Source organism: Aphelocoma coerulescens, chromosome 4A (genome assembly GCF_041296385.1).
Source record: "Aphelocoma coerulescens isolate FSJ_1873_10779 chromosome 4A, UR_Acoe_1.0, whole genome shotgun sequence".
In the NCBI taxonomy this organism is placed as follows: domain Eukaryota; kingdom Metazoa; phylum Chordata; class Aves; order Passeriformes; family Corvidae; genus Aphelocoma; species Aphelocoma coerulescens.
Window position 1 is genome coordinate 2,203,845 of NC_091018.1, and position 72,089 is coordinate 2,275,933.

Consider the following 72,089-nt stretch of genomic DNA (forward strand, 5'->3'; position numbering starts at 1 on the left):
CTGCAGGCACATCCTGGTAATCTCAAATTCCAGGGAAGTGCTATCTGGCAATCAATGTCTCCCTGCCCCTCTATTTACTTTTCCACTCCTTGCATATTTTAAAATAAAAGAACTGGACTCGCCATCTTCTCTCCAGCAAAGTACAAACTATGACTTAAAGAAAACCTTATATAACTGGGATCTTCTTAGTCCTGAGCTTGTGGGCACTATCTCCTCCCTTGATCCTTCTTCAGGATCTTTCTGGTAACTCCAAATACTTTCTGATAACTCCAAAGGATTCCCTTGTTTGCTGTCAGGCAGAAATGCTGCCCTGGAGAAAGTATTACCTGAGTAAAATGAGATTCTAATCTCTCAGCTGACAGGGAGAAGGATATGAGCATATATCTCCAGGTAACAGGGCCTGACTGACAGCTCCCAAATTCCTGTGTCACGCTCTACAGTGACAGAGACAGGAGTTTGCAAGAGCAGCGAGTTCTGCTGTTGGCTCCCAGACCTCTCAAAGAAAGGCAAGGTCAGTGTTTGCAAGTTCAAAACCAACCCTTACCCTGCCTGGTTTGGGCACAAGAGGCTGTTTGAATGTGATCATAAAATCACAGACCAGTTTGGGCTGGAGAGACCTTTAATGGTCATCCAGTCCAACACCCTGCCATGGGCAGGGACACCTCCTGCTATCCCAGGTTGCCCAGAGCCCATCCAACCTGGCTGTGGGCACTTCCAGGGATCCAGGGGCAGCCACAGCTGCTCTGGGCATCCTGTGCCAGGGCTTGACCACCCACATTGTAAAAGATTCTTCCTGATATCCAACATAAACCAACCTTTTAGTTAAAACTTGTCACATTGCAACAGGAGGTCCTGCTAAAAGGTTTGTCCCTGTCTTTCCTGCAAGCCCCCTTTAAGCACCCATTTATAGTCATGACACTGTAATTACTCAGTAACCATTTGTTTATGTGTCAATACAGTGATTTCAGGTCAGTCTTTTGGTAAAACTTTCACAAGGTTTGTAAGACGATTTCCACTTCTCTAAATGTTCTTGACCCCCGTGCAATTACTGATTGTCATTGTTAATAGAAGTCCAGAGTGCTGTGGGTGCATGAACACTTCTGTTTATGCATCACATTTGCACATTCCACGTGTTTTAGTGTGAGGAAACGTTGCCAGTGTTTCTAAGAACATTAAACAAATGAGAAGAAACGAATGAATGAAGAGATAGGTGCATAATCTTTTCTCTGAAAGACCTTTTTGTCCTTGCAGAGGAGGTGCCCATGTCTGTTAATGGTGTCGGTAGATCCTGCACAAGTGGCAGAACATTTTCCTCTGCAGTAAAATTCAGTCCTTTTGGTTGTTGCCAGTTCTACCAAATAATTCATATTATTGTCACCAGTGCCGCTGAACTGGTGCAGAAAATACTTTGACTGGGATTTACACAAAGTGGGAAGAAAAGAAAGTTTCAGACAAACAAAACATTTGGCGTTTTTCAAGCTTCTGTAGAGAAAGGGGGGGTGAGGTGTGCAAGAGTCATGCTGCTCCCTTATTCAGGAGCTGTCCTGAGCTTCAGGAGCCAGAAGTGTGTATTTGCTGTTCAGAGTCATCGTTTGCTCTTGCTGTGGAACTAATTTCCAAGGACTAAGTGCCTTTCTCAGCTTGAAAGGGACATTTGCTCTGTAGCACCATGTGACTACTTCTATTTATCACACAATTGGGATTAACCGAAGCCTTTTTTTGCACCATCATAGCTTACTATATCATTGTACAGAATTTCCTGGGGTTTTACCTGTTTTTCTAGACGAAATTAAGCAAATCAAATTTAGGAGATCAATCCTCATTTCCTCACAACCTTTGAAATTTGTTGGGAACGGGCTAAATGCCATTTGAGCCATTCTAATTTGCTTCTGTATTTCTTAACTGGTTCAGAAAGTAAAAAATTATCTGGGAGTTAATAGAACTGCACTTTTTATAGTTTTCCTCTTCATCAGCTGCATTTCAGAGCGTGGTGTGCCAGAAATGAACTTACTTCTGTGTGTTCTTCTGAAAAGAAGTGTTTAAAGCCCAGTGCGTGGTTCCAGCTTTTTTCCCTGGATGTGAACTCCAACCTCTCCCATTCCTTGACTAATAAACCAGCCTGCTCTTCCAGTTCAGCAGATTTGTTTCACAAGTACATTACGGGGTGAGAAGCATTTCAGGCAGCTCTGCTGACAGGGGAGAAGGCTGCCAGAGCAGATTTTAGGAATGGGGAGCTCTTCCCACCTGCATTGTTTGGAGATTTAAGAAGGAACAGACTGGTGAGTTGAGTGTTACCAGCATCACCGTCTGCCACCCACGACAATTTACCACCAGGGACGGAGGCTCCGAATCCATTACAGCTGGCATGTGCTTTTTACGAGAATTCTCAACAGTTGCTTTCAAGCACCAGAAGTTCTTTTATTTTATTTAATGTTTTGTTATGAGCTGTGAATCAGTCAAGCACCCACAAATGTGTGATCGGTGTGAGTTAGTTTGTGTGATATAAACACTGCACATTCCAACAGGAATCCTGTTGGCTGGGGAATCGAATGCCCCAAACAATGAACCCTTCTCCTGGTTCAAAGGAACATTTTTTTGGTCACAGTGGGTGTGTTCTTTAGTGATTTTTAGGGAATTCGGGTTGAATTCCTTTGCACTTCTTAGGTTTTACCTGTTGTCCTTGACCAAATTAGGCAGGTAAGGTTTTTCTCCAAGCACAAAGAGAAAGGGTTGTGGTTGGCATCCATGCTGGGAGAAGTGTTCTGAAGAGGGAGAGCTGCAGTATGGATACGTTTCTAAAAGTTAGCAAATGTGACATCCCGTGTTGTAGCTCGTGTAGACCTGTGCTTTTAACTGATGGGAGAAACAAAACATGAAAAAATATTTTTCTACTGAAACACTTGAGCAATTATGCTCTGATGGTAACAGAATAATTAATTTTCCTTTGTTCCTCTTTTTTTACTTGCCTATTACTAAAATATATCCATATTACCTTGAACACCCCACAACCTTCCAAGCTGCCACACAATTGAGATTTTATTGGTTTTTTTTTTTTCTTTTTTTTTTTAATGTTGGAAGTAGCATGCTCTGGACAAGGAGTAGAAGGAAATGCTGTAATATAAAACATGGGGTCAGTATGTCACTGTTATACTTGGACTTTTGATCCCATAAAGAATGGATGTTGAAGGGCTTGATAGAAGGACAGTATTCTGGATACATTTCTGATTACCATGTATTTTTCAAGTGTTATCAAGATGCTGTGTGAAGCAAGTTTTGCCTAAATATCCCATGAGATTGTTGATGCCCATAAGTTCGTGGAAGCTTTTAAGTTCAGTGGAGTTGTATTTGGTAAAAATGATGATTACTTTTCCCCAAAATTAGGCAGCTATGAGAGTTGTACCCCTGAATATTCTGTGATCAATGTTAAAAATGTTAAAAAAATGGATTAGTGTTTGTCTTTTGCTCTGCTCTGCTTGGTGTGGTTCATTTTCAGGAGCAGGATGTGTGTCTCAGCTGACATTTCAGTGTTTTACGCTGTGGCTCCTCGGTGTCTGTCGTGCTTGTTCTCATTGCTCGTGTGTGCTTCAAGAAGGGGGAGTTGTATAATGGACTGTGCCTAAATGGCTCTGTGCCATAGGGGTGGGTACTTCACACACCTGAAAGTGTGGCTTGCAGCCTTTCACAGAACTTCTGGTGGGGAAGGCAGACAATGAAACCAACATCCAAAATCATGGAATGGGAGCAAAATTCTCTGCAAGGTGGCAATACAGGAAGGTTCCAGGGACGACAGTGGCCTTGGTTTTGAGGTACTTGTGATGTGCTGGCATCACGTAGGATAGGAAGAGTTTCCATTTTTTTCTCATTTTGTCCATGTGAATGACAAGTGCTCATAATGCTGAAATGCTGCCACGCAGATTTTTCTACTTCAGTTGCTTCAAGGACAAATATCTGACTATCAAAATCTGTTTTAACCTTTCATTAAGAAAAGAGAAAGTGGTTTATAGGAGGCAAGCATCTGGCCTAGGATTTCCTGGAACAGTAACTGGTCAATAGATAGGATTACTGTTTTATTTCCTTTGCTATCTCTATTTTCTTTTAAAGCTACTTAAACTCATCTATCCATTCTCTCTTCTTCCTTAGGATTTCTGTATGATCACAGAGCTTTGAAGCTGTCTCTCTGATTCTCATTTTTTTTAAATTTTCCAGTAGGCTGTAGGGCATAGTAGACTGGTGTGATGATAATGGGCCTAATTGAGATAAAGTTTAATGGTTTTTCTCACATGCTTCATCATTAGGCCAGTGGCACATTTTATTGTCATCTTTTCTCTATGGTTGTTGTGTTAGCTGGTCCTAATTATAATTAAATGTTTCAAGGCTAGGTAGAATAACACTTCTATTTTTTTTGCACATGTCCTTGTTTGTTTGTGTTATGTTTTTAGCTGTGGTTTTTGGTTTTTTTCTCCCTCCTCCTTCTTTCTTTTTCCTCACTGTTATAAAAGGTTTAAATCCTTCCTGCAGACCATCATCTGGAACAAAATATTTCTATTTACAAACTGGTTTTATTCATTCGGTTTATGGCTAAAGAGTTTGCATATAGCTCATCAAATCTGTTAATTATATTTGACCAATATTTAAAAGATAACTTTAGGCAATCAAGGCATGAGTGCCATAAAGATATCTCATGGACAATTCTACCCTCTAAAACCTTCTTATAGCAAAGAAGGAAAACTTCTTTCCTTTCTGAAATGGTCAGTCATTTCTGTAGTGATCCTGAAGACACAGAAGTAAAAAAAAAATCCGGATTTATCCCCATGTTCCTCATTCTGATTATCTGTGTGATAGCACAGCTCTGCAGGTTGCGAGGGGGTAATATCTCCTAAAGGGTACATTTACTTTTAAACCAGCAACTGAATGAATCTTGTGCAGTCAGTGCTGTTTTTCTTGCAATTATGTTGTCTGTGCAGCAGAATGGCTGAATACAAAATGTCTGGTGGCTGGTTCACAGGAACAAAATTAGTTTTCTGGTGAATATTGTACTATTAAAAAGGCGCCTTGAGAGAGCAGCTCCTGAGCTCATGAGAAGTGAAGGGGTTGTTAAGATGCATATTTAAAGTATTGCTGAGTGTATTCGTTAGCAGCAGGCCTTAGTTCCAAACTGGGCATTCCTGGTGGACACCAGTGCAGTTCTGTCTTTAAAGCAGATCACAAAGGGGATTAAAAATTAAACTTCTCCTTGGCCCTATAGAAATATAAAGTCCATGGACAGATTACATATCAACATTTGATGAAAAAATTAGTAAAGGCTTACTTGTGCTGATATGAGGCATAATGATTACACCTGTTAGTAGTCTTGAATAAATAAATAAAATTAGCATCTTAAGCACCTTGCAGGGGTTGCACTCAGCTGTGTCTTGGACCTGCTGCAGCAGCCAGGCTTTGGAGGACACCCCAAAGGGTTAAGGTGATGAATATGGGCAGAGAAATGGTACTGTAATTCAAGGCCACAGAGAATTTTTGTGCTTTTCTGTAGGTTACAATTTTAAGACAGGAAATGATGACAAAAATTTTTTAGTTACATTCTTAGAGGCCCTGTGTATCCTAAAAGCACTTTTATTGCTGTTACCCTGTGCACAAAGGCTGTCTTTTAAATCCAAGCAGCTCTCTCAGCTTCTATCAGACTCAGGCACTGTTAGTTTATGTTCCACAGGTTTTTTTTTCCTCACTTAGTCAAGTTGCCCATCTGTGCTGGCCTTTGACAAGTCCTTCCTCTGATGACAGCCGTGGTGATAATGGCAATGACCATTTTAGGTGAAGGTTTATGCTCAGAGTGCATTACTGGAGCAAGGCTGTGTGTCAGCAGTACACAGGAGCACCTTTGCAGGTCTTCAGAGCAGTTTTAAGTCCATAGATCCCTTTCCCCTTCCTTTTGCCTTCCTCCTGTTCCTGTGTCAACAGTCTAAACAGCCTTGGCAAACCGTGCTGTGTGAGCAAAGGTGATAATCCAGCTCCCTTTCTTTGAGCTGTGCTCCTGGCCTCCAGATGGATTCCTGAAAGTTTAATTTAGGCAATACAGTGAAACTGGGAGTGAAAGCAGTCTTGGAGGGAGAATCTCCTGAAACAGGAGGTGTCATTTCTGGCAGGTACTCAAAGCTCAGATCTACACTCTAAGCAAGGCTTTACTTACACACTTTTATTTTAAAAAGCTTCAGGTATTTTGGGCAACACTGCCAGGAGACAACAACTAGTTATGAGTGTGATCAATGTAAAACAAATAGAACCTAACTTCTCTGGAATAAAATTTTCATATTAGATGCAGGCACCTTCAGAATGTAGGTATGTCTTTTTATCAATTGAGATTTCCAACAAATGTAGCTCTGATTTTAATTCCCCACCTGGCACACCAAGTTTGTGTGCAGCTGCTGTGTTCTTCTTAAATCTGAATATGGGCTTTCAGTGCTTTGAAAATACAATTGTGTGCTTGGCTTTAAGCTTGGTTTCAAAGCAGAAGATGCAGCCTGGGGCAGAGGGGTTAGAAAGAGAAGATCTTTAAGGCCCTTCCAGCCCAAAACTTTCTAGGACTTTAGGATGATTCTGTGTTATTCAGGTCCAGTATTTATCATGGCTCATTTTTTTTTGCAGTGCCATCTGGTGTCAATTAAAAGAAAGTTAACCTGGTTTTCTAGGTGCTGCAGCTGAAAATTAAAACTACAATAACAGAGAAATAAAACTGATGCTCAGTATAAGAACAGCGTAAAATTTTTTTCCTACTCATCTGTCTTTTTAAAAAGGAAAATTCACATTTTAAAATAAAATCAAAGTAACTTATCACTTGTTATCAATCTTTTGAAGTGTTTGTGGTTAGTCCTGTCTTGTGTTCCACATTAGGAAATAATTTGGAAATATGGTTTTTGGAAGGCAGAAGGCATTCTGTATTTCTTTGGTAACTTGGCCTACAAACAGCTTTATGACACTACAGTAACTGGCTTCAGCTTCTACCTTCCACAAAACAAAATTTTCTACCTGAAAACCAGATACATTTTATCACTTCCCTTGTTTACTTTACCATATTCATTATAAGCTAAGGTTTTATATATACATATATATTTATATATGGCTATTCATAATGCCTAAAAGGCTTTTACACATGACGTGAGGATCTAGTTGAACTTTTGCATGTGAAAAACCACCTCATAACCATTATGGATTATGTTGTGCTTTCCTTTGGTGGTAAATTTCTCATAAAGAAAAGGATACCTGTGACAGAACCCTCATTATTCCCAAATATTTTTGTTGGACTTAGATTAAATATAAAGACCTTGTGATGCATTATCTGGGCAGATAAATTATTAGCTGACATTGGCTAAAGTAGACTAAATCCCTTCATGGCAGTTCTCCAAATAGAGTTCAAATGGGAGCACTTTCTGGAAACTTCTCTTTTGCAATATGGCAGTATGGGTAACTGGGATATTTTTGGGTTTTTAAGGGGGTGAGTTGGTACTAACATTCATTCCAACTTGGATATTCCATATATTTCTGGACTTTGGCACTACTATAATTTTAGATTTCCACCTGGAGATCTTCTCCCTAATTTTTTGTGGTCTCACAGAAATGTGTTCTTTTGAGGTTAATAAAAACTAACCCAAAATATATAGAGCTTTTTTGCTGACGATGGAGGTCTTGGTTTTGCTGTGTTCTGAATCTAACAGATGGTATTTTAGAGGACAAAAGGACTTGCTGCCAGTGCAAAAACTTGATCTCAGTAGAACTCTCACTTGAGGTTACTGTAAAAACTTACTAAGCAGATTATTCCAATTGAACTGATTGACCCAATCCTTTGTATCTTTCAATTTATCCTTAAAATATCCATCAAGCTGTGCCTCAGAAAGTGTCCAATTCTGAAATGCTAGCACTTGGGAGACATCTACCTTGACTCCTAATTCTTTTAAGATTCGTGATTGGGGTGATTTGATTAACTCAGAATGGGCATTTTTTTCCATCAGCCAGGAATTAAAGAAACAGCACCACAGTGCAGGGCCATTCTCAGGGATTAAACATGGACATTAACTGTTTCATTTGGCTTCTCTGGGCTGGGTGTAGCATTTATCCATCAAAGTCAAACCCAGATGTTTGTATTCTAGCCTGAGATGGGATCAGATTCCTGCTTCTGTTTCTTACCTGCCTTTCCACAGTTTGCAGCACCCGAGGTCAGCAAGTGAGCCTGAGGTCAAGGAGCTAAGGAGGGCTGGAAGTTTATGGCTGTGTGTGGCTGCTGTGAGCACGAGGCACATCTGCTGCTCTGCCATCATCATCCTTTGCACCTGAATCCTCTCCAGAGTGTCTTCACATCTGTGTGCAGTTTGTACCTCTGTGACTCGACTTGCTGTGAGGGTTTAGGTGCCTGTTCATTGGGATCAGATCTGCAGTTCATGAACAGAAAGATGGAAAAGGTGATGGTTAAGTCAGGCTCAGTGTAACAATGGTAAATTCACCTGCTAGGCTCCCCAGCCAGAGTGCAGCCAGGCCTTGTGCTTTCAATTCTAGTGACTAGGCTTACAAAAACTAGGCTTACAAACACACAGCTACCTAAAAAAGCAGGAGGTGCAGTAAGTAACTCTCACTGGAACAAATACAGGCTCACCTGTATTTGTGAGTACAAAAAGGTTTAGTACAAAAAAGAAAAAAATGCTGCCTCTGTCTTCAGTCTCTTGAAAAGATAAGCCTTCCCCTCGTCTTTTTGTTTTCTTGTTTCTTTTCTTTTCTTTTTTTTTTTTTTGGGTTTTTTTTTTTTTTTTTTTTGGTTTTTCCTTTTTTGAGGAAATGTCTTTAAGCATTACAAGATTTGGGAATTTTGGCAATGTTGACTTTCAGCACCTCTCTCACCCTTTTTGAAATCTAAGGTTGCAGCAAGAGGAAAAAAAAAAATACAGCAGACCAAATGATGCAACTGCAATCACGTCCATTTATGCATTTCGTGGGATGTAGACAAGCATTTCCTTTTAGCTGTTACTTGTGTCAACAAGCTGGTTCTTCTCAACACCTCCTTGCCAACAGATGGCAGCAAAGGATTGCAAAGGAAATTCGGGTGCTTTTGTTTGAACAAATAATTATCTACCAAGGAGCAATCAAATATCACTGAAGGCATGTTTTCTTCATCTCAGCACTATAAGACAAATTTTTAAAGATGCTTTTTAGTGATCAGACAACACAAGAAAAATAAAACTTGTGATTATTTTACGAGGTTGTTTCTAAGTTCATCTATCTGATAATGCTTATGCTTCAGACTGAAATCCTTCCTAATATAATACATTAAGGAACACTGACATCCTGTCACCAGTCTGCACAAATAATCATAGAATCACACTCCCTGTTTTTTCCCACTAAAATCTGTGTTTTAGATAAGCTTATGACACATGATAATTTTCATGGAATTTCCTGGCACAAAGGCCCAGATTCAGAAATGCTTCAGGAGCTTGGCTTCCTCCATGAAGTTCCAGTAATTTGCAAGAAACAAACAAAAGATACATTTGTGAAATCACAGAATCCCAGAATGGCTTCGGTTGGAAGGGACCTTAAAGCTCATCCCATCCCACCCCTGCCATGGGCAGGGACACCTTCCAGTAGCCCAGGTTGCTCCAAGCCCTGTCCAGCCTGGCCTTGGACACTTCCAGGGATCCCAGTTTCTCTGGGCACCCTGTGCCAGGGTCTGACCACCCTCACAGGGAAGAATTTCTTCCTAATATCCCATCTAACCTTGCCCTCTCCATTGGAAGCCATTCCTTTGTCCTATCACTCCCTGTCCTTGTCAAAAGTCATTCTCCAGCTCTTCTTTAGCCTCTTCAGGCACTGAAAACCTGCAGTAAGGTGTCCCTGGAGCCTTCTCATCTCCAGACTGAGCAATCCCAAATCCTGCTGCTCTCCAGAACTCAGATATCTCCCATCGACCATCGAAGAATTACCTTCACTGCCTGGACAACCTTTGGTGAGAGACTTAAGGCATCACAGGTGAGGAGAGCCTGAATTTGTGGGTGATTGGGGTTCTCCTTGTGTCAGCTGGGCTGAGCTGTGCCCTCACACCCTGCCTGGCTTGGTGGCAGTGCCACGCTGGTGGGGCTGTGCTCCCAAAAGCTGGACTTGCTGTAAATTGAGCCTTGACTCTGGGTGACTGTGAATCTGGATTAGGACTTTTGGACAGCGAGGGGTTACTGCAGGGCTGGGATGTATCTGATGGTGTCCCCCAGCCCCTGGAAGGTTTTGCTGTGCTTTGCTCTTAGAACACAGGGGCAGATTCTGGTGGTGGTTCCAGGCGGGGTTTTTGTGATTGCTGAGTTTAGCAGTTGCCAATCTGTTTTGGGCTGGTGGAAAATCTAATTAAAGCTGGTTTTGCCCTTTCTCTGGACACCGTGTTTCTTTTTCCTCCCCCCCTCTCCCCCCCCAATTTAAATCAATCTGTCCCCAGTGCCTGACCACCTTTTCACTCACCCTGGTCTTTTCATGCTGCCTCTTTGCATCCCATTCTGCTGTTCTCCCATTTCTGCTGTGTCTCTGTCAGAGCTGCGGGGCTGTAAGGAGGCCCTAGCAGTACTTGAATAATGGTGCAATTACATCTTCAGTTTTCTTCCACATCCTTACAGCTGCCAGCTCCCAGGAGCAGCAGATCTCTCAAGGAACCCGCAAATCATGGGGGCATTTGCTGCCTTGTCCCTGCCCTTGTCCAGTTAAACCAGTGCTGGATCTGCCGAGGTACCAGCTAGAATATGCTCTCTGGAGGTGAGATTTAGGCTTATTTTTAAATCAGCTAGGGGCACACATTCACATATTCCACCTCCCTGGAGAATGCCCAAGGAAAATTTTAGAGGTTCTCTGACACTGATAAAAGCAATGCAGTATATTGATTGCTGAGGTGAACATCAGGGTCCGAAAGCAATGAGAATACATGTTTGTGTGACAGAATTCTACTCCATTCCAGGGTGCTTTTCTGCATTTTACCCGGTAGTTTCTTAATTAACCCAAGGGCTATGATGGAAATACCAAAGGGTAAGACTGAGACATGTAACAGAGGAGCCTTTGAGGAGCTGGGTGCTGGATAACACAACACAGACTGAAATACAAGTGTGGGGTAACTCAGTTCATGTCTATATTCCAAGAAAGCTGTTGAAGGTTTGCTTTACAGGCAATGGAATGTTAATTTATGTGGCATCCATGTGTAGGTCATTCTCTATTTGGTTCAGTAGGGAGCTGAAAGGGTTGTATTCCAATAATTTTCCTTGGTATGTGTTTTCCACTAGCCACTACAGGACCTGGATAATTGGTTCTAATCTGAAAGTTAACATTGACATTATTATTGTGCTTGACAGGCAATGAGGGCTAATGACTAAAACATTGATAAATTGAATAAATTGATGTAAATCATATTTAATTTGCCTCTTTGCTATGTACTGGAGGGAATTATTCATGTCACTCAGGATTTGTACCCTCTTACAGAGGGTTGGTTTATCTCATAAACGTCCCTAAGAGAGAAACTTCTCTCTTTCCTCATACGATGTTGTTCTCTACACAAGTGTGCAAACTTGTAATTTCTTAGTTTGTGAGAAAGAGATGCCATAAATCTACCAAGGAAAAAGTTCTGACTGTATGGTGCTGACAGACTTGCTGTTACTTGAGGTCATTACCTGTACAGCTGCCAGCAGGGCTGGCTTTGATGCAGGGTTCCAAGAGCAAGAACTATGAGGGACTCTATATGTGTATAAAAGGCCTGATCCTTAGGTCACTCTTAAGTGACCTGTCCAAAATGGTAGTGGTTCATCCTGAAAACAAACTCCACTTTGATCATCTTTGCCTGGAAATATTATGTTGAGTAGCCATGTAAGCTTAAACCAGTTCTAATGGAACACTGTTTTCTCAGAGATAGGAACAATAATGTAGATAATGCCCTCAAATGTTTTAGAGAGTTATTATTTTCAGAAGTTACAGTGGAAAGAATAAAAGTTGCAGAAAAATAGGGAGCAAAATAGAGTGTTGGGAGGAGTACCAAAGAGAAGGGAGAAGAAACAACTCTGTGTGCTGGGTGGGGGTAAGATGGATTTGAATTTCAAACATCCCCAGTGGCTTTACTCAGCAGAAATGATCTGCAACTCCTTTATGTAAGTAATATCTCAGCAAGCCTTGGAACAAATCCTCACACCCTACTGGCTTTTAATGCTTAGCAGAAAATGAGTTGCTGAATAAAAGATGCGACAAGTTAAAAGGGTCTTTTCATTGGGAGTCAAAATAAATGCTGCAGAGAGTTGGTGCTTCTGCTGTCAGGAGCAGGTGAACTACGTTTCCACTCTCATCCCATCTCACACAATTGCTTACAGCTTTCCTAACACATACCTGGGGATCTCTGTTCATGTGAAACTTAATCCATTTACATGCAGGACAGTTAAGAGACCACTCTGCTGCTCATTAAGGAATGCAAAAGGAAGCCCAGGATAAGGAACGTGTCTTAAAACAGTACCCAGGAGAGGAAAGAGGTAGGCAGGGGATTGGAATGTGAGTATTAAAACAGTTTTAACTGTCATTATTTTTTATTAAGCATTAAGAAGTCTGAGGAGACTTTATAACAGTAAAGATTTAATTCTTTATATGGTTTAAGGGCCAAGAGAGAGGATTAGTTTTAAAACATGGACATGAAAATGAGTTGCATCATGTTTTTAAAGGGATAGAGAAGATACAAAAGGGGGCTCCAAAAGCTAATATCAAGTCATGGATTCATGGCCAATCCCTTCCTTCAAACAATCATGAACTGCAAGGCTCTGATATTTTTATGAGGTTAAATCTAGATTAGGCTTGAGCTGTACTCAAGTAGCGGAGTGTACAGAGCTCACCTCATGGAAAACATGCTGGGAAGGTCTCTAGAAAGTTCCTTGGACAAAATGAGTTTGAGAAATCAGCAGCTCACTGAAAATAGATAGTAAACATTTATGACAAGTTAAAAGAGGTTCTATTGCGGGTTGGCAGCCTTTTGCCACTGAATTATTGCATGAAAAGAATGCATTCTTTTATTCCTGTTGTAGCCTGCAAACATTCCTCTTAAGTATGTTTTATTTATTGTGTCAAATTCTTTTTTCCATAATCCTCAATGCTGGTGTGGGACAAGTGACAAGGATGACTGAAGCATGATCTGTGAGAGCACTGATATTTCTAATACTTCAAATTACCTTACACCTGTTGTATGTTGCCTTAATGCTACAGCTCCCCATATCAGCAGTAGTAAATCTGGATGTTAAAGACAGCTTTTCATTCTTGGAATTCAGAACAGATCAATTTTATTACAGATAACACTTATAGCTCTTTTCTGGGTAATGGAAAACAAACCCAAACCCCAAAACTACCTCCATCAGGAGACATGCAAGTTTTATTCAAATTAAGTTTAGAAATTAAATTTCTATCATTAGAAATTTAGGATATTTTTTTCATCTCAAAATATATCATTCCTTCAGAACTGCATTATCCTCTTGTAAATATTCTTGCAATAATTGTCTGCAAGTAGCAGAGTTTGGTGCCAGATAGCAACAACAGCAGAAGCTTTCTAGGAAGCAATTAGCTCAGTAGAGATTTCTTTTTTTTTTCCCCATTTTTCTTCCTAAAAAGAGTCTTTCATTTTTAAATGAGAATTTACAGATCCAGTCTTGTAGTTGGTAGCAATTGTGAAACAGTTCTGAGATATGTTTTAACTGACCCGTTTACAGGAAAAATGAGTGTGAATATGAGAATCTACTGAAAAGCCAGAGACATACAAAGTGGAGAGCTATAATATGGTTGCCATAGACGCAATTTCATATTCTCTTCCCTGTTTACTGCACTGATAACTCCTTTATTGAAATCCAGGAAAAAAAAAAAAAAAAAGCCCTAGCAAAACCAAAACTGTGGGTGTCCTGAAAAGGCTGTTTTCCTTCCTATCATAACGAGATTGTTTCAGAGCTCCTCTAACCACTAATTACCATAAGGAGATTGGCCAACGAGCTCCAGTGGAATGTTTGAGTATGCAAGAATATATTCAAGATCAGTATGTAATTATCATATGCATAGAGAGGTTTCATAGTCAAATTTAGTAAAAACAGATGGACTTGCTACATATGGCTAATAGAGATTTAAAGTTAGTAAGGAATGTATGAATTCTGTACATACACAAGACTAAGGTTCCTTATTCTCCCTTACAAGAAGACAGGATGTTAATTCATCTGAAGTCTGCTGCTCTCTTCTTTTGTACATAATACCTAAAATGTCAGTAAGAGGTGATACACATGTGCATGTGGCATAGAGAAACCTTGAGCCCTTCTCATAGTTTTGCATGTTATCCTGTTTGTAACCTTCTCCATCCAATCACTGAAAGTCCTAATCTGCTCTTCTGCTATTTGGGTGTCACCACAATACCCCACCAAGTCCTTGAAAATTTTGTTTGTTAGAAATAGATGTGAGATGGGTTTTTAAAATGTCAGAAGGAAGACTTCATCTTTTCTAATATAAGGATGAAAAAGCCCCACACCATTCATTTTAAACCTTTGGTAGCTGGAATCTTCCAAAGATGTTATTGCTTAATAAAAACTTGACAGCCCAACAGGCGGGGATGTGATCGGTAACTCCATTAGCAGGAGCAGTTCAGCTAATCTCTGACACCGCACCCAGGCTGCTGACAAGCCCAGCTGCTCCTTCAGAGCAGGGAACTGTGGTAACTTTAAAGGTGATCGTCACTGAGTGAAAGACGTGTCTGAAGGGGAGTTAGACAGGATGTTTTCATTAACACTAAAGAGCTCTTGCTGTTCATTAGGCAGCTTGCTCTGAGACCACAGGAGAGCTGTCACTCACAGTATCTTTTCATAAGAAAAGGATGCATCGTATAGAACCGTGTTTTATCTGTTTCCTTGTGGAGTTTCTGCACAAAAGCAAAGTACGGGAAATTTTTTTTTTTTTTTTTTGTTAGAAGAATTTCTTTTATCTTAAGTTTTAAACTGATTTAAAAGGCCTTTTGCTGTTATGCTTAAGTTAACATACTGTGTAGATAATAAGTTGCACCAGATCTCAAAAAAAAATGTGGTTTCATCTTTTCAAGGCCAGACTCACTTTCCTGCTCCACTTGCACTCTGGTTTTCCTGGTGTTGTACTCTGCACCAGCATCCTTCTGACCTGTGGGAGTGTTGGTCCTTCATTGTAAAACACTTTAGTAAAGACCAGAAGTGGTTCCCTGTTACACACACCGTGTTCAGGAGGGCTGGAGATGACACAGTCGTTCAACTGGACAATGAATGATTCAACTGCTCAGGACAGCCAGGAGCCAGCAGCTGGACAGACAGACAGTTCATGGCCCAGTTACCAATGTCCAGTCTATGCAGGAGTGCAGGACTGCAGCTCCTCTACCTTTTGTTTGACCTCTGAAAGGCTGCTGTAGAACAGGTCAAAGCAGGAAACACTTCGAACACAGAAATCAAATGTGAATGGTTCAAAGTGAGGACATGGAAATTCATTGGCTTCCAGACCCTCTTTAAACTGTGGCTAAATACTTGCCCAATTAACAATGCATAATAGACACATGCTAGAGGATACCAGGTAGATGGAAGGAAGATACTGAGTGGTTATGAACTGAAGCCATCAGTCTTTGCCAGGACTTTGGGAGCAGGACTCCACCTCGGGCACTGAGCAGCGGCGCTGGGCTGGTGTCTGCCTGCTCTGTGTCCCTTGAATCTGTTCTGTGTATCATGGTGGGAACAACCCAGATTAGCCAGGTATAAAGAAGATAAACTAACCTAGATGTAGCCTTGTCTAATCCAGAAGCCCTTTGTTTAGCAAATTCCTGCCCAGAGGAGTCGGGGCACGCTGTGTTTGCTCAGGGTCTCGGGCGCTGCAGGCTGGCACAGCTGCTGTGAGAATTACACAGCACAGAACTGTTTCTTTTGCCCCTGCTGTTCTGAAGTTTATTCTGAAGGGCACCAAACTTTACTCCTGTCTGAAGCGTTCTTTGATAATAGTAAACCAAAAAATGCTATTTCAGAGCTTCCTAACACAATTCTGAGGAAGTCTCTAGTATTGTCCTGCTTACAAACAGCTGTGACCTTTTTATTCTTTTGAAAGTTTCCCTAGATAATGAGAGGCATTTATCGTTCCCAGTCTCATCTCCTATGCAAACCAGATTGTTCTGATGGGATTCTGTTTGCTTTGTGCTTTTAAGGAATGAGCTTTAGGAACGGATAAGAGAAATGAAAGTGAGAATTAGTTGGTTTTTAGAGTTACATCCAGGATAGGGTTTCTTCTGCAATACCCAATTAAAATAAGAAATGTTTTTTTCCTCCCTTGCTTCCTTCCTTTTGTTCCTTTATCACATTCTTCCTTTCAAAGTGGCAGTTATAACTACAGGGGTGTATCTGCAGTCAATAGAGAAACTTCCACCTAAATGAAGTTCTGGATCCATAGGGAATGCAGGAAATGTCACATTAAAGTTTGGTGCTAGTTTTATTACATTGTCATTTTGTTTCAGATATTATTTTGGATACTTTGCTTGAAGATTATAAAATCATTAAATCTTTTAAATTGTGATATCTAGGAGCAGAATAAAAGGAAATTATTCTATCTCAGCAGAATAATGTGAATATGTGGATTGCTATTTAATTTTAAAAGTGTGTCAAAGTTATACTGCAACATATGAGGTTATACTTTTTGTGGTCAGGATAAGCAAAATATGAACACTGTGGATGTGTTTTGACTTTATGGGGCAATAATAAACCTTTATCTAGGTGTAGATTGATACCTTCCTCCATTAGTCATATCTAAGTTTTCTCTTTAATTTCTTCTTCCATTGTCTTCACCACTGCATTTAAATGTGGAGCTGCACTGTGGTGTTCCAGTTGGGTTTTAATTAGCTTTATTATCTATTGTGTAGGACTTAATCAATTCTATTGGATGTTATCTGCAGGTGCCTACAGTAAGGGCATATTACATTGATTTTTCATTTCTCACATCAAACGTGCTGCACACATCCCCTGGTTGCTGTGTTTGCTATTGACAGCAGGGCTATTCACAGGCTCCCAGTCAAAATGTAACAGGGATCAGGACAATTACCAACTCCACAGTATGGATTTATTAGACAGCAAATAAGAAAACAGTAACTTGTGGCAGCTGGCTGTCCAAGAGGGAGGGCTCAGGACAATGTCTGGGTAACCAGGAGAGTGAAGAGCTTGGGAAAATCATTCCACTTCAGTGTGAGAGTTCTCCAGCTGAAGGTGAAGGTCCTCCAAGGAGCTGTCGTGGTGAGTGCAGCAAGATGCTGCCTCCCTCCCTTGCATGGGTGTTCTTATGCAAGAAAATACTGCATTTTTCCAAGCTGCAGCTCAGCGTTTTATCCTTCAGGCTGGAAATTTTATAAAACCTGCAAAAGCAGTTAAATCTCACAGGTGGGGGACTTTGGAGATAGTTCAATGTGCTGGTTTTGGCTGGGGTAGCAATTCTCCTTAACTGTGAGGAAAGGTAGAAGAGAGAAACCAGAAGAGGCAACAAGAATGTGTTCACAATCCTAACATCAAATGAAACTCCGTCCTCATTCACTGCACTGTGTCCTCTGGGGCACTGTGCCACTGAATCTACATTTTCACTTCAGAGCTTGCTGATCCAGCTGCAGATCTCCAGCTGAACAGAGCCTTTTGGGGATGATGAGGCTTTGCCTGCAGTTTGGAAGTGGGCAGACTTGAAAACTACCCTTAAATTTGATAAAACAAGTTTTAAATCAGTTTTAAATTGTGCCTCCTAGCTGCCCTTCCCCTAGAGAGCAGTATTCTATGAGAAATGGGTATTTTTTCCTCTTGTTGTAGTTCTTTTACCAAGGTTTCCAAGGTAATCTTAAAAACCTTAGATTCCCTCCACAGCTTTTTTCTGATGCTGTGATCTACACAGGGAGTTAGGTATTATCAGTTCTGATATTTTTCTTTTTCCCTGGAGGTTAATAAAAACCTTCAGCCCAATTTGGCACCTATTTTTTCTGTTGGTGAACACAAAGTGGATTGATTGGATTGACACAACTGTTTGGGGGTGTAGCTGTGTTTTGATTGAAGAAAATCAAGCTGTAATCAAGCAGGCTGACAGGAGATGCCAAAGAAATGCTGCAAACGCTTGTATTTTCATCAGATTTTCTTTCTAGGCCTGGCTCTGTCCTTTCAAACCATGAATAACTTCTTTTCTCTTGCCTAAATTCATATCAATTTGTGGAGAGGTTCGGAATTGTTCAAAAGCCAGCATTTCCATAAAATTACCGGGTTAAATCGACTAAAATGTGGAAGAAAAAAATTTGTGTAATATTTAAAGACTTGCTTGGCTTGATTAGGCATCCAGCAAGGGTTTTTCTTCTTTGTGACACTTTGGATGCCAGTGAATTTCCCTCGAAGGCAGTCAGCCTTGCCTGTGACTCGATGAAAGTGATTTTCTTTTGTCCCAAACCCCACAGCCAGGTACAGCCCTGGACTGAATTGCTGGCATCTCTAAGTGGGTTTTACCTTGCATCTTTTAGAGATGCACTATTTCTGCCCAGTATCTTCATAGGAATGCTGGAAGAGAAATCTGTTTCTTGCTCCATTCCATTAGAAAGATCGATGTTGGAGAGATTTCCCTGGTTTAGAGAAGCCACTGCTCTGTGCTTGCTTGAGCAGTGTTAAGTATTGGGTTGCACCACCATAATGCATTCCTCTTGCTGATAACAAAGCAGAGCAATTCATTGCTTAAATGGAATTTGAATAACACTGTGGAAATCGATAGCAGCTTCTTATCCATATAAAGATAATTGATCTTTTTGAAGCCCTTTAAATAGAATGAGCATTTGATTGTGTTTCCTTCCATTGCTCAGCTTAACACGGTAGCAGTAAAATTAAGTGTTGCTTGTAAAATGACTGGAACATTCAGTTGTTTTTACTCCTACAACGCTTCTCGGGTGTGTTTTAGCACATTAGCTGTAAATGAAGATAAGAGCTGCTGCTTTGAAACGGGCGATACAGCAAGAATGTTTCTTTGTACACAGAAATCAGTCACTTCTGTGGCCCCTGGTCACCCTCCAGTGTGCGCTTCACGCTCCAGCATTATTGTTTTTCGTCCTTTCTATTGTTGCTCAGATGCCTCTGTTAGTCTCTCTGTGCCTGTCTGGTCTGAAGTTTGAAGTTTGGAACTGGAGATGCAGGGTGTCTTTTCTGTTTCAGGCGTGTGTGTACACCTGAGTCCTGCACTGGCCCAGAAAAGTGCAGTTCCCTGCAGAGGCGTGGGAGAAGCACCAAGCAGAAGGGACCTGGGAGCCTGGTCAGAGGAGAGAGGACAGATTTTCAGACTCTGTTTTCCCTGTTGAAAGGAATGAGATAGATTTGTCTTTACAAACAAACTGTGGGTCTGCTGCTAGGTAAAAGCCGGATACTGAGAGGTCAAAGAAACAATGGGAGGAATTCCACAGATTGATGCAAGGAGTGAGAGGGATTTGTCTTTACAAACAAACTGTGGGTCTGCTGATAGGTAAAGATAGATACTGAGAGATGAAAGAAGCGATGGGAAGAACCAATTATTCCATAGGAAAAGAAAAAGGGGGGGGGGTATACATTAGAATGGGGTCTGTATTAGGGGATTTGGGAAGTCAGTACCTCCCAAATACCTCAGCCAATGGAGAAAGAGAGAGGGAAATGTCGCCGGGAAATTGGGATAAAGAGGAGGCTGCGCCCTCTTAACAGCTGGAGAGACCTCAGGGGAAATCCCCCATGGGCTCTCCCTTTATTCAAATAAAGTAACGGGACTCCTCTGTCTCCTTTTTGGACATAAACCTCTGGTGTTTGTGGATTAATTTTCCTGGCACTGTGATGATGTTGTAAAGAAACTGCTTCAGCCGGTGTGTGATGGGTGCCAGCCCTTCCCACTCCCAGCATTACTCCTGCTGGGTATAATGAACTGCAGAAGGATCTGCCTTGTAACATTGCAAAGAGGAAGCTTTTCTTATATTTCCTCTTTATTTTAGTTCTCAAGGTGTTCTACAAATTTTTAACTGTCAAGGCCTTTAGAGAAAATCCTTCTTCTTTGTTAGAAGGTCTGAATATTAATTTATTTTTGTGTATAATGAACATCAAAGTTTGGGATTGTGTGTTAGAGCAGAGGGTAAAGAGCTTTGAAATTGTCAGTGGATCACCTCCCACAAACAGCTGCAAATGTCACTCCACTAGAAATTTCCCCAAAAGTGTGTTTTATTTGATTTTTTTGTGATCAGTTACCTATCACTTCAAACTATTTTGTTTGCTTTTGCTCCTCATTTATCTTAATCAATCAACTGGTCATTGAATTTACCATGATCAGAAGTAGAGCCTTAGCATCCTGTACTTCCTCTACTCCATATTTTGCATCACTTTTTAAGTTTGAAAAGTTATACAGTCTTTAGACTATTGGTTGAATATGTTGTTGAAAATTTTAAAGATTCATTACAATCTGAAATGGAAGGGGAAAGCAAGTCTTTTCTATGCCATTTACACTGAAACTTTTATCCAAATATTCGCTATTTTTGTCTAGTACTAATAAATTTTGCATTACCTTTCATCCCACTGCAGGTGACAAAATTTATCACATACACTCTGTTGGAGCCTATGGCTGATGAAGAGGTTTTGCCACCGAGCTGATGACAGCTGATCACTGTAACTTGCATGTGTTCTCTCAGGTAAATCATGCAGTTTCCAGCTGGCCTGTGAAAATCCTGCCCTACTCCATTTTCAGCTCAGGCATTTTGAACCAGCATAGCAGCAAATAATTTATGCATAGGAGGTAGAAGTTTAGAACTTCTTGCAAATTATAATTGCTTAAAAATGCAGAAAGTGTTATTGAACGAGTAAATATGTAAAAAAAGAAGAAGCTGAACTTAGTTACTCACTGATGGAGATGCAGTGGGTGAGACTGGACATGTGTTTGGGGTAGGTGCACACATCTCTTTGAGCAGCTCTGTACCCTCACATTCACTCCTCATGCACAAACAGGATCAAAAGCCCCACCCTGTTCCCCTCTCTGACTGATCAGGCTGCAATTCCATTTGTTAGAATAGGAATATTATTATTGCGTCCCACAGTGATAGGGAGGAGAAGAGAGGTCCAACAGGCAGGAATTGTGCAGCAAGATTGATTTATTTAGTTATCTTACAAACTCTTTTATAGACTTTTTTCTTCATAGCCTAATTGGATAAAGTATCAGCCACCCCTTGGGGTGATTGGCTAGAATCCTAAAACATCCATTGTCAAAATATTTTTCTACTGTACCATAAACAAAGCTCTGCCAGGACACAGGTGTTCATAGCTTATAGAACTCTGCTCTGTCTTCCGTGGAAGAGAAAAATATCTCACGGGACTGGAAAGAAGCAAGAGAAATTCTTGCTAGCAGCAATATTTGTATCCACAGAATATTATGCACACGCATATGCGTGCACAACATGCACCTCCTCAGGGGCTGGTCCCCGCATCCCTGGCACTGCAGCTGCTGGCACCGGGGTGTCGGAGCCCCCAGGGCCCACAGCCCCACTCCAGCCACACGTACAGAGCCAAGTGGCCATGAGGGAACAGTCCCTGAGCTAAACCAGAGCTCCAGGCTGCCGAGTTCAGGGGAAGGATGCTGAGCTGATGCCTGTGGCCTCACAGAGCCGGCACAGGGGCTGGTTGTAGTTCCCTCTCTAAAGGCAAGGTAAATTAAACAATATATCTCAAGATGATAAAAAGCCCCAAACACAGAGTGCTTTGTTGGAAGTGAGGGATTTTCCCCAGCCGTGTGCTGTTACACGGAGCGGTTTCACTTCGGGTGCTCAAACATGAATTTGGCACTGGAATTCGACAAGAGGCCTCACTGCAAACACACCACGAGTGCGTTTGAGCCTGCTCAGTGGGGCAGGGTGTTTGTGGCACTGTGCTGTGCCAGTGGGGATTATTTGCTCTTTAACCACCTGCTCTTACTGCAGCTGCTTTTTTTAGCTCGGGTTGCAAATCCAGCGTGAACCACGCAGAGCAGTTTGCTGGATGGTGATGATGATGATGATGATGAGCTCTCCTATAAACAGGAAAAAGCAGTGGTTCTGAGGCTTTTGTAATGTTTATCAGTAGGAAAACAGAAGTGGCAATTGCTTTTAATTGCCCAATAATTTTATTATTCAAAAGATGGAATTTACAAGAAACAGCTGCAGTTATAACTGAACCAGCTCTTTAATGTGTTCCTGGATTTTTTCCTGTATTATATTATCAAATGGTGATAAGGTGCTGGCTTCAGTCAAATTTTGAAGTACAGTGAGAGCTGGATTTTTCAAGCCCTGGGATGATTACTCTGCTACTCTCACTGAAAGACACCTTTGTGAATGTTGTGGTTCTGAATTGTCTGCAGAAATCCCATTCCTTATATTAAATCAACTTTCATTCTTTGTTCTCCCAGTACACAAGAATTTTAAGATTCATAACCTATTTCTGTTTGGTTTTTCTCCCTTTGTAGTTCTCCCATCCGTCTCTATGTTGTTATTCAGTGTGTAAGGAAATGCAGCCCTACAATGAACAGGCACTCTGAATTAATTAGCTACTTTCTGTAAATACAAATAAATGACAGCAAGATCAAAATGAAAAGCGAGAAGGGGATGACTAGCTACTGTCACACCTGTGGTGTTACTGTTCCTAATTTTAAAATAGATTTTAAAATGTACTGTATTTCCTGCTCAGCCAAACTGTGTCCATTGTCACTGTCACTGCTGCTCCTGTGCTCAAGTCCCACAGGCCTGAGCTGTCCCTGAGGGTCACACTGAACTCAAGGCTTGTGTGCGGTTTCCTTTAAGCACCAGATGATGTTTGAAGGCTTTGAAGAGCTGTTTCTTATTTGCTGCAGACTAAAACAAGAGTTTCCTGTCCTTGCTGCCATGTGTTTCAAGGATTATTGGTGATAGTCTTGATTGGTGATTTGGTCTTGGTGAAAATCTCATTGGGTGCAATCTTAATTCAGAGCTGGCAGTAGAGTATGGAAAGCTGCAGTGTGGGCTCTTGCAGACCAGACATACACTAGATCTGCAGCTCAAATATAAAAGATGGGGAAAATGGATATTTCAATTTTCTTATTGTCTGATAGTTATGTGTTTATTTTAAAAAAGTGGTCATAGTTTACAGAGCTTAAATTCCTGTGTGCTGGTATTTTTCTGGAACGTGAGGAAGGTGACAGTTGGCATCCTGTGATGTTCTCGTGCTGACTCACCTACGCTCCACATTAATATTGAATGAGACTCCAGAGAGATATGACTGTGCTGCTGTTAGTCTGGACAGGCAGTTAAAAACCACTGTTGTAATTAAATTTCTGTTTTCATTTCAATGGTGGAATTAAACAAATATTTTCCTTTGGAGGAAAGTAACAATTTGATGTTAATTGCTTCTATCTGTTTCTCAGCATTGTCAAATAACCTATTGTAAAAACTACTTAATATTTCCAGGGGAATGCCATATATTGCATAACTTACTTCCTTTGCTGGTTATTTTGTTTGATGGTTAAATGGTAATTGGAATGAAAGGAATAAAGAAGCACTTGTGGGTTGGGAACCACTCAGGGGATTGAGAATTTAAAGCAGAACAGTGATTTAACATTTCTTTCTTTTGTTAGGCTTCTTCTTTTCATATGTGAATTACGTGCGAGTGAGAGAGATTATAGGGAGAAAAATAAAGGGAGAACGCAGAAAACTCATTTAGATCAAACTCACTGTGCCTAATAAGCAGACAGAAAAATCTGCAAACTGTCTAATCTTCACAGTTTGTCCTTAGCCTTCCTAGATGTTGTAGAATTCACAAAATCATTCTGAGAAGGAAAATTAGCCTATTAAAAATGAGAAAACACAGAAACAAAGCTTCACCAGAAATTCCAAGAGGTATGTGGCTTCTAGTTACTGTGCAAGGGAAAATCATTGGGAAAAGCAGGAAAAGAAAGAGCACCCTCAGTAGAGATGTCCTGAAATGAGAAATGTGCTTGGATTTCCACATTGCTGAACTTTGCTACGGGCAAAGGAAGGTTAAAGGACAAATCAGCTCTCAAGCATCCATCCAAAATCCACAAGGTATTTGCATGTGAAAAATGTCTATAAATATCTGTTCATTTCCAAATACCCAGGATCAGGAGAGCTTATGGGCTGTGTTAAAGGCAGCAGAGCTGATTTAGGTATTGTGTGTATGTCCTGAAGTACAGGACAGGCAGGGAAACACAGAGCAAACTGTATTTAGGAACGGCATCCTGCCTGGAAGATGCCAGTGAGGGTCAGGATTGTTCCATCTCAAGGTCCTGAGAACCTGGAGAAAGTTTCTGAGCCAGGAGCTGCAGAAAATTATAAATGAAGCATTTTTGTGGAGGCACAGTCAGCTGTGCATGTCTTTGAAGGGAAGATGGATTGTCCAGGACATGTTAAGCTATCCCATTTTCCAGCAGGAGCTATGAATCAACCAGTGTCACTTTTTGGGGTGCAAAGTGAGATTTTTCACTACCTTTCTGTCACACTTTGAGGCTGTCCTCCCCTGGGTACATGGTATGTGAAACTACACCAGCTATGTTGAAGAGATGAACTAGGGATTTTCTAATTTATCATAAGCCCCAAATCATTGACCATCTTTTTCACATATGACAAAAGCATTTCCAGATAGTGGTTAATTATTTCATGTAAAAATCTAAGAGATACAGGTGAAATTCATAGAAAGATATTGTATCAAAGAAGTAAAACGTAGATATTGCACTCTATAGCTGAAGTGTGTTCTATCTTTATTTTGGTGTTCTGAAAAAGTATAGCCCTCAATTTATTGTTCTATTTGTTGTTTTTGTTTTTGTCACTTTTCTATTAACTGAATTCTGTCAAATTGACAAATGACTGGAATTTTGCTGGGCCAATTTTGCATCTTTTTAACCAACGAAAGATGTGACTGGTTTTCCTTGTCCACCTTTATTCTTAGCAGGGATTTGGGCAGTAACTTATTTTATCTTGTTTCTGAATTCCTTTTAAATGTGACTGGAGACAGGGACACTTTTGGGGCAGTTGGTTCCTCAGACTGCTTAAAGCACTGAGCTATTGCCAGAGCTGGGGTTTTTTGTTGTCCTTTTTCTTTCTTTTTCAAACTTCTCACTGTTCCCAGAAATGTAAACTTGTACTTTTTTTCAAGGGCAACATGGCAAGAAGACCACAAACATAAGCTTAGCAAAGGAAGCTTTTCAGTGCAGAGAATATGTCAGCTCATGATGGAATGTGCTTTGAAAAATTCATAAAACTATTCCTGCTGCTTTTGTTAACATTCCTACAGCAGACCTTGGGTGTTTTTACCCTACTCCTCTTGCATGCTCTGGCATGTGAGGAGCAGGCAGTGCTCTTTATTTTATAAAATTCTCCTTTATTAAAAGAACAGGTAGAGTGGTTTGGCTTTTCTTTGATTAAAAACAAACAGAGGGAGAAGCATCCCGAAATACCCTGTTTTACTTTATTGTGGAGAGCTGCAAGAGCTCTGGGCTGCACCACTCCCAGTCTTGTAGCACCAGCTTAGTTTTGTACCGATTTATCTTGAGGGAGTATTTATATAAAATATACCCATGGATGAAGGCAGCCATCTCTGCTGATCCTCAGGGGCACTACCACAAATCTGGCAGAATCTTGCTGGCACCAACTTCTGTCCCTGCAGATGATGAGAGAACTCCCTGAGTGTGTATCTGGGTTCCTGCTGCTGTTCAAGGTTTTGAGATGTGATGGAAGTCACAGAACTTGGAGCCCACAGTTTGATATGCAAACATCTGTGACTGGTGTGCTGGGATTCCATTTTTCTTAGGTATGGAAAGTTGCTTTTAGCTTAAATGGTACCAATTATTTACTCAAAACCTCCCCAGTTTCTGAATGCCCACGTGCATTGCAGAGTGACATTTTTGCTTCAGTGAGGTGGAAGGAATCATACCTCAAACTGGGGCATTACTGGCCTGCATGAGAATCTCCTTTATTCTTAGCATTTTTATGTGAGAACTGAGAAAAAATAAATATTTCTGAGCATTTCTCCTCTTTTGTTAAAATTAGATGTTCAAATCTTTTGAGGATTTCAATCAAATAAACCATTATTATTGTATTTCCCTTCCAGATTCACATTTTAATTAGATATAAGCAATATTCTCATATATTCTCATATAAGAAATATTCTCATATATAATCATACCTTATTTTAGTAAGAGCATATTCAAGAGAATATTTACTCTTTTTTATCACTGCTTCTATCACTTTAAAGTGTGTAAGTCCATCCGGTATTTGGAATATCTAACTTGGTTTTCTGTCTTTTAGTGTCCTAGTGGCATAACTAAGCAGCCAGCAGATGTTCATTTGCACCTTGAGGTGAGGAAGGATCCAGAAGCAGAGGGGTAAGAGCCAGGAACACAACCCTGTGCTTGATTCCCCTTGCTCATGCAGAGAACTCATGTAGCTTTCATTGCCTGCTCGTACTTTTGAGTCTCACAGTTGTCATTTCATCAGCAAAAGGGTTTTTTCCTTCAAAGCTTTGCCCTGCTCTGTGTGTTTTTTACAAATTATTATATAGACTGCTGAACCTCTTACAAATAAATACTGAGGGCTAAAAATATATGTGGACAATTAAAGAATTAAGAGTGTGGTTTACGGATTCTTTCTCCTGGTATGTCTGAAAGCTTTTTTGAACCACAGCCAGGTTTGGAACAGCTCAGTCACCCATTATAAGTAACGAGTAAGAAATCTGAAAATGGAAAAACTCTGAGTAGATTGCAGTAGGTCAGACTGGCTGTGCCTGGAACCATTGTACACAACTGTGGGGCCGCAGCTTCCTCATCCCAGAGCGCCCAGACTTGGGCACAGCTTCTCTGGGAAGGAGAGGAGGAAAAGATTTACTAAAGATGGCTTGTGAAGTTCTGTGCCCCTGGAAATTAATAGCTTTTTTTTTTTCCCCTGATATTTTTCACAATAATTGTGATTGGTGTTTGGAACAGTAATTTTTCGCTCCAAAAGTTTGGGACATTACATACATACATACATACATACATACATACATACATACATACATTTTTATTTATATATGTGTATATATAGTAATATAACAAAATCATGTATTTATACCCTCTCAGCAATAAGGCATTATGTGACATCTACAAGAGCAAGTCTTTGCACTGGAAGGAGAAAGTTGAAGAACAAGAGTGTCTCTTCAAATCTAATAGTTTTGCCAGGCATGACCTGGAAACTGAATCTTGGCCTCATAGCTGAAGTGGCTTTGAGATAAAAAGTCTTTCAATCTTTCCTTAAGAAAATTGGCCCACCAAAATCTCCCTGTCAAAGTCCTTCCCCTCCCCTCCCCTCCAAGAGTGAGATAAATGTTTTAAGTTAAGGGCCTCAAATGATTTTTGCAAAGTCTCATAAATGTTCCATATGTCACTTTCTCTAAAATTATAATCTATTATCTCACTCAAGTGGAATAATAATGCATTGAAAAAAACCAAATTTATCCCAGGTGCCCCAGCAGGTTGATTGTTCATTATGTGTTAATTGTTAATGGCAATTTTCCATGGAGCATCTGCCAGTTCTAGTGAGCAGAGCTTCCAGAAATGATATATTAATTTTAAGCATAGAAACTAACAGTAGATAAAAAGTGTTGGGGTTTTTTTAAAAATCTTTCTTTGTGTACATAAACTGGCTGGGCATAGTAATTATTTTAAGCAAGAGTACAAAATAGTTTATAGAACAGCATAAAAATAGTATTTTATTGAAGGTCTAAGTGGAATGTTTTTATTTCTGAAGTACAAAACCTTCACTATGTTAAGGGTAAGATAGTGACAAATATCAGCTGAGGTACTGTGGGAGTATTTTCCATATGTGTGTACTACAATAGTGATATTGGTTTAGGAATAAAATAACGTTCAATTGGTGGTGAGGACATGATATAATTCTGCATTTCAGTTTTTGTTTTAAGGCAAAGGAACTGGTGAAAAAGGTTAAAGATATAAATTTAAATTGCCTTCGGTTTTTTGAGCTGTGCTCTTCAGCACCATCCACGCTGTGGATTTAAGCAAACTTGGCTAGGTGACTGCAGGTGTGCCTTTATGTTGTCCCATGAATTCAAGTTGTCAGTCACAGTGTATTTTATAAATACATAAAGGGATAATAGTAACATAATTGCTTTGAGAATACAAAAATGATTGAGGTTTACTACATTTCTGAATCCTTCAGGGAGCTGTCTTTGGACTATGTCTAAATTTGGATTGTTCATGTTCTTTATGCTCTCACAACTGAGTGTGTCTTTGGCTGTGTGTTAATTCTGCCTCCTTTAAGGTGATTTGGGTGTGCAGGGCAGGAGGAAGCAGTGGCCCAGTTTGGCCTGATCTGTAAAGTTCCATGGCCAAAATCCCAGCAGGTCAAGGCATGAGCTTTGTGAGCGTCTCTGCATGGCCTCTGCTTCCCCTGGCAGGAAAGTCCATGCTGGAGGGGGAGTTTGTATCTGAAGGTTGTTTCCATGTTGAAAAAGTTACTCCAAGAATGTGTTAGCAAATCTGTATCTTATTTTCATTCTCTGATTAAAAAAGATGCTATACCTCTATCGAACAAGGACATTATAGCAGGTGGGTTTACAATGCATATCAAATAATTTTTCAATTATGTCCAACCCATTAACCCAGGTAAGGAGCAAAAGGAACAGTGGGTTCAGGACTGGAATTCCAGTGTTGGGCTAAATGCTTTCCAAACACATGGGAGCAAATGTTATTTGCCTGATTGTCTTCAGTCTAACCAGGCAAAGCAAAGAGCAGATGGGAGATGTGGATCTTAGGGGACAGGGAGCAACAGGGTGACCCCTTGTACTGAAGGGAACATCCAACGAGGTGCTGCTGGCAACAGCAGAGGCTCAGCTGCTGATTTATTTGTCCCCTACCTTTGAAATCTGAGCCATTGAGCAGACACAGGTGAGGGCCCCAGAAGAGAACAGGTTTTATGGAGAGTGAGCAGAGTTTATATCTGATTGGGGTCTGAAAACCTGGCAATAGGCAGTGATGGGCAGTAGTGTTTCTGTCTCAGTTCTTTTGCAGAATAAATTATGACTGGAGGAAAACAAAACAATTGAACAATTAAAATACATGTAAAAATATAAAATTAGGGGTTCCTTTTTATGTGTAATCTACTCTGTGTGTGTGTGTGTGTGTGTGTAAAGATGCCTAAAATAAAATTTAACAAAGTTTTTTATAAGTAACTTGAAGAGACTCCTGATGGAAAGATTACAGTGGTGTTACTTGACAAATATTCTAATTCACTTCCTGATGGTGTCATTGAAGCATGTTGTATTTTCCAGTACTACATTTCTTACACATTTTTCATGTTCATTATCAACTTCTGCTGTGCACCTTGTTTATATTGTAGAATTTATAAGCAAGCTTTGCTGTTTAAATGACCCAAATAATCTGGAAACCGATTATATAAAACATATTAAAGATGATGGAAAGAAAAAGCAGAATATATTATTCCCTCTTAGTGAGACTCTGCATGTTCTTTATAATGATAAATGTCTTTTTGAGTTGAATGTGATTCAGCCTGTGATAAATATGTCAGTATTTCCATCACACATGGCCAATTTCCCTTGAAAGTCAGGAAAGCAGTGGAATTTTCTCTCACAAATACTTTTGCCTTGTGAAATCTTTTATTTATTTTTTTTTTCCACAAGAATGCAGCCCAAACTGGTGAATTAGAGACATATAAAAGAGCATTCAGTGGACAGGTGTTAACAGCTCAGTTTCATACTGTCTGAACAGAAGAAGAAGAAAATATCTTCATTACAGGATAACAAATACCTCAAGGTTTTCAAATACTTAGTCTGCTGAAACTCAGCATGAAATTTTGGGAAGGCATCCATGACAGAGAGATCTCTTTTTCCTCTTTGCAGTATCATTAAATGCATATGATTTCATCCAGCCAGGTTGTTCCTGGGTTCTGAGTGTTTGTAGTTGATACTCACAATAATCATTGGGTTTGGCTTTTCACAGTCTGGTTGAAAAGAATTTCCTGAATATCCAGAGCTGGTATTTATGCAAAAAACCTTCTTGATTCTGTTTCCAGTTCAGGAAGTTTTGTTGTGATTCTCAGGAACCAGACAGAGAAGCAGAACAACCAAAGAGAATCTGATGTAGGAATTCAGAAATTATCAAGATGAGCTGTTTGGGACAGATCACAGAGCTGTCATCTCTCAGATAAGGAAATTACATTTTAATTCAGATTTCCAAGGGTGGCTGAGAGGATTTCAAGGCTAAAACTTGATTGTTGGGAGTACCTGATGCAATCAGGCCTCTGAATTCCTGCTTTTGTAAGATTTTATAGGAAAAATGCTAAAGATCTTGCACTCTGTACCTCCCCTTGGCTCTTCAGCTGGAAGTGTTAGGATTGATAGGGGCTGTGAGTAAGGATGTGTGTGCCTGTGGCAGTGATGGGAAGTCGAGGGAATTGTTTCTCTCTGCAATAGTGCAATCAGTTGTTTTACAAGGGAGATTCTTAAAAGTAACATCACTTTTATTGGTTAATTAAACTGCTTGCTTGCTATAAAATTGCAGGATCTAATAGCACATATTTGCTGTCAAATTCTAGTTCTGATTTTAATACCTCACAGGACTTGAGATCCTTAGGAAGAGTCCTGCATATAATGTGAAGTTAATGGTGTCTGAAGGTTTGATGGTTTTCTATTACTCTATTATTTATTTATTTCTCTAGGTAAGTGAGCAAGTTAAAAACATTTTGGTTTTAGCCCAATTAATTTGGGATTTAAAAAAAAAAAAAATTTGCTTTCAATATTGTCTTTCTGTCTACTCATGAAGTAATCTTATTTTCCAGACAATATTATGGACAATAGTGTTTGAGTCTAGTTGAGCACTCGCTTGACTTGCTTAGAAAAACTTGATTCCTTTTGAGGACATGGTCTAAAATAGGAATAAAATGCTGAAGTCTTGTTGAAACCACTGGATTCCTCTTCCATGAGGGTTTGCAAGGAACCTACAATGACTTTAGAAGCAATAGCATTTTTTTAATCCATGTAGCAATACAGTATCTAGATACAGTATCTAGATACAGTTGCTGATGATTTTGTGTGTGTCAAAAACTATTTCCGTTTCAGCTTTTTTTTTTTTTTTTTTTTTGATGTTTACCTTGTGTTTTGTAAAGTACATGATTATCCTTGGCTTGTTTTCAAATCTGCTTAATGACTCTTGCACAGCAGTCAGACATTTCCCTATTCTGATTTTTGGTCAGTGTTTGCAGCTTGCTCTTTGATATTCTTTACTGTCTGTACCCTTTTAATGTGACAGTGGTAATAGATTCTGAACAGGAATAAGTGGTGGAAATCCATTTGCAAGATTTATAGCACAATGGGAGATGATCTCTGCTAATCATGAAGGACCACACTCCAAATAATTTTGTTCACTGGGGGGTCACTATTTATTTTCAGTCTTGGAGTGGTTGGAGCTATTTATCATTTTTAACATGTGTCTTTCATAGTACTGCTCTCCTGCTGTTGAGCTGACAGACCAAATTGAGGACGCCCCCAGATTTTCTGCATTTAAAGTAAATTCAATAGGAAGGCAGCAGAAAGGTTTCTGTACCTGTCTATGAAAAGTTGTCTGCAAATAAACCATACCCTTACCAAAAATAATCTCTAAAATTAAAGAGGCTTGAGTTTTTAAGCCCATGAAAAATACTTGGAAGAAGAGTTACAGAATTTATGGAATACATCCTTGATGTACTTGAAATCACTCTTTGACATTCTTTACCTAAAAATACCCAACTCTCCACCTCTCAGAATGGAGTTTCTTATATAGTGCAAATCAATGCATTTTTACTCATCACTGCATCATTCTGCACTAACTGCTCAGAGTATTCTGAGGCCATTTTTTATCCCTGCTTGTGGGAATTAAATGAAGTTCCAGACACAAAAAGTTGACCCTGCTATGGGTGTATCTTGTCCAAGCTGCAAATACAATTATCCTTTCTGCATCAAGAAGGAAATTCACCAGAGTGCCCTGTGCAGATGGCAAGGCAGCTTCTCTTCACAAACATTTAATGAAATGTATTTGTCCCAAATTCCATTTATTTGTTCAACCCATCTCTATGTGAGAGAAGAACCTCCCCATGTAAAGATCTGTGTATATTGACACATCACACAACCTTGAATTTCAACAGCAATATGATTTCTGTATGGCAGAATCACTGATCTGGGTACTAAAGTATTGAGAATAGGCAATGCAACACTTACCCACTTGAAGTTTCAAAAAGAAGTTTCCCTTTTTGTAATGATTAAATTAGTAATCTCAAGTTTACACATTGTTGCTAATTGCAGCAGTGTTTTCTTTCCCTGCACTGCGTTTCTCCCCACACCAATAAACCTCCCAAACCATCAGTTTGCAGGGAGTTACTCGGTGCTTGGCATTTTCTGGTAAACCTCTTATGTTTAATCAAATGTGTTTCATGATTAGCTCACCATAATTCCATGAGCACTTTTTAAAATATTCAATTTCACTGGACTCCAATTTAATAATTGAGTTTTCTTACTTCTGGTTTTATTATTTCTACCAAAAATAATAGGTAATGCTACCTTTTCATTTTTAGCACTGCCATTTTGTTGCTGAGATAATGTTGATTTTCAGGATCTGCTGGGTTAGTTCAACACTGAGGAAATGAGGGATGCATTAACTCACACCACATTCAGTGTACCTGAGATGTGGAACAGAACCAGCAAACAAAAGCCCATTTTACCAAATTTCAACCCCCCCATCACTCTTGAATTCTGATATTCTGTCTAAAATGTTGATAGGTGCTAAATATTTTAAAAAGGGAATAAAAAAAAGTAAAAACTCTCTCTCCCTGTTCAGCAGAGATTTATGTTTTCATAATCAAGTAATATATTCAAGCAGGGTAAGCTAAACAGAACACTTATCTGCTGGCTTAAAAGTCTCTATACAATAGGGATTCTTGCTGTATCTCTGAAGTCATCATCCCCTATGCTTTCCTTCCACCATCAAACTCAGGAAGCCTTGAGATTCTCTTTTCCCAACTGTTCACACACTCTGTTATGGCTTTTTTATTCATTTTTCCATTTCCTTTCCTGCACAGCACATTGGTTCTGTGTCATTTCTGAGCCATTTCTATGGTGTGCTATCCATTCTTTTCATGGAGTCTCAGTTGCTCTCTTGGAAATCAGATCCTTTTTTGAATGTTATGCTTAGCTGCAAAGTTTTAATAGGTATTTCTAGATTCAGGCGTTCATACAGTAGCTGAAGCCACATCCACGGGGTGTTTTGTGATTGGGAGGCAGAGATAGAAAACAGGCTGCTGGACAGTAATCAAACACTTCCCTTTCTGTCCTGGCTGTTCAAACCAGGAGCAAAAAGCAACACATTGCATTGTCTACTGAGCAAACTGCACAATAGTCCCAGCCTGTGAAGTGAAGCCTCACAATGGGTTTCTCTTAAAAGAGAGCCCCTATACCTGAGCTACAGAATATATTTGCTGCCATCAGATAGGGATTCATAGCTCCTGCCAACAATACAGGTTATTTAAAAGAAAAAATAAAAAAAGATACCTTAGAATGAAAATATCCAGAAGTCACAATGATGTCGCAACTCTAAAGCGAGCGAGAGCTCATCTCTTCCATGCACCTTTGAATAAAATTCAGCGCAGGTGATAACATGTTCAGCTTGTTTCTGGGCATAGGGGAAGAACTGCAATAGAATTCCAGTAATCATTGAAACTCTCTCCTATAAGGCAGTATGCTGGACAAATAGAAGTCTTATTTTATACATCAGAAATACAAACTTTAAATATAATCTATGCTTGCAAGGTACCTGATGTGGTGAGTGTAGCAAGTAGGTCAGGTGGGCAGTAGAGAGGAATAAGAGCTGAAGTGTTCTTCCTTTGAATAATTAGCTGTTGCTGTGGTTAACTGGAACATCATAGGTGATAAGCTGTAAAATGAGGTTTTTATATTAACACTCAGGGCTCCTTATGAAGCAGAGCCTGTGAATCCTCAGAAAAACTTCATTATTGCTTCTGCACTGTGGGGTTTTTTGTGAGTTTTGATTGATGACTTTTTTTCATAGGCAAAGGTCATGGCAGGATTCTCATTTAATACTGACAATAGAAGAGAAATCATAAATAAATCAGTGGATTAAAGATCCTCAGATGCTTCAAGAGGTGCTAAAAGTGTTTTGAGTGGTCTTTGCTGCATCCTGTATTTTTAAAATTCTTTCAAACTTTGTTTCTCTTACCTCTTTGGTTTCAGTGTAGGAGATCTCTAGTACAAGTGTTTATGTATTTTGTACTTTTTTGGAGCATTTTCAGTCCCCTAATAGTGTAAGCCACGAATATAATATTTTAAATTTTCTCTCAGATATTTTTATATAGGATTATATTTCACATTTAGATACATTACATGTGTTAACACCCATACATTTATGTAATTGACCATTTATGGAGTGGTATCATCTTCTGAAGTGACAGAATTTCAGCGTGGATGTAGACTCTGGCTCTTGAAACATCCATCAGCTCTTCAGATCTTCCAAAAACATAACTTGCAATCTTTCCATGTTACCAGCAGAATTAGTCAGTGCTGTCATTTTAAACTGTGCTGTCAGAGAACACCTTTGTTTGCTGAAGCAAAAATAATAATAATTCTTAGATTTTTTTGGATTTTATCACAGGAGAAGATAGATTATGTAGCAGTGGAGATCAGCTTTAGTTTGCACAATAGTGTGTAAATGTGGATCCACAAAGTCATTCCCAGCCTTTTGCACGTTCATCTTCTTCTGCATCCAAATGTCTTGACCAGAACATGTGCAATTGCTGCCTTTCTGATCCAGTTGGGTGGGAGGGAATGGTGATAGTCTTTGCTGGTTAAGATGGATGCCTCACATGTTCACAGGAGGAGAAAAAATTTCCAATCATTCTGCACCACTGGAGTCTGGCATGAGCTGCTGAGAAAAAGGAGGATAAATGCCATCAGGAAAAGGCAGATGTGAGGGTGCTTTCCATTGTAGGAGCTCACTAAAACAGGTGGCTAAAAGACTCAAAATGACAACCAAAAGTGGTACAATTTAGAATTTACCTTGTTTTAAATACCTGTTATGAATAATTTTGCACAACTGACAAATATTGGTTTTCCAAACCCTTTACATATCAAATTTAATCATAATATTCTGAAGGTATGTAATTGTTTAGTTTTTTATAATTATGGAGTTTTTTCCATTGCTTGGGCTTTATATGTTGTGATTATGTGGTAAATACTGTCATGAAATTATTTTGGATTTGTTGCTGCCATAAATAGAAAAAAGAATAAATTCAGTTCCATGGCAGCACAACTTTTCCCATCTTCCATGCTTCTTGAGGAGAAGGCTCAGAGAATGTGGGCGAGTGGTTTGGGCCAAAAGCCATCAAACAAACGACATTTGATTTTGCTGCTTCTTTCTGGTTTTCATTGTCCTACTGACTGGAGGGATTGTTATTTCTTCTGTGTCAAAGTCTTCTACCACGTCTGGTTGCTAAGAAACAAGGCTGTTGTAAGTGATCCAAATAAAAGAACAAATCCCTATGAAATTCACTATCAAAAATGAGGGCCTATCTGCATGATATCAGGGTTTTTTTTAATGAAATGCCCCAGTCAGAAATGTAACTTACATTTTATGTGTTCTGCATACAACAGCGGGTGAAGTCTATAATGTTGAGTGTTTGGAAGATCTCAACTGAATCCATTTGAATGAACCCTCCAGGTGAAAAACCCCTGGCACTCCTTAAAGAGCTTAAATCTGTCTGCTGGGGAAACAAAGCCCTGTGTGGAAGTTGCAGAGCACTGGAACGCTGGGAATAACTGAGGCTTCTTGGCTGAAGCAAAATAAAATAGTCCAAAATGGCCTGAACCCTGAGAAAATTTGGAGAAGGTGATATTTGAAAAAAAACAAAAAAATATTTTGGTTCAAGTTGAATGATTTGAATTTTTTTTTTCTTTCCAGATTAAAAGAAGAACTTTATGTCACAACAAAGTAATACAAAAGGAAAGCAGCACGCGATGAAAAGATAGGAAATATGGTTTTCCAGGTAAATCTCCTTGACAGATTTGTCATTAATTAGCCAAGAAAAAAATGGTTTAGTGTGAAATTAATTTCTAATTAAATAAGTACTACCCTGAAGCATCCTTGAATAAGAGAGAGGGCCTAGTCCTTAGAAATCTTCCAAATGCTCACTCCTAAATCCTCAGATTGTGGCTTAGCATGTGGATGGCAGTTAAGCTTTTTGGAGCCAAAAATGATGTCAGTGATTTCTGCAGAGAGCTGATGACAGAATTCCATAGTATTTTCTAAGCCATAGATGATAAATTACACTATTCACATATTAATGGAATTTTGTAGCATTTCTATAAAGTATCTTTGAAAGCTTTTTTACTTTAATTTCTGTTTGACTTTGAGTGAGCCTGAACGGTGTGTAGTGAAAAGGAAAAGAGTATGTACAGATGAAACTAATTAAATACTGACTGTCACTCTTCATTTTGAAGCCCTGATTTTAGCTTGCTGTCTCAACTTTGATTATTAAAATACGTATGGTAGTTCTCACCCCGCGCTGCCTGGCAGTGTTACTAATTAGGTGTCAGGATGTCAGTGATTAATGTAAAATCATGAATAAATTGCAAATAAAAGCCACGCACGTGTACAGAGCCATTTAACTATTTAGAATGCTCTGCAGCACGGAGTACACCAGTGATAACCACTCCCGACCTTTGGGTTGGAGTCATTTGCCTGGAATTCCCCTGATTGATTAACTAAGTGATAATTGTCAAGTCAGAGTCACAGCTGGATATCTCATTTGGCACAACAAAAGGCATTTCCAGCTGTCATTATTCAACAGATTTGATCTACTTTTTAGTCCTGTGACTATTTGTCATTCATCATTCATATAATGGGGGAAAATATGATTAAGGCTGTAGTCCCAAATACTGATTAAGGCATAATCATGATGAACACAAACACATAAATAATAGAGATTGGTCTTGGGAAACTGTGCATTCTTGCTTAAATGTGCCTTGCTACTTTTTTTGGTGTCATTTCTCAGAGAAAGGAGGCTACAGGCATCAAATTAAATGTGGTGAGAGATGGACAGAACACAACTGTAATCATTCCTGGTACACCTGAAGCAGAAGGAGTAAGTCAGGGAAGAAACTGCCACCAGTCCTGAGGTAGATGCATCCCTGGGCTTTCTCCATGTCCTGCAGAGTCCTTGATCTGCATCCAGGTGCAGTGGCAGTGACTGAAGCCTGGACAAATTGATGATGAATGTCTGCAAGTGATAGAATCCAGGCAGAGATGCACATTCCTGTGCTGCTTAGTGGTGTCTCCTTGTCTGCTCTGTAACTTTAGGGAGTACAGATCTCGTGTCATAATTATTTTGAGAGCTTTTCCCTGAACTGGTGTCTGCTGTTTCCACTTTGTCTCATCTATTCTTTATCAGAACTGTCACGATTTTTTTTCATCTTGTGAGTCATGTTTTGGGTATTTTAAGAAAAGGGGAGACTTTGCTCAGAGACCAACCTAAAGCATTTTGATGCTTCTGTTTCTTTGAATGAGGGATTAAATGAAACAAACTAAAAGCAAAACCACCCCTATTCCCCAAACCCAGGGAATAAAATGCAATGCTTCCAAATGTGCGCTCTCTCCATACCCCAGCTGCTCAGTGAAATTGTCTTTTTTTGTGTGTTTCAGTTTCTCTGTTTCTACCCAAATATCAATTTCCCTGAGCAGATGCAGGGCTCTCAGGATCTGTGCCTTATGGCTGCTCTGCCATGCAGGCTGCCTGTGCACTACAGGCCCTGGGAACCCAGCCCAGAACTTCCAGGCTTCCAGCTCTGCAGCAGGGAAGCCCCAAGAGTCCTGGATTGAACCCACAGCTTCCAGGTTTGTAATGCCAGCAGAGTGATGGATGGAGCAAGGGCTCCCCAGGCTCCTGGGCTCCTGGTCCTAGAGCAGGGACCTTGAGGAACCAGGGCCACATCAAGACTGATCTGATGATGTGAGCAAGGGAAAACTTTGCTGTTGGGTGAGGGTGCTGAGTGTCTGTCCTGAGTCCCACTCTGGGTGTCCAACAGCTGCTGTGGTTCTGCCCCTTAGGGTCCTTCAGCCTCATGGCCGGGGTGCTGTGCTACAAATTGGTTGCATAAGTCCAGTTTTCTTCAACCTCTTGACCAGAGCTGTGTCCAGTGAGTGCTGCAGCTCCCTCGCAACCCAAAATCAGGGGGGTGGGGGAGCCTCTGTGAGCTCTAATACACCTTATTCACAGTTTAACTTCATAGACCTGCTTTTTGTCGGATTAATACGTTATCCGTGTTGGAGAGTCATGGTTATTCCTGTTAAAAACCAGAGCTCCCAGCACCACAAGGCCCTTCCCAGTTACCAGATCCAGAATTTGCCAAACATCTGGTCATTTAGCAGAGCTATAGAGAGATTTGGAATAAGTAACAGAAAGAAAATGAAATAAATTTTCATTACAGATCTGTCTGAAACTTAAAATCCAAGATGAATGGATTTAATTAGCTCTGGACACTTTGGTTTTCCTATAATTCAAACATGTCAACTTTACAACACGCAGGCCCTTGGGCCATTATTTGAACTGGGTCATCTTTATTTTACATATTTAAACTGGGCATATATTCTGGGGTTTGTGATGCTCTGTGAAATCTGTCAGGTTGTGACTGGGGGCTGTATTTTCATACCTGTAAATAAACGAAGAATTGTTTTACGACACCCCAGTAAGTCTATTTTACAATCAGTCGTGAAAAAGCTCAGAGAACCATTTTTAGAAGAGGCAGTAGATCTGCATTATTTCAGTGAAGGTAATGGGAATTCAATAGAGTCCTGTCTGGATATATCCTACCAATGGTGCAATAAGGATCAGTTTGATAGGCTTTAATTACTTTAGCGCTCATCTGGTGAATTTTTTATTTTTATTTTTATTGGGAATCATCTATTACAGATTTAGTGCATAGGTGCTAACCCAGCTATCTTTTCTCTGTCAGACAACCCAGAAAGAAGCATGGAAAGAGACACCTGAAAATACTGGGAATTTTTGTTCAGGGCACACCTACTTTGGATAAGTCACTTTTTCTTCCTCCAGGTTTATGTTACAAGCTCGTTCCCTCAAGAGGACAAGGGTTGTGCCACGTTTCAGTATCGATGTGAATCTGAAAATGCATGAAATAAATGAAGATATCAGCCAGGGGCCAATTACATTACACACTATCAAATTATACTGAGAAGACCTGAGCTTCCCATTCAGAAATGATTCTGGAATGGCACTTGTGAGAATATTTGATTTGCTTTATAAAAGGCTGCTCAGAAAAAGACAAGATAAATTGCTGGTTTTATATAGCTGTATAGACAAATTAAAGCAATAGATTCTAGGGTGCTGGAAAACTTTCCTTGCTCTTTGGCCTCTGCCCACATATATTCTTTGAGATTTCGTTTGTACTGGGGATTTTCTTCCATTTCAGTCAAGGGCAGGCTGCTGTCAGAAGAGTGAATCTGCTGGAAATGCCAGCCCGTGCAGGGTGTCCCACTGCCACGGTCTGTCCTCTCCCCTGGCCTCAGGGAGCAGAAGTTTGTGCCAGTCCAAGTAACAAACTTTACCAGAACTGAGACTGGGGTGGTGTGGGGTTCTGAACTGGGGGAAATATTGCTGGAGGTGAGTCCCCTTCCTCCTCCTGCTGAGCTCTGTTGGTGGAGCAGCACCTGTGGCTGGGACACACACACCGGGTGGAGCTGAATTCTGCCAGGGTCAGCAGTGAGGGCAGGGAGAGCTGGGGTGGTTTTAGGCTCAGCTGCAAGTGGGACAGCTGACCTAACCCCCAAAAGTGCCCGGTGCCAACAGCCTCTGGCTGCTGCTGCCAGCTCTGGAGCCTGGCAATGTTCTTGCCAGGAAAAGCTTTGCAGAGGCAGAAAAGAAACCTCTTGCTCCTGCCTGCATCAGTGTTTTAAAGAATGAACAACCCTGAGCAAACAATGCTGTGGTTCTTGTATGATCTCTGCTGGTCTGTTTGCAGAGCACGATGCCAAGCTTCTGAAAAGGACACTTCCATCTGCTCTGTTAAGGACTAACACATTCAAAGTCATGAGCTTCTGCAGAAGCGTCCTATAGAAGAATTCCTTTTGCCATGCTCGTTCTTTCTGGGCTTAATCTGATCCTTTCTTATTGCCAAAAAGCAGGAATAACAGCTTGAAACACTGGAACCAGAGAACAGCTAACTTTGAGGAGGTACATAATGGTTTAACTCTCCTGGTTCAGATCTATAATACAAGCTTCCCTGGGGGAGTGTTTTTCCTTGTTAACTCATTTATAAGATAACTGAGGCTACAGGTGTTCAGCTTTAATAAGGCATTAGTGAACAATTATATAAGGCACTAAAAATAAAACTAGAGTCTTTGCACGAAGGAAATCAACACTGAGTGAAAAAATAATTAACAACCAAGCTGCACAATCAAATATGGGAGAAGATTTTTAGAAACTAAAGTTGTTGGATAATATCTTTAATGTATATAGAAAGGATGCTTTTGAAAGGAGAAAGGAAGGCTGTATGTTTTTATGTGCAAGATATGAAAAGACACCAATAATATATAAAATAACTGGGGCTAACACTACTGATAAAATAATTTTCTGTTTGAATTAAAGTATGCTTTAAAAATATTGTTTTAAAATAGCAAAGAGCCAGCTTTCCACTAACATGCAATGCTGCATTCCCTTGATTTATGAAATCTCATTTCAATTGCAAACCAGTGGCTCTTCTGTGTTTGTGCCTGAGCACTGTGTAATGCTGCAGACAGCTCCAATAGCAGCTCTGCTAAGAGAAAGAGGAAATTAGATGTATTAAATGTGAAGAATCAGTGACATTCAAATAACAGTTTTGCTCCTGTATTTCTCATTTGTTAGGAGCTCCTAATAAAAATTCTAATGTGTCTTAGCTTTGGAAACAATGATCTGTTCTATTTCTTTTGACAGAACAAATTTAGGACAGAGGTTCTGACACTTTCTTAATTACAAGAAGATGTCTGAAGGTCTTGGCTCCCATTTGTCTTCATCTGAATTTACCTTTTTACTCTTCATGATGAGAAATAGTAAATTTGACTAATGCTCATCTCTCCTATGAAATTCTTTTTAGGATTTGTTATGTAGTGATATGAACCCAAGGCAGAGGGAGCTGGGAACTCCAACAGTTGAGTGCTTCTTAGTCATTCCCAGCAAAACAGAGAAAAAAATATTTCCTTTATAGATCTGTGAGCACTTCTGATGTTTGACTGAATGTTTGTCCATTCTTACAGTAGATGCAAAATATGCTCCAAACTTTGCAGTTTGGTATGGTGTACCCAAACTATGTGACCCCAAAAGGGTCACAAGTAAGTTGTGATAAATTTCAATGGCTCCCTCCTGGTTTTCAGTGGTGTCACCTGTTTCAGTGCAGGTATTTATTTTATCCCTTTATATTTATGTACATGTATAGATGTATAAATATATTCTACGTGGGTTTATACACATGGAGAAATTTCTCTTTCTGATTTTGCAGATGTATCTACCCCTGGTTAACCCTAGACAGTGTATGGTAGTAAAATTTTTTCTTTTTAAAAAAAGTTCAGGCTGGAATTGGGCCACTTTTTTTCTTTTACATAAGTTTCTTTTAGGGACTGTCAAACTTACAAATATTTGGTGGCTGTACTTGTCTCTTTTTGATAAGGTAGGAATAACTGTTTTCCTTGAAAGGTGTTTGTGGTGTTTGTTCTTGCTGGTTAATTTCTTAACTTAGCAAGCTAAAATTTCAGAATGAACACAGAAAATACTATTTAAGGATATTCTTTGAAATTCTCAAATTTAATGCTATTTCTAGATATGCAGCTTCATTTCAGAAACCGAATATATCTTTATTTATTCCTCTGTACTCTCCTGAAAGTTCATTAAATGCTTATAAATCTTCTAGGGTTATTAATAGCTTGGTGTTACAACCTGTAAGCCAAACTCTGAGACAAGTCAAGCAACATGACAGAAATGTGAGAAGCTGAGGGTACACAAGTATTTTTAAAAGATAACCTTAGGTTTGAAGGGATGTCTCGAATAATTACATTACACTGGGAAGAGAAAAGCAATCTGGCACTGTTAATTATGTCGTGATCACCTCCTCTCCTGTAAAGCCTGGAATTCTTTGGAATTCAATTTTCTCTTCTGTGGTTTTTATTTGTTTCTTCAGTAGTGGAAAACCTCAGCTGCTTCTGCTGCATGGGAGAAGGGTCTGAAACCCATTCTCCCGTAGAGAACCTAGAGTTATAATTGTGTTTGGCCAGTTTATGCCTGAATATATTTTTCCACAGGATGTTAATGCTTTAAAATATATTCCTTTCTGGTTGTCTTTTCATTTTCATTAGGTTTCGATCTATTAAATTATTTATATTATAAAGTTTGTATTAAGTATTTGCACTTGGTGGTGGCTATAGTAACAGTTCTGAACATTTTCAAATTTCTGTGTGTTTCTGCTTGCTGCAATTAGACCTTGCTGTAGCTAATGAAACATATGTGATTTGTTTGTTTATGCCTGAGGACTGAATTTGCTACTGAATAATGCAAAAACATGTGCAAGGACAAGCATAGTGAATGGAATTAGGAATGTGTGCACAGAGGAGATGTGAGCAAAGCCAATTGAAAGAGGTGTTAAAGCTCTGGCTGTACCTGCTCAGCCCAAGTGGAGACATGTTTGTTGGATCGCATGGATTTTTACCTTAAGCAGAATTAAAACAGCTGGAAGAGTTCTGATGTTGATGTTCTCTTTGGTGGAACACAACTCTTTGCTCTCCTGCCCTGTGCTGTGCTGGCAGAGTCCTCTCTGTACCTCCCTCTAGAAGAGACATCCATGTTCCACCTTCAACCATGTTGACGTTTGAAGCCAGGCCTAGGACATAAATATTTTGCTAAAATTTATTCTGTGGGATTTCAAGGCAGCTTCTTGTTTAGGAAAAGGCTGACATAATTCCACCTGAGGTCAACAATTTGAATTTTTTTTTTCCTGACACATCTAATCATTACTAGTCATAGAGTCATAGAATCATGGAATGGTTTGGGTTGGAAGGGACACTAAAAATCACCTTGTGCCATGGGCAGGGATACCTTCCACTATCCAGGTTGCTCCAAACCCCATCCAAGGTGGTCTTGACCATTTCCAGGGATGCAGCAGTCACAGCTTCTCTGGGCAGCCTGTTCTAGTTCCTCCCCACCCTTACAGGCTAAACCTGGTCCACACAGAAAAGTATTAATTTAATCTTCTTTTTAAAACAATATATTATTTCAACCAGTACAGATAAAACAAAGGGAAATCCAGTTTGTTCAATTATAAATTATCAACATGCTGCAGACTTATGTTAGTGGATTAAATTTTCTCCCAGAAATAACTTCAGTGGAATTACATCATCAGTAAATGTGGTCCAGTTCATCTTATAATTATATTTTGAAGTGCAGAAGTAGGGAAGAATGGAATCACATCCATCTCATATGAAAAATCTTGCCTTTGATGTTTCTTTGAGAAACTGCTCCGATTTTTATAGCAGCAAAGTGGGCCCAGAAGTTGCTTCTTCTTTATCCACAGCACCTGCTTTTGTCTGGCATCTGCAGTGATGTGCAGTGTCAATACTGGTTTTGCTCATAACCTGTGACAGGCTCAGTGTATAATCCCTGCCCCAGCAGCCAGGCTGCAGCTCTGCTGTCCACGGTGTGGAATTAATGCCACACAGCTCGAAAATTTGCCTTGAGCTTGTCCTTGTAATATTTGCCTGGCCCGTCTCTGCTGTTCACTGTGTTTTGAATGGGCATAGAGAGAGAGCTCTGAGCACTCTTCATCCCACGCAGGCACTGAGTGCCCACAGCAGCACCACAGAGCTCCAAGGATCGGTGCTTCGTGTTTCACCGCCGGTTTCATTTTCCATCGGCCGTAATATCAGCCCAGTGTCCTCCACGGGGATCGTTTTGCTCAGGTAATCAGGAGGCAGAAATTAACTCCAAGTCTCTGTGTCTGGTTATGGGTACAGAGTGTTCTTCTTGCAGTAAGGAATTCAGCTAAGTTCTGCAGTATAATGTAGCTCATTTATTTAGGAAAGCGCCTTTCTAAATTATCCTGAAGTCTTCATTCTCTCATGCAGCACCTATATTTACACAGAAAAAAACCCAACATATCATGTTTTTCAAATGCCAACCTATCTTTTATGTTTAAATTTCAAATGATGCCTATGCTTTCCAAAAAACCTTATGAAAATTACAAATGAAGGGATATTTTTCCCTAGGAATGTGTGATTAAACCAAAGGACATTGGGCCCTGTACATTTGTAAGCAATACCTTTGATGAGATATTATTTTCTGTAAAGAAAAGGTCAGAGGTTCTTTAACACCAGTTTCCCCAGAGGAATAAAAGTCCTGCCTTGCACAGTCCAAATATTTTGTCTAAGAATTTCATAGGGAAGTTTTTACTAAGGAGGAAGAATACCTCCATACAGTCTCTTTTCATTATAATCAGAAAACACAGTATGATTTATTTAATAAAATTGGATCCTTTTTGCTATTAGACTTTTTTCTTAATAGATTAATTGTATGCTTATATTTATTAAGAATATAAGTAATACACAGTAGATAGAAAAAATGAAAATAAATATTTATAAGCTAAGAAAAAGGCCCAGCCCACTGATACCCACAATGTATCTACTACCCTGATTTAATAGCAACCTGATATTTTTCTTCCAATACAAGTTACCTGGAGGAAAACATTTTTTCTAACAGATCTACTTGAGAGAAAGTAAAAAAAAAAAAAAATTGTGATTGCTTTTCTTTGACAAACTTGATTTCTAATTTGTGAAGCTGATATTTTTCCTACGTAATTTTGTTTCAGTGATCTCACCTTAAACAAACAGAAGGAACATGAAAATATTCATTAGTTTCAGGCAGCTTTCTTCTGCCAAGATGTTTGCAGCGTGAAATAAAATTAGCTATGATGGGTATTTCTGTGTATTAGGATAAACTTCCCTACATCAGTGTAAGGAAGTTAGCTGATACCTGCTGAAATGCCATTCTGGCTACTCTGCTGTTTCATTTGTGAGAAGTAATACTTGTTTAACAGCTTTAGTGGGTTTTGGCTAGTGTCTTGTGCTGGTGACTGCTTTAATGCAAAGGATTTGTCTTCTTTCCTGCTTTTGTCTCTTTTCTCTGAGAGAGAAATAGAAAACAACAACAAGAAGAGGGATTTTCCTTAAGGAAATCTGCAGATACATGTTTCACTGTAAACCAGTCTATCCAGGTTTATTTATTATTTGCATATAAGGTCACACTGCTGACCGTGTGTGTATATTTATAAATGCATATATGTGTTTTAAAACAGATTTGTAAAATAAAATAGTGATTGGTGCAGCACTGCCTGGCAAGGGAGTTACTCAGAGTAGGTGTCCCTCAAGCTATAAAGTTGTATCTGCACTTGTTGAGGTTGTTAAACCCAAGTACCTGAGACCTTCTCATAAAACAAAAAATGTTTACTGTTTTGTACCTGGGACTGGTTTGTGCTTTATTATTTTAGGGGGCAAGCAAGCCTCTGATCACAGCCTTGTCTCCCTTTCTGGCTGATTCCCTTGTTTGTGCATTGCCTGAGGCTCTTCTACCCCAGGTGAGCGTCAGACATCGAGGCTGCTTTTGAATTTTGGCGTTTCCATGGCTCAGATCAGAGTCCTCATCGACTGACATGGAAGGCAGTGACTTTCTACCCTGAATCAAGACAGCTCACATATGCTTTGAGCTTTAATTATTTGAGTCATATTGAAGTCGTTAAGAAGATGTAGCCTGAAGTTTTCTATGCATATGTGGGCTAATGTTTGCAGAATCTGACTCTAATTTCACAAATTAGTTTAGAGGCCAGGCTTAGAAGGAGGGTGAAGATTTACAGATTGGGGGGGGGGGGGGGGGGGGGTGGAAAAAGAACAGGTTTTTGAGGAAACTGGAGATTAATAGAAACCATATGTAGGCCTCCAAGTGATTCAGTGGGGTCTAGACAGTTGCCCTTTCTTGTGTTCTAATGTCATATGTGCAACGACAGGAGCCGTATGTGAGCCACAAATAAACACTCCCTAACTCGTGTCTTCTCCGGTTAAAGTTTAATCAGTCTGTTCTAGCTGGAAGAAGATGAATGTTTTGGAGTGAAAATGTCACACAAACAGCACATCAGTGTGTTGTACCACGAGCTGTGCTGGGAAACTCAAACCATAGGGCGTGTATTCATTCCTTAGCGAAATGGAGTGACAACGGGCGCTCCAAAAACTCTCCTTGTGTAATGATGGATATATCTCAGTATTAATTCTTCCATACCCTAACCTCCCTCTGCATTCTGCTTGTCTTTACTTCATACATTGCCTGTTGAGTTTTTGTTGGGTTTTATTTGGTTGTTGTTTGTTTTGTTGTTTTTTCGTTTTTAAACTGGATTTGTTTCCTCAGTTTTGTTTTTTTTTATCGTCTTCCTGTTTGTTGGTCTAACAGCATTTCCCCCATATATTTTTGTTCATGCTTTTAGGCAATTGGGAGTGTTTCTCAATGCTTTGTCTACCTGCCTGTTTATCACACGTGAATCTCAACTTTAAATGAAAAAAGAAAACTTTACTGCCTGCTTAAAGAAATTTCAAGAACAGTTTTAATTCAGGCAGACAGACTTGCCAGGAACTTCGATTCCATTTTCAAGATTGATTTCAGCATGAAGAAGCCAATTTTTACTATATAATTTTTCTTGATTAGACTGTTTTTTTAAAGCTAGGTTTGTAAGAGACTGTAGGTTTGAAAATGCAATGTGAAGAATCAAAAAAAAAGAAAACAGAAAAAAATCATAAATTATTATTTAAAAAGGAGGCAAATAGAAGAGAGAGCAAGAAAAATATTATTTCTCCTGTGAGTTGGGTCTAGTACCAAGTTCACAGTCTCTACGTGGCCTGTTTTGTCTTTCAGTTTCTCATGATCACAAGGTCTGGTCTTCAGCTGCCTTCCCTGCAGAACTCCAACTGCTTTATCCTGAAGGACTTCTTTTGCAGAAACTTTCTGGCCTGGTTTGAATTTTCCTGTTCATATCATGCCAGAATCCTCGCATCTTCAAGGGAGGTGAGTGATGTTTTCCAGTGGCTGAGGTAGTACTGTAGTGCAGCAATATCTCTTCCTTTGATATTTCCATGCTATGACAGTTATGGTACCTTGTTACCCCCACCTTCTGTAGCAGTGGTAAAGAGAAGTGAGATGTATGTAAGGTGAAGAATGTTCTTAATAGTGCCATGAAATTTTAGGTGCACGAAATGGAGTTATACCATATTCAGGGGGATAAAAACCTTTGAAATGCCTGTGTATTTTTTTTTTTTGTTTTGTTTTGTTTTGTTTTGTTTTAAACAAACTACATTAGTGTTGGATGCATCAGAAAAAATTGTGGCCATAATTAGCATCAGGTTTTGTTGTCTTGCCAGGACTAACACTTTGTCAGTGGGTAAATAAATATTTGACTCGAATGTAATCAGTGACTTCGGCATTTACACACTGTATAGCTGTCGTATTATTGGGAAATTAGATTTTTCCTAGGCCAGAGCAAGCAAGCATTAATGTTCAATCCGTCACAAAGCTTAGGTAGGTCCTGACATGCTTTTAAAGATTTATACTGTAACAGTACATTTAGTAATGGTAATAAACTGACTAAATATTATATTTCACTGTGGTGTGCATTTCCAAGGAGTTATAAGATATTCAGTCACTATGTGAAGAAAGTGCACACAGATAGCAAGACATGAGATCTCTGAATTGGTCTCACTTTTAAATCAAATTATGTGCTATATTAGCAAATGGCAGTCTTAACTGAGGCAGAGTAGAAGAATTCTGCCAAAGCAAATGCTCTGAGTGCTGAGCTATTTCCCTGTGTGCTGTTGCAACTTTTCTCACTGGTTTAAAGAGCAAGGAGACTTTCTGCTCATTGGGATTGGGGACATCTTTCTATTTTATTAGGATTTAAAATGGATTCAGCTTCTCACTGCAAAGTGTTTAGAAGTTCAATTAAGTGGAAACAAGAGCAAAAATATTTTCGTACGTATATGTGTGTTTGTCAGTTATTACTGAGATTTGGAGCTCGACACACCCCAGGAGAAACCCCTGCAGCAGCTTAGGAGTCCCTTGTCCTGCTGTTGCCCTCTCGCTCATGCTGTGCTCTGACATTTGGTCCTTTGGGCTGGAACCATTCCTGCAGGATTTTGCTCTAAGCTGCATCAGGGATTTGCTGTGTTTTCCTTTAAAACCCAATCTGGGCCATGGCACGGCCTGACAGTGTCATCTAAAGGGGATGTAGCCCATGAAGGCAGACAAAAATGGAAAACAAATGATGAAATCAGTGTTGTCACCAATCCCCTCCGGTGGGGAGCTCTGTCCTTACCTGAAGCAGAATTCTGGCACAGCCTCAGGTGGACTTTCCCACTTCTGCAGTATTGTAGATGATGTGTTAAGTGTGTGTCCATACTAAACATGTCAGTGGTTTTCTTAACAACCAATGCTGACTTCTGGGAAATAATCTTTTGGATTTCTTGAAAGTCTGTGTTTCAGTAACTGAGCTTATTAATCAGATATATGTTTTAAAACACTTAGGGAAGTGAACAGTACTGCTGAAATAAATTTTACCAAAATGCCAAGTAAATCTGTCAGTTCAGAACAAAGAAAAATGTCCAAGAAACTACAGAAGATGATTTTCCCTTAACACTCTAAAAGGGTTTTTATTATAATATGGTAAACAATTTTTCCCCAAAGCCAATGTGCTTCATTTCTTTGGATTGTTTGTCTATACTGTCTATATCCTCCTTTCTCCTGATGAAATTCCCAGAAAGTTATGCATATTCTTATTAAATGTGTGATCAGACCCCAATATTTATTTCAGGTAATGGAAAAAGTAGCTGGAAATTGGATTTCTGTAGTTTGCAAAACACACAGAAAATAAATTATCTCCTAACTTGCTCTAATCTTTGAGCACCAACCTTTATATTATTTACAGTTCAGGAATGTTCCAAAAAATCTCATTTAGTGAATGAAATTATTTTTGAGAGGTTTATTGTCAGTCACCTTGCTGCTTACTCGGGCAGTTCATGTCGGCTTCATTTCACATCTGTAAAAGCTGCAAAACCAAAACTTTGATTTTCTTGAAAGGCTTCAGAAGTATTTTTCTAAAAGTTGACATTTTCTGTTGAATGTAACAACCAGGTAAGTTCTATTTTAAAAAAAAGAAAAAAAAGGGGAAAGCTTTTTGAACATATTTGATTGACTCTGTCCATTTGCCCAGGACATTATGTGATAGAAGTTGTGAGAGGTCTGCAGGTATTTGATGCCTGATACCACTGAGAAGCCTGGCTTTGTCTAGCAAGTCAAGAATAGTCCAGACCACCACAATTTACTTTAAAATAAACTACAATTCTACCTTGATATCGGTACCTTTTTGGGTTTGGTTTGGTTTTTTTTTTTTTTGTGCTGAAAAACCTCAACTATAAAACATCAACTATAGAACTATTCATCTTGGGCATATGAATAAGTAATATTTCCTTAACTGTCTTTGAAGACAATCAATTTTAAGCAAATCAGTATTTTTGTGTAGTTTTAATATAAACCAATAAACTAATCTAGACTTTATCAAGAATGGCTAACTAGGGCCTTTGAAAACCTCATGTGCAGTGAGATGAGAAGACTGGGGCTGTTTATCTTACAGCAAGAATGAATAAGAAGGGGCACAGTAGAAGAAATCACAATGAATAATTGTGTGTCTAGGTAGATTAGTATATTTGTTTAGGGCTTTATTCACTCTTTCTAACAAAATCAGACAGCCAATCAATTTGAAATATGTGAATGAAAGTAATTTCTTTCCCATTCCCAATTAACACAATGAATTCACTTCCGTGAATAAATAAATAAATGGGGACTGTTTCTTAAGATCCAAGAAGGGGAGGTGACACAGGGCACTGGAAATATCTGCATTTCCACCCCTACAAAGTCTCTAATACTTCTACAGTATGATTAATCCTATTATCAAAAAGTGTTTTGCAGGAAATATATTTTCTCACTACTCAAGCAGTGAAAAACTGAGGCAAAGAAAAGTGTAGAGATGTTTCTGTAGTGATTCAGTTTTTACCTGATGTGACAGTAGGCCCATGCCCTGAGATCTGCTCTGGTATTTTCTCCACTGAAACCAGCTTAACATCTCCCCAGGGCTGGCTGGAAGAATGTGTAAATACAGCAGTTTAGCTTGGAACAACCTGAGCACTGTGAACCTTCCTTGGAACATCAGCTGGTGCCTGGTTTCACAAAAGTCAGATGGGTCATGCCCATCATGCCTACGGCCCCTGCCGTGGTTGGGCTTGCTGGTGCTGCACTACTGAGTTCAGGGGAAAAACACCAAAACCCCACCTGGTTATTCCTGCAAATAAAGGTGCTGTGTCCATTTCCACATGGCCTGGTAGTTTCAAATATGCCTTGTGCCATTTGGTTTAAAAGCAGGGGTTTGGTACCTCAGTGATGCATTGGTCTCTTTTTTTCCCATCTGGTAAGAAATCCTTTGTTTTATTTTCCTCCTTCTCTCCCCTGCTTTTAAGTAATATTTTAACTTTCTTTTTCACTACAATATCTTTTAAAAAACAGAGATACTTTCTTCAGAAAATGTGGTTCAACTGTGTCCCTTTGTTATGCTAACTCTGTTTATCCAAGAAGTTCAGTAATAGGGATTGAAATTGTTTGAGGTGAAGTTGGAGACAAGAAGTGTAGAGCTCTGAGCAGCCAAGAAAGTCACATGAGAATAGGGCATAATAAACTAGGAAAAACTGGAGTGAGGAATAAGGAAATAAAAAGGGAATTAGAAGAGTGAGTTGTGATGGAAGACAACAGTGAAGAAGACAGAGAAGCAAACAAGGGGCAGTCAAACACACTGACATGGATAAAGAAAGTATTTAACATCCTTTGTCTGGCAAATATTTGTTGGGGCATTAAGAGGTCCAGAAAATAGAATGTCCAACAAATCTGAACTCCCCAAACATCCTGCAGCCATAGGAAAGGGGAATGTGGCCTGGATCAATGCTGGGAGATTGATACTCTCTTTTTCTGCCAACAAGTTAATCACAGGCTCACTCTTTTTTCCTTTATTCTTATTCTTATTATTTCTTTATTCTTTATTCTTTTCTCCCTTTTATGTTATGAATGGCTACCAGAAATGTTTTATACTTCAGATGTCTCTAGAAAGGAGTAAAAAAGGCCTTTATGTCTCATTTTGCTGATTACACACAGTATATCTTAGTGTGGCAATACGTTCTTCCTGTCAGTGGTTATTGTGAACAATTACACGACTAATAATTAATTGCTCTCTTTATACTGCACTTTAATTAATAGGTTTCACTGATAGGATAGTTTCCTAGATTTTTTTCCTCAATATCAGCAGTGACTGAATCCTAAATGGCATCTGTAATGAGGAAACTTAACCATACCAGGCTCCTACTCTGCTTCCCAAATTGAGCTCTTTTTTCTTGCTGTGCACTTGCATAGGTGGTGAATTATCTTTCATGTTAATGCAGAAGGTTGATTGAGCTTAAGAAAGTCATAATATTTATCAAGATGATGATAAATGCAGTGGAAACAAATGCAGTAATCTCTCAGGAGACCAGACTGTCTTGTTTTCAGGTGCAGGATCACTACTGAATCACCTCACCTATACACTTATTTATCATTCCTTTTATTCTCTTTGTTAAAACAGAAAATAAAAGTGATTAATGCATTAAGTGTTGTAATTTGGAAAAAAACTCTCTGCAGTGTAGATAAGTTTGGTGACAAAGAAAAAGGAAATTGGTGTTTGGTGTCTGACACAGGCAGGCAATGGAGCCTAAATGTTCAGGGCAAGAATTAAGCTGACCTAAAAAGCTAAGCTTAAGCAAAATTGAAAGAACCCAGCTCATGGTTACGTTTTAAAGAATTGGATAGATATTTAGGCATCCTATAAAGTGAGGAAATTAAACTGTTGTGTCTGGAAAGCAGCCAGCAGTATTGTGCACATGTTAGAAAGGAAGCGAGGTAATTCCTGATTAGGGATTGCAAAACTCCCTATGAATATTGAAAGATACAGAAAAATAAATAAAATGATTCAGAGTCCTGTACTTGGTGTTATTCTATATATAGTAAGGGATATCAAAAAAAGATTTTCAACTGTGTTTGGAAGATACCCTGCCTGGAACATTAAAAAGACACAAAAATTGGAATGTATGAGAATGCCCTATGGACCTCTGTGAGCCAAACCCCAGAGAGATCTGTATTAATGGTTTTTTTCCTCAAATACAGTGTTAAAAATCAAGGAAACAAATCTTGTGGTCTGACTGCTGCTTTAGCTACTTAAATCCCAAAATTGCCTACCTCCACTGCCAGCAGCAAAGATCCCTTGATCTCCAAATTGTCATCCTTAAATCTTACCAGTGTCAGAAACTGGGTGATCCTCAGAATTAAACCTCCAGTTCCTTTGTCACTAATACAGATTAAAGTGGCAAAAAAGCAAATACATTGATGAGTTGTTTGTAAAAAACAACAAAGAGCAAAAAAACCACCCAACTATTCTTGTCATAATTAAGGAGGCCAATAAGGCTTAAAGCCAATTAAATTTTTTTGATAGCACTGGTGACGGGTGGGTTGGACTATCCTGGAACTTGGAGCTCATATAAATTAAAGCAGAAAGCCATTTATATAAACTGCTAAAGTGTTTTCATTCACTACTCTTCATAATACTCCACATTCCTACTCTTCTAATCCGTCCTGTCCCAGCAGCACTGGTTTTGGGAAATGATTGGGGAAAAGTTGGTTGTACTCTACAATAATTGTGTCCAATGCCTGTTGTTATTAATGCAAGCAGCTTTCATAACCCAGTGTGTGCTGAAAATGTGCACCTCAATGTCATCCTAACAAAGATGTCTGATAGGCTGAGGCTTTTCTGTGTGGCTGATGACGTTTGTTAAATTAAAGTTTGTGTTTCAGCTCAGAGGCAGTTGGCACAGAGTGACACTGAAGCCCAATTACTGTTGGAGCTCCTGTTGTGATGTTTAGTTCCTTAGCCTTTGAGAAAATTAAAAGAAAAAAGAAATAATTACTTTTGTAGTGTCATAGTCCATTTCTTAGCTTGATAGGTCAGAAACAAGAAAACAAATTAAGTAGGAACAGATACTGAATTAGGGAGAAGACACTACTGACATAAATCTGGGCATGGAGTAATATCTTCTGTATTTTCTTTGCTAAACAGTAGTACCATGGTGCAGTGTCACAGCTACTAGGAGCTGGGTTGGGTTTTTAATTTTATCTTCTGTCATTAAATTAAAGAAGTTTTGTTTCTACCTCAAAAATTATCAATGGTGACAGAACCCAATACTGTTGTGCAAGCAATCCTTGTGCACTGTAAATGCACAGACAGGTTAATTATTGTGACTTGCTGGCCAAAAATCCCATATTACTGCTTGCAAGAATTCTTTGGTCTATTGTTTTCAAGCACATTTGTCAGGCATCTTTTATCAAAGTGTCTGGAGCTTAACAGTGAGGTTGTAGTCGTTGTCCTGTTTAAGAGTTGCTCTGTTGGCCTTATGCATTCCCCAAAATTCTGAAGTGAATTTGTCTTGCCTTTCCCAGGACAAGGCTGGACTCAGTTTAACTGAAAGTTTTAACCACTAAACTTGCCACAAGTAACATTACTGTCACTAACATTTGTCTTTCCTTGAGATGAGATAATATATACAGAAATTGATGGTATTTTGCATTGCTAACATGGACATATCTGTCTTGCTTTTCATGTCTGTCAAGGAAAATGTCTGGATCTTTCTTCCCGAAGCCTGTACTGCTTTTATCTAATTAATTTCGTTTACAGGAATGTGTTGCATGGAAAATTTCACTGCTAGTAATAGCTTCTTCATAAGTACAAAATAAATATTTCTTTTCTTCTTCTGGAAGTAGCGGCTTATATCTTTGTCTTCGAAGATTAATGCAGCAGAAGTGTTAGCAGGAGTGTTTATAAAGCAAAAGCATTGGTGCTTGTGATTGAGAAAGAATGGACTTGTAGAGAGGGAGTCCTGCTGTGCCACAGGGAAGATCATTCACTGATCCCGTGCTCCTGGGCTGCTGCAGTGACTGAAGGTCGAGGTTTTGAACAGACTTACAGAGCCAAAGGCAAAGTGTGACAAACATTAAACCTCAGAGGTGTAGGCAGAGATGTTGGTGACCTTTCCTGCAGGCAGCTCTTCTCGTGAGCCCAATATCCAGGGCTCAGGGTCTGCGTTTTTCCTTTTTTTTTACAAGACTAGAATCTATTTCCTTTGGATGATTCCTGTTTTGGTTTTTGGGATTTTTTAGTTAGAATTTAAGGGGAAGACTAGATGTTATCTGTGCTGCAGGTTTTATTGTTTGGGCCAGAGTGACACCTTCCAAGCTCTGAGAAAATCAGCACCAGGATATTCCAGAGTTTCTCTGAGCTCTCTGATGTGTGATTGCTCCTGCAGTCCTGGCATTTGCTGAGTTTCTAACTGAGGCTCCTGTGGCTGAAATGCACTCTTGCATTCACTCCCTGTGCAGCTCCAAGTGCCAGCGGTCAGCTCAGCCCATCAGCTGGACTTGCCCTCTCTGCTGTCAGCATCGCCGCCTGTCAGGGGGCACCTCCCTGGCCCCGAGGGGCAGAGTGCCCTCTGTTAGCTCTGCTGGCCTGTCACTTTGACTCACTGGACTGCTTGCAGTAAGTTGGAGTGAATTTGCATAAATATTCTTTGTCAGGTGCTTTGCTTTGTCTTGATTAGGTGAAATTAATATTTGTTCCCATGCTCTCACCTGAAGACACTTTCTTCTTCTTGGTGTAAAAGTCACTGAGTATCTCCAAATGTTTGTGGTCCCTATTAGTACTGGGACATTTCCTTGCTAGCATGTTTCATTTTTTTTTCTCAGAAAAGCACATTGGAGACTCTAAGCAGATGTGGAAACTCAGGGAAATTAAATTAATTGTTCAAAATCATGCAGGATGCTGTCATAAGACAGGTCTTCTGGATTTCTAATTTTTACCCTAATGTTCTGATTTGGTGGATTCTTATTCCTCCCTTGAATGCCTTTTAAGCAAATCTCCTCTTATTTATCTTGTTTCAAAAATATCCTCCATTGTGTATAGGATTTGCTGGGATCCTGCAAGGATGTTCATTGCAGGAATGAACCAAGATGACAAAATATACTCTTTTCTGGCTAACACTTAAGGTCATTTGTCCATTTGTTCTGTCCCAGTTGAAACTAAAATCCTTTTCCTCATACTACTCTTCTTTCCAGCATCTGTCTTTCCTGGCTGCAATCCTTCTGGATTCTAATTAGGCTTCCAATGGCTTGGCTCAGGGTGTAACCAAAACCAATTTATCATTCCCTTAATCTCCCTCTGGGACATTCATTGAAAGAACAGTACCTGAATATTTCCCCTTTATCTACAATTTCCAGTCTATATCAAACATGAAATCTTGACAGATGGAGTCCAATCTGTCACAGTGAGTTAGTGTATTTTTCTTCTGATTGAATGTATTTATTGCACAAAGAAAGATGGAAAAAATGTAAAGATGAATATTTAAAATTTGGGTTAGAGAACGGTTAGTTGGGCTGGGTGTTTCTTTTGGTTGGTAGTTTTTTATAACTTTTTTTTACAACTGAGAATCTGGGTTGCATTAGATGAACGAGGAAATGACATGAGACTTGTTTTTGTTGTGATAAGAGGAAGAACAGATCTGATCATAACAAAAACAGATGTAAAGCCATAACGTAGTCCCTCATGTTATCTACTCCACACTCTCACACTGACCAGCAAAGAATGCAAGGAAACATTCTGCCTTCTGCCAGCACAGCCTCTGCCAGCAAATCAGTGTGTAAGACAGTTCCTGAAATACATTCTGCTGCAGAAAAGTGTGATAAAAAAATATCCTGCCAAAGTGCTGGGCCAATCAATCAACTGTTAATGATGGATCATGAAACCCATTTGTTGACAAATAAAACCTTGTGTGCTCTGCCAGTGAAACCAACTGTGTCACCCATCTTTCAGTTACTGCCTGAAATATCGTGTGCAGAAGGGGAATTTATTGATGGTAGGGGCTGATACCACAGCCAGCCCATCCAACTGGGTTTGCAGGTGCATTGTACTCTGAACTCTTGATGGTGCTTGGCCCCACAGAGGATATTCGAGTGTTCCCCAGAGCAGGGGTTCTCTGGGAGGCGGTGGACCCAGCCCAAGCCTAACACAGGCTGCTTCATTTAGACCCTGCAGCTGCTTTCAGTGTTTGTGGCCACGTGGTGCAGAGAGTATGGCTGCAGGCTGGAACAGGAGAACCAAATGAAAGGGTTTATTCTGGGAGAGAGCAGAGCTGAGTAATTGTTTAAAACCTCAGAGGTTCTGCAGTAAAGACCTGAGCTGGAATTCTCTCTATTGCCATGCCTACAAGCAGGGTTGGGAAGCTTTTCTGGAGTGAGCAAATCAGCTGGCTATCCGTGTGTAGGTACTTTTGTTTCTCATGAATAGGTTTTTTTCTCAGCACTTTATCTGACAGGCACAAGGAGTAACTGATTGTCCCAGTAACTCTGAGTGATCCTGAAGGAGATTGTCAGTGGAGGAAAGGGAGGATATGACCAAAGTATCCCTGAATGTCCAAGGATCCCTGACTCCCTACCTGCCCTGACATGCCAAAGCACTAATGCTTCATTCATAGAGGTTGAGGAAAGAAATTGTGATATAAACCTTGCCACTATTTGTTACTTCATTTTTCCAAATCCTTTGACACAGCCTACACAGAAGAAAAATTCTGAGCTCTTGAGGAACTTTGATGTTAAATGATAGCTAACCTAAGAAATAGCACAGTTACTGCTGTAGTAGGTGATGACTGGATGTTCTGCACTGTGGTACCCTAAGACCTCTTCAAAATGACATTAATTTCTTTGTTTTCTCACATAGTCTCTGCTGATGATCTGTTTGTTTTTCTGTGCTGTGTTTTACCTAAAAAGCCTCATAGCATGAGCCCTACCATTGCCTTGCTATTGGAAAGGACTGTTGCAGTGAAGGGTTTCCTGGCAGAGAGATTTCTCAGAATTTTTGAGCTCGCAGGGTTCCTTAAATCAGGTGAAAACCCTTTAAGTAATGAACTGGAATTTGCTGTAGCACTCTTGTGCAGAAGAATCACAAAAGGCCCTTGTTAATAATACCTAATATGAGGAGAACTGAAAGGGCAATCTTTTAGCCCTCAGTGCTATTGCAGATCTTTAATTCTCTTAGCAAAGGGCAGAAGTTACCTTCTGATAGAGAGCCTGGGTGAATGCTGTGATTTTGATATTTACGTGCCAGATTTTTGCTCTGGCATTTGCAATTCCTTTTTTTGTAAAAGACACACAACCTTTCTCCTCCTCTTCAGTTTCCCCTTGCCCCCTTCCTTATCTCAGAGAATATTTTGTTAGTATCTGTGATTCAATTTGGCTTTAGAGAAGTTGAGGAAATAAGGAACTTAAACTAAAAAGTCCAAGTTTTTCCAGAAGTGATAAGTAAATTTTCCAAAGTACTGTATGTCTTCTTCAGTCCAGAAAGTATTTGACTGATTTGTACTGGACAATCACGAAATATTCTATTCATACTTGCAACGAAGCATGAGAATTTAATTTCAAGATTTGATTTGTACAGCATGGTGTTAGATGATTGATGTTCTGTTCAGGCATAAACGAAAATATTGATTATAACTTAAATAGGAAGCCAGAAGCTACAGTTGTGAAGATGAAACCTCTTTGTCATACTTTCCCCAGGCAGATAAAAGTGGCTGCAAGAAGCTCGTGTTGGATCCTTTAACCTGCTGTTTGGTATGAAGGACACTGTGTAATTTTAAGAGCTCACTGACCAACTAACTTGCTTTTGGAAAAAAACCCACACTTTGTTGTGCATTCAAATGCTGCTTTGGGTTTTGGATGCAGAAAGACCATCATATGCTGCAGCAGTCTGTGCTCTTCCCAGCACAGCCCAGCACAGCCCCTCTCTCTGTCTCTCATAATCTCTTATGTTGGAGAAACAGCTCCCCAATCATTTACAGGCTCATAAACACGATCCAGCAGCATCCGTCTGCCCAACAGACCAGGGAAAGAGCTCAGAAATGAGAGCCAAATAAAACAATAACTCACGGCAAACAAACAGGCAACTACAACAATCAGATCATGCTGCAGGAGCGGTTCCAACTACCCAGACACTTCATTAGGCATGGAATAACAAAGGAAAACAGACCAGAGTCATCTCATTTAACTCTCTTAGGCAAATTACCTCTCTTGTTTCCTCCCCCCCAACTCCTATTTATTCTTACTTTCTGCTTGAGGTAAGGAAATGTGACTTATGTCTGGAGAGAGAGTGAGTAGTGTTTGGAGCCACAGGGCTGGGGCTGGAAGAGCTCTTGCATTCTAGTTTTTCTTTCATTGGCATTCTTCATAATCTTTGGCATTTTAGTTATTTTCAAGATCAGGCTCTTTATTCTTAATGTATAACCTGCTCTACACTCGCCCGTAGCTTTAAGTCCATAGTAGAACTCTGTGAAAGAGAATTGTCCTTCACTGTGTGTCAGATGCTTCATGCATCACTAATACTTTTCTTGGGCTTTATTTGATTGTAAGATCTGCAATGATACCTTATTTAGTGAACTCTGCATATGTTGTTTTCTTCTTTCATCTGTGAATGCTGTGTTTTGTGGCAGCCTTCCCTTCACAGGCTGGTTCAGTGTCTTGGAATTTGGTTGTTGCTGCTGGCTCCAGAGGAGCTCTGTGGTCTGTTCTCTCCTTCTCTTTCTGTGAACTCACACTTTTATGCCTGCAAACTTCTCAGACAGAGGCTGTTCAGCCTCTACAATATTCAAAATTTTGGTCCTTAAAACCCCCTTCTCACAAGCTTCCAAAATACTAGACACAGCCAAAATGGTTTTTTATGAACCATTTTTGGTTCCAGGTCAGAATTAAAGGGTCAAACCTGGCACTCACAACTACTTAGGTGTACCTAACACAATGTACCCCAGACATGCCAAATGCTCAAAATGCAGAAAGTTTAGGAAGATAAATGTGTTTCAAGTCTCCTAAGCGAAAATAACTGATGAAGTGGAGATGTGGATTAGTACTGCAGTGCTGATGCTTGTACCAATACCAGTATATAAAATTTGTGAAAAATCCTTTCAAGTTATTATTGAATAGAGACATTTTAAACAACAGATGTCCCAAACTTTGGGAGAGGTCACAGGTATCTCCCTACTTCCAGTGTCTGGTTGAACAGGTGGGTGGAACAGTAAATCTGTGAGGTACTTGAAGCTGTACTAAACTGTGAGGTACCAAAGCTGATTTCCCTACCTCAGGGGGAGCTTCAGATCTTTGAAAGCAGTTTGGAGCTTGGGGCTTTGAAATATCCACTGCTGCAGTGGATACAATTTTTATTGAAGAAAAAATAGCAAATAGAGTATTTAGATATTCACAATCTATTGTTAGGATTTTTCTGTCTGGGTAACTGATCTAAACACTCTTCCATCACTTAATCAAAGCTGACAAGCTTTACAAATATTGTTGCTCAGAGAACACTTTTTCCCAGAATTGCACGAACTGGGATTTTTCCACAAGACATCCATGTGACACGTTCCGTGACTTGTTTGCCAAGAGGATCATTTTCCACGCCCTGCTTGTTGAATTGACACTCGTGGTGTTTGATGCTGTGAACAATGGCTGGTGAGGATGGCACTTCTGGGGCTTTTGAGGCAGTTCTGGCTGGCACATCCCAGCTTCAGTGCTGAGCAGACCTCCCTGAGCCAGGCCATTTCACTGATGGGCATGTCATGAGATAAAGAGGTATTAAGGGAGCAACTGAACACCAGAAGGTAACTTCAGTCTCTTTCTCTTCCTTGTTGAGCATGCAGGTGGTAGGATTTATGGCAAATATTTTGGGTATGGCAGAGGATGGTGCTGCATGTGAGTTCTCCAGTTTAAACCAAAATAAACATTGCTGGCACTCAGTGTTCAGCTGGTAACATCTCTCTGTGCATGGAAATCTAGGCTAATTTTATTTGTTTTGTGACTGGTTGAATATCAGTTATTAAAATGCAAAAATTCTTCACTGACATCAGGTGGATGCACAAATGTGAGATACAGGACACTGGTGATTGTTGTGATTTTTATTTTTTTTAAATTGGTTCGTAGGTGTTAACGTGTCAATGTTCTGATTTGGAAGTAAACAAACAACAAAAATGCATTGTTTCAGCCTCAGAAAAAAAGCTATTCTGCTGAAATGCTCATATATGATACTTAGGTCACAGATCCATTCTATCCACTAAATAAGTAGAAGTAGGAGATGTTCTATACATTATGCATATTTATTTTTTTGGAGAATACTGAATTACATCCTGTGTAGCAGCAAATCATGGACCAGAACCCCAACATTCAAATCTGCATCATTTCTTAGGAGGATCTCAACAGCTGTGTGCACAGAAAAGCATTCTGAACCAATGCCATGGAGCAGCCCATGAAGGAGACAAGGGCAAGGAAATTCTCATGGAAATCGGATGGATTAAACCACAGCACTGGCCAATACCGTGAAAAGTTCTTGCATATGTGAGAAGTAAAAGAGCAGAGCTGGATTTCCTGGGTGTAATCATTACAGATATGGCATAGGGTGTGAAAAGAAAAGGTATTTTGTGTGGAAGTACTGCCTATCCCTCCTGCCTTCCACACACACAGCTGGGTGTCAGGGAGAGTGCCCTTCCTGCCCCTCTTTCCCTTGTCCTTGCTGGGCTTTGTTGAGAGAGACCCAAGTGAAAATTCAGCCTCTGATCAACACATTTGGCAGAAATCTCCAGTTAGAAAAGCTGCTTTACACAAAAGGGGAAACCCTCAGCTCAGGAGGAAATTCCTCTGGAACCTACATTCAGGTACTTAAATATTTAGTTTAATTGCCAGAGACCAAATTAATCATTGTCTGTATTGTTCCCTGCGTGACTTCTGTGTCCCACACTGAGCAGAACTGCCTGTGTGGGTTGCTTGGTCTCCAGCTGCTCTGCTGACCAGGTTCTCCTTATCTCTCTCTGCAGACCATCCAATGCTCTGCAGTATAAAGAATGTTTTCTTCCTCCTGTGTCCAGCCAGATTTCTGACTATCATCATTCATGTGGGGGAAGGCAATCTTTCTTCTAGTTTTCGAAGCGAAAGCCACTCTTCCGGTTCAGAGAAGAGCAATCCCTCACCTTTTTTATCTTCCCTGGTGAAAATCCACTGGCTTTTCACTCCCTCTCGCATGAGCTGCTGCTTTGGCCAGTGGCCTTTTGGCTCCCCGGTGTGCAGCAGCAGCGATGAGCTGTCCCAGGAGCTGTGCCACTGCACCCCAGGGCTCGGGGCTCAGAACCCTGGGGTGCTGCAGGTCAATTTGGCGTTTCCTGCTACCTTCCTTGCAGCAGCTAGATGTCTCTCTTCCCTCCCTTATTAAGGGATAACAGTAGGGGTGCTGCTCTTGCCTTTGGAAAAGACTTGTTGCCCTCCATCATTTGGCCATTTTAGAGCAAATTTAGGATCTGGATTTTGCTATAAATCTCTAACTCAGTGAGCGTGTGGCTTGATTTTGCACGTAGCTTTTTCAGATCATTGATTGTTTCCCTCTGTTAATCTCTTGGGCCCCGAGGCTGACCTACGTTTGAGCTTTTCGTGTTCCTCTGTGCTTTCCAAGCAGGGTTGTAGCTCGAGACACTTTCTGCCTGTGGCATTCTTATTTTCTCTGAATCACAGCTGTTTTCCACTCCGTGTTACTGTTTGCATTTTGTGATACCTTTTAAGTCAGAGATGCTATGATGCAAGAGCCAAAATCTTTGGTGGAAGAGATGGATTTTGTGTGTGCTGTTCTGGAGAGCAACTCTTTTTGCATGAGCCACTGTGTGTACTGCAGGGCAATAAATGATGCTGGGTTTAGTGAAGTCAAGTGGAATGCTTGAAATCTGGGGAGAGCCTGGCTTTTTTTTTTTTTTTTTTTTTTTTTTTTTTTTTTGCCTTATGGTGGAAATTAGTGGGGTTTTATTCAAAAGATTTTTCTTTTTGTTCATGCTTTAACTTACATTTCTTGTGTTACCTTTTTTTTGGTTTGCTTGTCCTCAGATTGTTTCTGCAGGTGTGGAATCACTGAGAGAAACCAAAGGAAAGGTTATTTTTTCATTCTTGTTTTCATTCATTATATAGTGAAAATAATATGGTTCCTCTCCTGTCTTTCTCTAAGCTGTTAACTCTAAGGCTAAAACAGCTGCAGCTATTCCAGCCAGTCAATGTACACACATATATGTATATAACTTATTTAATCTACAGGAAACATGTGAATAATATTTATTATGTTTTATCTGACACATTGATATATGTATATTGTTGCATTTTATAATTGCATGTTGCATAAGGTATGTAATATATACCATATTTACATGAAATATGTGCCAATATAATTTAGTAACATTATTGACATGAACATATATATGTGCCCATGTACTAATGGGTATTTGTATTTATAATAATTTTGGTTTGCAGTGAAACGTCAGAGTAAGTGTTCAATGCTATTTTGCATGCTTGCAAATTAAATTCCATCCATGTAAATAATGATTAAACTTTTCTGAAAACTTCTGAGTATGTTGTACTTTAGCAAAGGAAAGAAGAATAGACACAGCATTCCTAAATGTTGGAGTTATTAGTTTGGCCCAGGAGCTCCATTTTTATCCTGCTTGGAGATACCTGGCTGCATGGGCAGAGGGGTATAATATATTGTGTATTAAACCAACTGCACTTGTCCCACCTTTATGGTCATTTTTGGAGGAGGTTTTTAGCCCTTCATTTTTGTTGGTTAGGAAGTAATGGTTAAGAGTAGTCAATTGTCTGAATAAGAGTATTCTAAGCGTGCTCCTCAGGCACAGAAGGAAGTTTGTGTGTGTTTGTAAGAGGGTACCAGAATTATTAAGGTCTAATTCATGGAGAATACTGACCCTTCCAGCTCATGTTCCTGGCAATACATGCCTATTTCTGTGGAATTTGGGCTCCCAGCATAGATGCTGTTTGCATGCTGGGCAGCCAACCTTTGCACCTCTGAAAATATCACCCCAGCCTCTTCTGCCTGCTCTGCTACAACATACAATAATATCCCATTAATCAAGTGTCACCCTGCCTAATACAGAGGAGCTCTTTTTTTATTGCCTTCATTTATAATAATTTAGTTTATACTTTACAATGTTATTGATTTTATGAAATGGCTCATTACATCTACACAAAGCTAAATCATTCAATTAGATGCTTTAAATTAAGTCATATAAATTTCTTACTAGATTTACTGCTGGATTGAATTGGAAATCAAGCCCTAAGAAATTATTTTTGAAATTGTTATTGGGAATACATTCTTACTTATGTTATAGGCTAGCAAAAGAATATAAATTACTCAGCAGGATTTTTTAATTATTACAACCTAAATCCCCTTTTGTAAGTTGCTGGGTGGCATAAGCAGTGAGAAGTTTGCTTGACTTCCTCTGCATGAACATGACAGGGAAAAAGCTCCATCAGAGGGGTCTTTTTGGAGGTTCAGCTAAGTGGAAAAAACCCAGTATTCTGGAAAAAGGTCTGTTGGTCAACCCTTTTTACCATGGCCTATGCACAGAGACAGAAAAGACAGGGAAGAAGGGGCATTGTAGGACCTGGGCCTCCTCCTGCCTTCTGTGCTGTCCCATGAAGAAAGGGTGAAAGCTTTTCAACAATTTCAGGGGAAGACATCAGTCCACTAAATAAAAACCACTGGAAACATCAAAGCCATCCATGAATTAGTCCAGTGCCTTTAAACCTGTAGGTATTTCAGCTTTTCTTCTTTTCTGTCTGGAGATGCTGCTGTGGACATTTTTATAATATATGCAATTAAGGAAATTAAACATTTTCTCACTCTTTTAAAACTGCAATGAGGGGGAATAGAGGCACAGCAGAGGCAAGTCTGCTCTGAAATGCTTGGGTGGCTTTGGCGTGCTCATCAGATCGCTGTGCTGACACAGTGCTTTTGAGCAAAGTAATTGTCAGTTTAGAAGCAGAGACAAGAACACATTGTAGTCAAAAAATAAACCTCAATGAGCAAAGCAATAATTATTTGTAATTCAAAATTTGTTTCCCTTTTATTTAAACTTGTCAATTTTTTTCCGAAGGGAATTCACTTTAAAAATGTATTCGTCTTAAGTCATGGTTTGCCTTGCTGCTCTTCCCTCAGCTCCTCTTTGTCAGAGATGACAGGCTTACCATCTTTCATTTCTTTGAATAATTAAAAGCCTCGAATCTTTGGTTACCCTCTGCTGGACAGTCAGGATTTTTAGCTTAAAAAACTCATAATTAGGTGCCCTGAACTCTTCAAAGTATTCCAGAGGTTTCCTCTCTTTGGCAATAAAAGCAGCTAGAAGGGAATCAATCTATTCTTCACAAGAAATTATATTTTGCGTGAATGTGGAGTTTCTAGAGGATATTTTTATTTCTTAATGCATACTAATTGAATCTTTTTTTCACTTAACCTTGATTTTTAATTGTTTTTAATGTTAGATGTGTTTGCTGAAGAATTGCATCTTTTCATTGTCTTACGTTATAAATTATCAGGTTTTATGTTTGCTGCTTTGTGTTCATTCAGCATTGTCTAGATGCCCTGGAAAAAACATTTTCTTTCTTTTTTGACCTTTTTTTTTGTGTGTTTGTGTGTGTGTCTTGTGCAATCCTTAGCAAGCCTTTCCACTGGGTCACCTTAGAAGCAACTGTTGAATCTCTAATCACATTTCTGAATTAAAGAAAAGATATTTTGGGGTTGTTTTTTTTTTTCAAATGATGTTAAAGATTCCTCCCTTCAGTGCTCTTCCTCACAGTGTGAAGTCCCATCACCAGTGCTTGACCCATTTCTGCTGCCTGTGGTGCAGTTCTCCTCAGCCTGTCAGCTAAGAGCATGAAAGACCTTAAACTTGAGACAAGTCTTGCATTCCTGTCCTCTTGTGTTGTCACATCAACTTTGGGAGAGTCACAGCGGTGCCCTTGCCAGGACAGAGCTCCTTGGATGGGGGATCAGCACAAGGACTGTGGATGCTCTCTTCAGCTGCTCAGTGTTGGCTGAGCTGGAGCAGCACCGTGTGCCCTCCCTGCTGCTGCTGCTGTGGCACCGCCAGGGACTCCTGGGGGGCTCAGGACTCGGCACGGGGGGCTTGGCTCCAAAGTGGGAACCTCATGGGGGACACAAATCCAGTGAGATGAGCTCACAATGGGTGGAAATGGCTTGTAAAGCACATCTCAGTTGAAGCTGTCAGTATCCCAGTCAGTGGAGAAAGGGAATTGGGTAAAGGGATTAATTAGAGGAGGGAGAACACCAAAGTCACGTATTTGTTTTTGTTTGTTATTAGCTCACTTCATGTGTACTGTCTGGTTGATCTTATCCCATCCTGCACTACAGGGAAAAGGCTAAAGCTCTTTGGATTATTTTGCAGCTTTTTTCATGGTTCAACCCCAAACTCTCTGATATAAACTAGATTAGAAGGGTCTCACATTTCAGTTGCCAGATTAGCTCAACTGGTTAGAGCATGCTGCTAATAATACTGGGGTTTGTGGGTTTGATCCTGTATGGACCATTCACTTAAAAGTGGACTTGATCCTTGTGGGTCCCTTCCAGCTGAGAATATCCTGAGATCACCACAAATTGCTACTCTGAATTAATCCTTGCTCTGCTAATATTTGTTGTTTTAGAGTTTTTAACCTGGATCTCCCAAGTCTCACCTTGAGAGTCTTTACCAGCAAGACAGGTAGCAGCTTTTCTCTCTGTGTCCCACACTGAGTCTGGAATTATTTATTCAAAAAGCAGTGATTGTAAATCCAGAAAATTTTACTCAGAGTAACCAAGAAATTAATGGGGAGAGTAATCACCCAGGCAATGGCAGAGGGAAGCCTAACTGAGCTGCCCACTGAGATGGAGACTTCTGTCCCTTCATTGCCAGAGCTCTCAGAGTGGTCTGAGACATTTGAAGTGTGTGAAATCCTCCTTTTCCCCCTCCCTCCACGTGCCTTTTCCTCTTTTATGCAATTGAAAACGAGATTTCTGATGTTCTGTAGTACATAACATTTGCTTGTTTCTCAAAAAAAAAAAAAAAAAAAACAAACCAAACCCCAGCTATGGGTTGCTTGCTGAAGGTAGAGAAGAATGAAAAACACTTATGTAGCAAATAAATCACATCGCAAATAAGTAGTTTTGGAACACTGCATTTCTTTTGCCTGTGGGGTATTAATGCCAGTCCTAGAGGACAGAACAGAAAGAATAAAATTGAGTTAAATAAAACCAGAGTTTAGCCTTACAAACTCACCAGCAGCCATCAGTGCCAGGCATTAATTCCTTTCCTGCTGGCAGCAGGAAGGTGGGTGAGACAATACTGTCAGTTGCACAAATTAAGACACTGTGGCAGAAACACAACACAAATAAATAGGAAAAAACAATGCAAAGAAAACCAGACTGTTGTTGCTGCATAAACCTTCTTCCAAGCTGGAGGCACAAAAAAGGGCAATTTAATGACTTGGTGCATGACATCTTGTAGCCTGACAAGCCCTTTCAGAATAGAAAAAAGAGAGTGAGATGCCAGGAGAGGCCTCACAGCACATTCTGATAGAGAAAAGGGGCTTGGAGGGAGCAGAAACTCCTTCTCAGTAGGCTGAGAAATAGAACAACTCAGCTGTGCTGAACCCTAGAAAGCTGATGGAAACCCTAATCAGGATTCAGCTGAAAGAGAGGACAGATAGGTGATAAGAATACACAGGGGTTTTTAAATCACTGCCATTTAACAGCTATGATATTACGGGCTGAACTTCCAGGACTCATTTTCATAAAGAAAGGAAAAACGTAAAATCCATATTTAACGAAAAGATCCAGAAGTTCCTAATAATATAGAGGCTGATTTTTCTCTTCTCTCAGATTATAAATTTATGGTAAGAAAATTACATTTTACATCATTTTTATCTATAAATATATCTTTTATATACATTAAAGTTATCTATCATATTTAAGCTTGTTTTTTAAACAGTTTTAGCACTTTTTGCACATGATCCTGTTTCTTTGTTATATTCCCAACTCTGCTGTTTGCAGAGAGTTTAGAAGCCTACAAACAGAAGTTGAGGATAGAAATAACATCAAAGAAAAGGAATTAAGTACATGTCCCATGTGCTTCTTGCAAAAAGTTACTGAGAAATTCCTGTGGAACTGTAATTCAGGTAATAATTTAGAAGTTCCACACTTCTACGTTATTCATTATCGCTAAACTAATTTCGTGTGGCTATAATGATTTGAAAGTAATGCATAGAATGGCTTGGTTGCTTGCTAACTAAAAATGTACCTCAGCAGTCCAAGCTGATGTTCCTCCTGTAGCCAGCACTGGGCAGGAGCAGTGGGCACTGGGATGTTGCCACACCCGTGCCCAGCTGTAGAACTGGGAGAAGAGAGAACTTCCTGAGAGTTCAGATCATTTCACATTTATTTTTGCTCCCATCCCCAGTGAACTCCAGATACCATGGCAGTGATTATTTATTATCTTTGCTGCATGAATCGCTGTTGTGGGGCTGAAGTAAGGGCAGGCCAGGCAGGAGTGAGAGCTGAGGACGTGAACAAGACTCTCAGACGGACTGGGTTGGTTTGAGGGGAGTGAGCCAGGCCAGTGGTGTCTATATTGCTTCTGGGTTTGCAGTGATTTCACAACACTTCTTTTCCACTCGGTGCATAAAAGTTTCCCCAGCTGATGATCCAGGTGTCTCATTCCCAACTTGTGCTGAACTTGAGCAAGGAGGCTGTCAAAAATTTCGATTTCCAGCATAAGCTCAAACTGTGAGGCAAAGTAAGAGAGCAGATCCCCCCTTTTGTCTTGACTGAGTTTGTACTGCGGCAGCGCTTGCTGTGAGGTGCAGGAGGTGATCCTGCTGCTTTGAATATGATTAAGGACATCATCTTGTTTCTGCTTCACTGTCAGCTCTGAAGACCCCATCTACTCAGCACGCAGCCCCAAAGTCTAAGAGGTCAGGAGGTCTTCCTAGATGAAAAAGGTCATTATTTGATAATGCCACTTGGTAGCTGACATCCAAAGTTTGTATTTATAGCCGTGCTTTCTTTAGAAAGTGCTCTTGTCCTACAGGTCTAGGTGAAGATGGTAAAAGCTCCTGCTTTGAGGATTCCATATATTAACAGGTTAAATTGCTCAGGTCATTAATTTTATTTTAAGACTGGCAAATCCTTTTTCTAGGAGTTCAGAATAAGATTTAATTCTTATACATTTAACAATTGGTTCTGGAGAACATTTTTCATCCTATCCCCAGGAAAAAAAATGTCTGTATCACCCTAAATGCAGCAAGAATGTAAGCTCTAAAATAAGAGAAAGGAGCTAAAATATATATTTTTAACATGGTACCTAATGCTCCTGGAATTCCCAAACAAATATGTGGGGGACTCTGGAGTTTCATCTCTTACTGAACCTTTGAGAATGTTTAGGTTTGCAGATCAGTGCTTCCATAGTTACTACATTTGCTTTTTGGGTTCATCTAAGAGGAAACTCTGCTGCTGCAGAGGCTGATGAAGGAGTGACTTGGCCAAGATGCACAGGGGGACTTTGAGAAGTTGCAAAGGAAAATGGGGAGGAGGGAACCTGCAGTGGAAATGGATATCCCAGGTGGGAATGTGATTCCCGTTAGCTTGGGCAGCTGTTTGATTTGCAGTTCCAAGCCCTTTGACAGCAAATATTATTCTAACAAATGTTTTATTTATTTATTTATTTATTTTTGGTGATTCACTATGCTTGACTTTCTTGTAATTTAAGACTTTAAAGGAGGTAATTTAGCCATAATTTGCCTCATTTAAGGGAGAATCCTATTTTAACTTGTCATACAGTAAACAAGTAAATAAGGATTTAATTTGCAAGCTGCCTATTTTCATCAAGTGTATCTTATTTGAAGGTGCAGTTTTATTGGCTTCTCTTGTATAGCTGGATAGAAAGAACATGTTGAACAAGAGTCACTGATGAGAAAAATCCTCACTTGACCACATGTATTTTGAGTTACTTGGAATATAAATTTAAACAGTTGATATTTATTTATGAGAACTTAAATTTAATTCTATTCAAACTGCCTTTGTTAGGTACTGATATTCTAAGTTTATATTGGTTGTTAGTGATGCATGGATAATCAGGGATTTCATCAATTGAACAGAGAAGGCAAATTCAATAAATCAAATATTTATATGTATGTATATGTATTATAAGGTTATTTAGAATTCAGAAATTAGCAAATAATTTCGAGTCATTAATTATTCATATTGTACCAGGATAGAGAAAATAAGGATGTAAGATTCACTTCAAAATTTTTTCAATAAGTTTTAAAAGCTGTCATGACAAATTTCAAGGAAAGGATCCAGGTGTTTCAGTGCATATTTAAATTAAATTGTGAAATATATCAACCAAGACATGTGTATAAAATCAATAATTATGAGTTGCTGGTAAGAAAGTTACCTTCCTTCCTTTAATAGGAAATAATGACAAATTACAACAGCAAGAAAATTTGTAATAGTAAGAATTCAATTAAGCTGGTTCTTAGCTTAATCTTTCCCTTAATCAATGCTTTTGAGTTAGTAATTGCCAATTGGAAAATTGGAAAATTAATTGAGAACCATTGTCTGATATTGAAATGGCCATGATATACTGTGTAGGAAAAAAGGTAATATATTCTTAATGCTACATTTTCCTTTTACGTATTAAAGAAAAAAAGGAAAAAATGGTCTTTAAGGAGCTACAGGAGGTTCTTGAATACAAGGTTAAAACTTATACTAATATACTGGAACAAAAACCAGGCATTCCTTGCCAGTTTGTGACAGCTCCATGAACAAATTTGTGAGGAATACAAACAGGACCACTGGGGTTTCCTTCCTCTCACATTAGCTTTGCAATAAGTTCTGCCAAGAATCTTGTTTGTTACATACAAACGAGAAGTCCGGGATTCTGATCATCATTTTTGCTGATAATTAACAAGTTTAAAGCCTGCAGGAAGTGAGTGGTTCTCTCCATATCAGGATATGATTTGCTTTGGCAAATCACTCTCACAGATTTCAAGTTACAGTGCTGGAGTACGGTGAGACATCAATCTCGTTTGAGGATACAGGAAAAAGAGAAGAAAAATAATGTGAATATAATTTTTGGAAACACCAGTGGAAAAGCAACATCCAAACCAACTGCTCCAGTATTATCCAAGAAATGCAGGACATCCAAGAAATGTGGTAACACGTTGGGTGGTAGGAAACAATTTTTAGGTTTGAGTCACCTGAAAAATTCTTCAGGTTTATATCCAATTCCAATTTGGAATTCATTCAAACCAGTCTAAATGCGAATCCATTTTTTTGAGTGACCACTGCTTTAATTTGTGGTCAGGATGAAAAGGGACATCCTCTGGTTCTAGAGCAAAGTGAGTGAATTAATTTCAGGGTTACCAAAACCCTGTGAATGTGTTGAAGGGTGGGATACAGGAGTGGTAGCTCGATTTTTGTGCTTTTCTGCTCTTTCTTAACAAAAAGGAGGAGGAGTTTGTGCATCTGGCTCTCTCTGAAGAGAGTGTGTTTTTGTCTAAAATATGGACAATCGTGCAGCATCCCGGAGTTTTCAATCAGCATGAGGCAGTGCATAATTAGTGTTCTGCAGTTGTTGTTGTGACCTTCCTCAAATCTTGGCTCTGTAATCATAAAAACTTGGTCTTTAGCATTTGTTTGTCAGCCCCACTTTAAATGTCTTCCTCTGCTCTTTATTTATAATACTAATGCATGTAAAAGGGTACCACAAGGAACTTTGCATGATAATTAATTTCACTTAGTGTGGTCAAGAGGTAAGGTTGTAGGCTTTAGCAGAACTGCCTGAAACAACATTCCCAGGGAGTTGCAAGGGTTGCAGTTCCCAGAAATCTGAAATAATAAATGGCAGCCTGTCTTTCCCAAGGGCATTTTAAGGATATTTAGCCTGTGAATGCATATGGAAACTACAGTGGACTGCAAAGAGTCCTGAATTGTACTCAGCATTATTGAAACTGAAAGGCGGCGAAGAGGTGTAGAAGTGAATGGGCTCCTAGAGGCTTCTTTATAGATTATGGGGGGAGGATGTGTGATAATAAAAGGTAATAAGAGCTTTCCTGACTCCGATAGACTCTACCTTCAACTAACCTACAGCTATCAGGAGTCAGTAATCCATGTTGGATAAAGAGACTTTGAGGAGCAATTTTATTCTATTGCAATGCACCAGTTTGCACAATGGATTTGTTCGCTTTTTGCAGGCAGCCTTCCTGAGGGACAATATTTCTGAAGCTCCACAAAGCGCTTTCTCTGTTTTCATTCCACAGTCCTTTAATTGGATGAATGGGCTGCAGGGGCCTGGAAGTTGGACTGAGTAAAATTTGCACTCTTTGAAACGCCAGCCAAACAAAACATGTCAAGCAGTTTCACATGACACTGGGATAAAGTGACATAAAAGAGAAGCCTATTTAAAGAACAGAGCATTAATGTTTTAGTGGTGTTCACTTCACGCCCGTACATTTTACATGAGTCTTTTTCCCTTATGGGAAAGTAATATGCTCTAAGTTGACTAAGTGCAGATCCTTTCCATGAGAGGTTGAAGGAATAGGCATTGGGAGTGCAACAACTGTGGTGTAGCAAGTGCAGAATTGGGATATAATGCCATAAGGCTAATTAACATCATGTTCTCCCATTGTGTTCCCTTCGGGGGAATCGTGGCTTTAAATGATAAGTACATAGATTGAAACATTCTTAATCTAGGCAAGTGGTGCAGTAAAACATTACTCACTGAATAACAAAAGGAATATAAAATGGAGTATGGGCAGTATATTTCAAATAAAGTGCAGAGTGTCCTTTTTCACCTTTTCACTGTGCTTAGTAACACTGATT